Below are 72,089 nucleotides of genomic sequence, written 5' to 3'. Positions count from 1 at the left end.
AGCATTTCTGGTCTCAGTTCTGGGCAGCCCCATAAAGGGTATTGCAGAGAGATTGATAATGCCTATGAGCCTATCTTTATCTGAATGGTGAATGATTCCGAAAGAATCAGAAAAGCCCCTCACTCCCATGTCATCCCAAATGTCTTTTCCTCTGTTGACCACCATGAGTCCACCGTCAGGATTTATCAATGAGTTTTCTCTGGCGTTCAGTAGCATTAGTAACAGAGTTGGGTCTCTCCTGATTCCAGAAGGGAAAAAAGTCTCACAATTACAAAAAAAAAAAATGTGGCAATCAGGGAATTGCCAGAATCATGTAATACAGAAGATTTGTGTGGCAATTTGGGACATAGGAAAAGGGGAACCAGGGGAGAGAAGGAAGGTCGGGGTGTCTAGCATCCCTGCCCCAGTGTCTGTTTTCCTTGTCTTTCATCTCTAGCCACTCCTGACTCTCCTAAACTTCACCACCATGCAACAGCAGCCTTCACTCTCAGCACTTCTCTGCCTCTGTGATCATTCCTCTGATTATTGGTTGATTCCTCTTTTTTTGAATTTGTATCTTCTACACAGTACCTAAGACAAAACAACCACTCAAAAAATGCCTTTTCATTTTTTTATTCATTCTATCCAGGGTTTTTTGTTTTATTCTCAGTTAATAGTATTTTATTTTGGGGCGTTCCAAATTTTTTCCCCTCACTTCTTTTCCTCCCCCCCAAGACAATAAGCAATCTGATATAGCTTATACATGTACAATAATATTAAACATTTCCATATTAGTCATGTTGTGAGAGAAGAATCAGACTCATAAAAATCCTCAAGAAGGAAAAACCAAAAAAATTTTAAAAAATGAAAATGATAACTTTGGCCAGCATGCAGACTTTCTTTGGATGTGAGTGGTATTTTCTATTATAAGACTTGGAATTGTCCATCAGTGTGTTTGCTGAGATCTAAATCTGTCATGATTGATCACACAATGTTGCTTTTAACTGGAAACTATGTTTTTCTGGTTCTGCTCACTTCACTCTGCATCAGTTCAGGTTTTTCTGAAATGCACCTGCTCATGATTTCCTATAGAATAATAGTATTCTGTTGCATTCGTGTACCACAACTTGTTATGCCATTCCCCAGATGATGGGCATCTCATCAATTTCCAATTCTTTGTCACCACAAAAAAAGAGTTGCTATAGATATTTTTGTATACATAGGTGCTTTCTGCTTTTTATAATTTCTTGGGGATACAAACTTAATAGTGATATTGCCGAATCAAAGGGTATACAGAGTTTTATAACACTTTGAACATAGTTCCAAATTGTTCTCCAAAATGGTTGCATCATTTCACAGCTCCACCAACAGTTTTTCTACATCCTCTCCAACATTTATCATTTTCTTTTTCTGTCATATTAGCCAATCTGATCAGTATGAGATGGTGCCTCAGAGTTGTTTTAATTTGCATTTCTCTAATCAGTAGTGATTTAAAGCATTTTTTCATATGACTACAGGTAGCTTTAATTTCTTCATCTGAAAACTACCTATTCATATTCTTTGAACATTCATCAATTAGAGACTGACTTGTATTCTGTTTTTTAAGTGTTTGTATTCATTTGTTTTTCCAACAATATGCAATGGTAGTTTTCACCCGTCATTTTTTTTTGCAAGGTTTTGAGTACATTTTTCTCCCTCCTTTCCTTCCATTCCCCCTGCCCCCGCATAACACAATCTAATATAGACTTTACATGTGTAATTATGCTAAACATAGATCCATATTAATCATGTTGTGAAAGAAGAATAAAATCCAAGTGGAAGAAAAAACATTAAAGAGAAAAAAAGACATAATACATAAGATAACTTCTAAAAATTGAAGCTAGTAAGCTTTTGTCTGCATTTAAACACCACAATTCCTTCTTTGGAGATAGATGGTATTTTACATCACAAGTTTTTTTTACTATCTAAATGACTTGTATTCTTTTTTTTTAAGGTGTTTTTTTTTTTTTTTTGCAAGGCAAATGGGGTTAAGTGGCTTGCCCAAGGCCACACAGCTAGGTAATTATTAAGTGTCTGAGACCGGATTTGAACCCAGGTACTCCTGACTCCAGGGTCGGTGCTTTATCCACTACGCCACCTAGCCACCCCTATGACTTGTATTCTTATAAATTTGACTCAACTCTCTTTATCAGAAACACTGACTGTAAAAATTGTTTCCAGAAAAAAATTATTTCCAGGTTTTCTGCTTTCCTTCTAATCTTTATTATCTTCATTTTGTTTGTGCAAAAGCTTTTTTAAATTTGATGTAATCAAAATTATCCATTTTTTATTTTATAATGTTCTATTTCTTCTGTTTGATCATAAATTCTTTCCCACTCCATACATCTGACAGGTAAACTATTCCTTACTTTCCTAATTGGCTTATAGCATGTCTAAATCATGTACCCATTTCAACCTTATCTTGATATAAGCATGGCAAACCACTTTTAATTTATCAAGTTCAGTGAGAAAAGCCAGCTTTTGTCCTCTTTCTAGGCTGCTCCTTTGCCAGCATCAGTTCTCCCTTGGATTTCCAGGAAAAGGTGGGAGATCCCTTATTATTACTACATCAGGAGCTCCCCAGAAAATGATAGTTGCCTGTCTCACAGTGGCTTGGCATGAAAGGAGAAAAGCTTAGATAGGAAAGAAGGAAGGAAGGAAGGAAGGAAGGAAGGAAGGAAGGAAGGAAGGAAGGAAGGAAGGAAGGAAGGAAGGAAGGAAGGAAGGAAGGAAGGAAGGAAGGAAGAGACAATCCAGATAGTTTGAGGTGAGAAACATTTTGACTTTTCTTTGGTTGATTATAAGAAAGTACTGTTTGTACCAAACACCTACCTTTCTGTGGTTGACCCTAATCCTCTTTCCCTGCAGACAGGCATTCTAATGTTCCTTATTTTATGTTCTAAGGTCTTCATAGCTCTGACATCCTATGTCCTGTGTTCTAAAGTCCCTTCCAGTTCTGACATTTTATATTCTTTACTCTCAGGTTTCTTTCAACTGGAATTTTCTCTATTGTTAACCTCTTCTGACCATATGTTGTCCTGTATTCTCAACTTTTTCTCTGCATGTCCTTGCCTGCCCTGCACCCCTATTCTACTCCCCACCACCTCATCATTGCACACAGTCAGTACTCACTAAAGGTTTGGTGAATAAGATGATTATTAAAAACTTTGTTCTAGCCATTGCTTGCCCCACCCCTGCCACCATCTCACCCCCCACAACATTTATCACGGTGTAGGATGTGAGGTTTCCCTTCACTAACCAGAAAGTAGCGCTGGGATTTCCCCTACCTCACCTTGTCCCTGACCTTAAACGCTGGAATCATTGAGCACCCGAGTCAAGACCCAGCTCTTCATTTCTGAAGCCAGAACTGGGCCAAGGACAGGTTGGAGGTGGGGGTAGTCCCAGGAAGCAGGAATGGGGGTTTCTCTGGCAGGCTGAATTACTAAACAGAGGGCTTTTGGCTTTGAATTATGACACTGACCTTCTGTCTGCCACTTCAGGGCCCAAAGAATCAGGCAAACCCTGGCCCTTGACTGCCATCTCTGTGGTATGCTGAGGGGGACTCTGGGGAGGTCCCTGATTCCCAAAATATCTCTCTACTGGTCTGAAAGTCCACTATTACTCATTCTTTAGGCTAGATCATTGTCTCCAGAAGGCCACTGTAAAAATCCATGTATCTTCATTTTACATCATCGGTTCTCCAATTTGATGCTAGTCTGCCCCTCCAGACATGTTCCTTATTACTAATCACACATACTCTATTCCACATTATTTAGAATATCTGCTTGTTCTCAGATTTTATTCCATTGTAATTAGAATGTTTTCATTTTCCTCTTTTGCAATCATTCTCTTTCTTCAAGCTCCAGATCTGGTGTGATTATTTTCCTCAGTTTTCTAACCCCCCCATCTCCCCCATCGGAATGTAGCTCCCTCCTCCAACCCCAAAATGTTGAGAGTTTTGGTGACATCATTAAACTCTGCCTCATATAGTGTGTACATATATTCCCTGGTGAAGCTCCTTGTGGGCAGGGCCTGGCTTATTTTTCATAGAATCATAGGTTTAGGACTGGAAGGGAGCTTAGAGTCCATCCTGTCTACTTTTTTACAAATGGGAAAACTAAAGTCCAGGGAAATTAAACAATTGCCTGAGGTCATCCAAGTAACAAGTGGCAGGATCAAGATTTGAACTCTTAGTCCTTGGTCCTTTAACTCCAAACCCAGAAACTTTTCCACATATTACTGAACTTCCTCTTAATTTTATGTTGTATCCTTAAGGGTAGCTAGGTGGTACAGTGGATAGAGTACTGGCCTTGGAGTCAGGAGGGTGGGAGTTCAAATCCCTTAGACACTTGACACTTACTAGCTGCTTGACCTTGGCCAAGTCATTTAACCCTGATTGCCTGACATTCAGGGCCATCCTGATTCATATCTGGTACTCCCTCACTCAAATCCAATTGGTGTGCTTGTCATGGCATCACCTCCCTGCTTTCATGGTCTTCTTTGAGAATGAAGGACAGATATCATCATCATCATCATCATCATTTTCTCTCCTTGAAACCTTGAAACCTTGCCATCTTGCACATAGTAGGTCCCCTCTCTTCACTCTGTTTACTAGGTTGTAAAGTGAGGAATCATACTAGATTGTCTCTGAGGTTTCTTGTAGATCTGAAATTCAGTGTTCAGTGTTCTCAGGTCTCTCTCAACTCTCTCCTCCATGATTCTAGGTCTGATTGTAGATTTGCTAACCTAGAACTGTCTTTTCTCAGATTGGAAGGTCCCCTTGTTTCTGTGCAAGCAAAGATGGAAGATGGAGTTCTAGGATGAGTTAGATTAGATTTCTTCTCAGGTCCTTTCCCCCTTTGAGATTCTATGACTCAAAAACTCTACCAGTGGTCTAAAGTTCTATGATTCTTGAATTCCATGTTCTATGATTCTTTGATCTAAGATTCAGTGATTCTGAGAACCTCTTTAATAGCCTCTTACTTGGTCTCCTTATCTCCAGTCTTGTCTTCCAATCTATTATCTATGCAGCTGCCATATTGATATTCCTAAAGCTTCTAGCCATGTCATTCCTCTGCTCAAGTAGCAGCAGTGGCTCCCCATAACCCTTAGAATAAAATGCAAATGCATTTGGGGGCACATAAAACCCTTACTGGTCTGACTCCAAACTCCATTTCCTGTATGATTTCACATTACTCCCTCTCAAGTACTCTCTGCATGAACTTCAATAATTTCAACCATCCTAGCCTACCCGCTGTCCTCCGTACAAGTTATTCCATCTCCTACTGATGTTTCGTGCAAGCTAACCCCATGCCTTGGGCGAGCTCTCTCCTCTTGGAGGCCCTCGGCCCCACCGTGGCTCAGTTCCAGGGCCACTTCAAGAGACCTTTCCATTATATTTTGTATTCATTTTTTCTGTATACATACTGTCTCCATTCAACAGAAGATAAACTTCTTGAGGCCACTGTCTCTAAGTTTTCCCCAACTTCTCTTCGTTATCTAAAGGGACACAGTATTAAATACAACAACAGAAAGCAACAAGAACAAAAAAAAAAAAAAGTGATTCAATGGAAAGAATGCTGGCTATGGAGCCAGAGGATCCGGATCCAAATTCTGGATTTATTGTTCATTATCTGTATGACCTTGGACAAGTCGTTTAATCTTTTACCTTCCGTTTCCCAGATATAAAATGAAGAGGACCAGATGACCTTGCAAATCCCTTCCAGTTCTGATCTGTGTTCCTATAATGATGCTTCTTCCTTTTCACTTCGGACCAACTTGCTAACAAATGGACGATCCAGGAAAAAGCACTCAAGGCATGTTTGCAGCTAGAAAAGGAAATAGTCTTCTGACCAGAGTGACTCAGTTCTTCTAAAGTGTTCTTTTGCAGCCCAGTCTTCATATTCTAGGACTTTCTATATAAGAGAATTCTTGGGGCCCTAGGAAGTGTCTCCCATTCCTTACTAAGTGGGCTCTCTCTCCAACTCCCTCTAGGTTCTTGGTGGCTTATTGTTTTTGTTTTTTGCCTCTTAAGTGCCACACATAGACCTAGGAGATTTGTAGGGCAGCCCCTATGAATTCCGTTACTCAGACAAAATATAGTGATAGTTAATAAGCAGATGACCTGGGAGAGGGAGCCAGAGTAGGTTATTAGTAATAGATTTTGAATAAATAATTACTTTGGTTGTCAATGTGTTAAGGGATGTATTCGAGTTTCCTGGAAGCAGTAATTTGTTAAATAATGCCTCTAGAGTCAGACATCTGGGTTCAGTTTCTACCACTGAGAACCACCCATGTGACCTTGACGTAGACAAGTCACAAAATCTCCATGGGTCTCTGTAAAATGGCAGCATCGGACTAGAAGTCCTCCAAAGTCTTTTCTAACTCTAGACCCATGATCCTAACACGCAACGTGTGGGTGAATGATCTGGGGCAGGGGGAGGTCTCTCTGGCCTTTGTTTTTACTACAAATACTGGATTACACCATTTCATGTCACCTCATTGGCCAGTTTCCAAGGGATGAATAGTACTCTATGAAACAAGGGAATTGGACAAAATGCCCAGGTTTTCTTCTTGGTAAGTTCATCCCCTTAGGCAAGGTGGATTGTCCCATCAACATCTTGAATTCAGCATATCCAAAATGAAATTAATCTCTATCCCCAGTCCCCCAACCAACTCTCCCTTCCTTCTAATTTTCCTGTTTTCATTAAGTGCTCTACAATCCTTCTCATCACCAGTTTCAGATCTCAGAGTCAACCTAGCTCTTCCCTCTCTCTCACACCTCATATCCAATCAGGGCTATGTCTCATTCTCACTGTCTCTTATACCATCCCCTTTTCATTCCCACAATCACTACTTTGGTTCAGGCCCTTGTTTAGATGATTGCGATTGGTACACAGACCTTTATTCTCTCCTCTCTCTGAGTCATTCTCCCCATAGTGACCAACTGAACATTGCTAAATCTGAAGCCTAACCACTTCCTCTCCACCAGAAAATCCAACAATTCCCTCCTGCCTTGAGGATCATTGAGCCAAGCTTCAGTCCTATCTAGGACATCATTTTTTTTTCTCTTTGCTTTAGAATCTCTAGATTACTTTCCTGACCTCATAAACCTTATGCATGTATATATAGAAATCCAAGGGCATTAGGTTTGATTTCTGGCTTCTTTTCCTGGATTTTGTCTTTGTCAAATTTCTAGTTGCTCTGACCTTCTGTTGGTCTGCTTCCAATTATCATAGTTATACTTTTGGATATCTAACCTGATGGATCAAGTTAGGTGGTTTTTCTCTTGCTCTGTTCCTTTCCTTTTAATCAGATTTTCAAGACTCCATGAAAATACATTTTCCTCAGTCCTTGTTAGTATATCAAGAATGGGCAGAAGCCCATCATGCCAAGATTTTAAACCATGGACCAGGTCATCCTGCATCCTCCAGCCTCAGAGGTAGGGATATATGACCTTTAGAGGCCAGCACCAAGAAGAACCCTTTATTCTCAAAGCCTTATCTTCCTCATAATGGGTAGATTCACAAATGTTTTTATAATAACACTCAGAGCTGGAAAGAAGCAAAGAATCAAACCCATTCATTTTATAGATAGAAGAAATTAAAGACGAGTAAGAGAAATAACTTGCCCAAGGTCACAAGTAGTAAGCTAGGATTCAAACTCAGGTCCCTGGACTCCACATCCAGGGCTTCCCCATTATATCAGGCCAAGTAGGAGCAGTACTGCTCCGGCATCTGCCACCATCTTCCTTGGGTGCCCTTAGGCAAGTCACCTAACACTTGCTTGGGTCCAAGAGACACACAGCGATGACTGAAGGCAGCGCTCTTGTCATCTCTACACTATTGTATTGGACAAGGGCTGGCTAGCCTGGATGTCCAAAGGCTCTTTTTCCTCCACTCTATGTCTTAGCATCCCCATCTTCCTTCAAGACAGCTCCCAGCTGTTTAGCTGGTCACTATGGAGAGAATGACTCAGAGAAAGGAGAGAATAAAGGTCTGTGTACTAATTGCAATCATCTAAACAGCTCCCAGCTCCCAGAGGTCTATCCCAGACCCCTCAAACTACTGATATTTTCCGATAGGAGATTATAATCTCCCACATCCTCTTCATAGCTTTTAGATGCTTAATTCTTCCCTCCATTAAATAAATGATTGTTGACAACAATCAACAGAATCCTCAGGGTCCCCATGGCCACCATGCTGAAGAGATGGGGCCCAGAGGTCATTCCTGAGGAGGCAGCCTTTCCACATCCCTCCAGATGAGAGACCCCTCCTTCCTCAAATTCTCACGAGCCCTTTGACTTTCTCTTTTGCCCTCCCACATCTCCCCTTCCTTATTCTTTTATAGGTCATCTGCCTCAGAATAGACTGCAAGCTCTCTGATGACTAGGCCTTTCCTATAGAGAGTGCTCAAAAGAGTGCTCTGTTAACTCAAAGGTTAACCCAAAGCTTTCAAGCAGCAATGTGCTCAAAGCATCTCTTGGTGCACTGATGTCTGGAGATCCCAAAGTGGATGATGTGGGGGGAAGGGAGAGGGGAGGTGCAGGGAGAGGGGGCCCCAGAGACAAAGAGTCAAAGAAAGAATTCAACAGATTTGAGAATAAGGGCAGGATCATTAAATCTGAGGAGACCTGGTCATAGATTGACCTTCAAAGTTTTAGCTACCTCTCTGGCACCAAGAAAGTCTCAGCTTCTTCATTTGTAAACTGAAGGGGCTGGGGTGGGAGTGGGGGCCCCGGACATACTAGTATAGGGGATACACTAGTTGTACCCCCTCTCTGAGGGGGTACTAGAGAGACTCATGCTGATATTTCTTACTGAAAGTTTCTGCCCCATCTCCAGCAGTTACCTTGCCAGTCTGTGCCCACTGGTCACAAAGGGGAGTGAGTGAGAGAGTGGGAAGAACCCATCTTCCTTGCCAACAACCTAGCTCTGAGTGCAGCCCCTCCCCCCATGGTTCTCCCTCTTTGGAGGACAGTGCTTTACATTCATATATCTCATAGACCAGATTTGGGCCTTTAGGGTTGAATCTAATCCAGAGCCAGGGATCTGTGGGGAGCCCCAGAGAGGCTGCGCCGGAAACGAGAGACACAACCACATGGCAGCCTCTTCCCCCTGCCATGCCCGACCAACCACTCACACCCCACCACAATCTGCTCAGATCCTTAAAAGAGAAAGTAAAACAGACAGGCTGTGGCGCCGGATTTCTCCCAGTGCTTTATGGGTCCTGAGGCTTCCTGGTGATGGGCCCCCCATCCCTGTCCTGGGATTTATCCCCCTTCACTTCCCCCACATTACAGTTCATCGTGCCCAAAATGAGGAGCTGGGAAGCCCCTGGTGTTCCTCTCCAGACAGGTTCCTCTCCAGGTGGCCAGACTTCCCCTTCCTCTAAGGGTCGGGCCTTCTGCTTTGGGGACTAGGTGACTGCCCCAGGGCTCCTACTCCAGGAGACTGCCATCTGGTGTTTGTTTATAGTCAATTAAATACCTACCTTATGCTCTGCCCTACTTGGGGCATAAGATCCTTCTGGGAGGGGCAGTTTCTCCCTCCCTTTACTCAGGTGGGGGCCTCTGCTGTAGTACATCGGATATACTTGTCGTTAGACACTCCTGATGTGTCGTTTGGTTTCCCTGAAATTTTTTCTCTTTTTTTAAAATTTCCATCACAAGAAATGACTCGCTAAGGAGGGAAACGGAGAGACAGGTACTATTCTGAATAAGTGAGAAAAAGATTTTTTAATTAAATTTATTTTAATCATTGTAATGAAAATTGTTTTTAAAAGTCATCATAGAAGTAGGAGCTATGATCATCTCCTCAAGGTAGTCTTTTATTCGGTGATTCCCTAACCTTTACTGAACTGAGGTCAAACTTATCCTGGCATTCAAGGCCTATCGCTGTCTGGTTCCCACCCTCCTTTTAGCCTGGTCTTCTACTGTTCTCCTTCCCATACTCCCAGACCGAATGGCTCGCTCTGTCTTCTCCAGACCAATCGTTCTCTCTTGCCCACACCATAAACACTATCTGGAATATCTTGCTCTCTACTTGCTGACGCTGGTGCCATCCTCATAGACCCAGGTCTAATTCATCCTCCTTCAAGAAACCCTCCCTGAGAATTAGCAAACCATCTGTTTGGTGGGCATGGGAGCAGTCATGTCTATGAATGACAAAAACCAAGAAGAGCTCTTTTGCAGAAGACTGGTTTTCATCATATTGGTAGAAAGAGTAAAGATAACTGTTTCATGAAAAAAAAAAAGAAAAAAGAAACCCTCCCTGGTACCTTGGTCTACCTCGACCTCATTTCCTCCTGACCTCTCAGAGCACACCTGTCTCTGATACGTACTGTTTTGACTCTTGAGTCCTAAAAACTTAGACTTGAAAGATCCACTGTCTCATTTTACAGAAGAGGAAACTGAGGTCAAGAAAGCAAACATTATATGCCCAAGATCTCACAGGATGTTAGATGGAGACTAGAATCCACACTGAGTGTGAAATCTCTAAACCTGAAGTTGGAAGACTCTAGTGCCTTCCTTTTAGTTATTTTGTATTCTGTTAGTTGTGTCCGCTCTTCCCTTGCTTCATGATGGCAAGTCCCAGGTCTGCTCCTCGGACTCCCAGACTGAGAGTTCCCGAGCACAGGGCCCAATTCTGGTCTTCCTGTCTCCCTAGCCAGAACAGCCCCGGGTCTTTCTGAGCCTCTTTCTTCTCTCCAACTCAGGAATTCCCCAGGATGGGACTCAGAGCTCCTCTTTCTCTGCCTCTCCTGATCTGGGAGGCCCCTGAGGGTAGGGCTTGAGACTGGTAGCTCCCTTGTCCTATATTCCTGGAAGTGAGACAGCCAGGCCAGGCCAGGACCAACCCGCGCAGCACGTCTGGGTGCTTTGCATTACAGGAACTAGCTTTGAGTTTACAGAGCAACAAGAGACATCTGGTTCCCTTTCTCTTTTTTTCTTTAAACACCACACACACACACAGATACACACAGATACACACTCAGACATACACACACACACACACAGAATTCTATTCATGTTTAAGCAGCAACTTTTTAAAATTTAATTTAAAAAAATTCAAATCTTTTTAAATTTAATTTATTTTGAATTTCACAATTTTCCCCCTAATCTCACTTCCCTCCCCCCACCTCCCCCACAGAAGGCAATTTGTCAGTCTTTACATTGTTTCCATGTTGTACACTGATCCAAATTGAATGTGAGGAGAGAGAACTCATATCCTTAAGGAAGAAACAAAGTATAAGAGATAGCAAAATTACATAATAAGATAACTTTTTTTTTAATTTAAAAGTAGTCTTTGTTCAAACTCCACAATTCTTTCTCTGGCTACAGATGGTATTCTCTATTGCAGAGAGCCTCAAATTGTCCCTGATTGTTGCACTGATGGAATGATCAAGGTTGATCATCCCCCCCCCCCCCAAGCAGCAACTGTTCAATAGCAAGGATGGTTTGACCATTTCTAAGCACCTAGGCAAGGGAATCCTGCCACAGTGGACCTCTTTCCATCTCCAGAACTAGTTCTGCTCTGTGGGGGTGATCATTGAGGCCTTGAAAGGTGGCAATCCCTCTTCACAGTCAGGGTTGGGCACCCCCAGAGAGTGATTCTGAGAACAGCTCACCCAGCCCGCTCCTCTCAGCTTCCACCGAGTCACCCAACCAGTAGGCAGGGGCCACTGTAGTTGTTTCCACTTGAAGGCCCCTTGAGGGTTCTGGGGAAGTCGGGTTTGGGGATTCCACACTCAGTGAGAACTAGGTGGGAGGAGAGGGATGCCTGAAGGCCACCAGAGCAACTGCGTCTCTAGATTTAGACCGCCCATGTGCCCTACAAGATGATTTGGGTAGCAATACAGGGTGAGGGAAGGAAGGTGCAGGTCTAGTGTGCCACTATCTCACTGAACCATGTTGCTTGGGCAAGTCCCTTCCTTTCTCCAGTCCTAGAAAGTTTGGGGTCACCTAGATTAGTAGTGGAGTTTTCTTCTTCTAATGGTTTTTCTGAATTTGTGTATTCTCTGTTGTATTGTAATTAATTCCTAAAAAATATACAACAGTGGCCTGCAAAGATGGAGTGGGGGTTAGGAGGTAAAAGGAGAGAGAGGGAGAGATGCCAGGCAGTGGAAGAAGGGAGAAGGGAAGGGAATTGAAAATGGAAGAGTAACTGATTTCAGAGCTCAGGGAGAGCAGGGGGCCCAGGTTCAGTCATCAATGGCTAGAAAACAGCAAAGAGTAGAAAGTTCCCCTGGATCCAGGGGTAGGAACTAGCATCCCCCCAGGAATCTGATCCTTCTGAAGTTCATTTAGTAACAACTAACATTTATATAGCCCTTACCAAGTGTGAAGCACTCTAATAACTGTAGTTATGATTTCATTAAGTTCTCCCAATCAACCTGTGATGTAGGAGCTATTATCCCATTTTACAGATGAGGAAACTATGATTTACCTAGATCATAAAGCTAATAAGTGTCTGCAGCTGGATAAGAATTCACCTCTTCCTGCATTGAGGCTCTGTACTCTATCCCACTGTGTCACCCTATTCCCATCACTGGAGGAGACTGAGTAAGCTGAGGGGATTCTCCAGGTTGGGAGGACCTGAGAGAAGAAGATTGTAGCAAAGACTGAAAGAGGGGGTGGCTAGGTGGTGCAGTGGATAGAGCACCAACCCTGGAGTCAGGAGGACCTGAGTTCAAATGTGACCTCAGACAATAATTACCTAGCTATGTGGCCTCCGCCAAGCTGCTTGACCCCATTGCCTTGCAAAAAAATAAAAGACTGAAAGAAGAAACTGAGGTTCAGGAAGAGCCTAACACTTACTGGTTAATTGATACCCCAGGTCATATATTATTATGAAGTAAATTCAAACTGGGGTCTTCTAACTTCCTCCTGGAGGTTTTTCCTTAACAATCCTGTTTCTTCTTTTCCCCTTCAGTTTTATTTATTTACACTCAAGTGGTTGTAATTAGTGTAGATTCTATTCTTCTGGTTCTGCTTTGCATTATTTCATAAAGATTTTTCCAAATGTCTTTGCATTCTCATATTTTCTGGCCATAATTACATTATAGCATTCCATTAAAATCATGTCCCACGATTTATTTAACCCTCCAACTGTTGGACACTTAGGCTGCTTCCAGTTAAATAACATAACTACCAAAAAGTCTTTAAGTATTTTCTTTTGTTTTCAAAAACTCATTCAGGGGGTTATTTTAAGGACCTATGAATTAAACAGGGTTTCCTTTCATGCCATGTCATGATTCCTAACCTCCAAGATTTTAGCAGCAGCTAGGTAGTGCAGTGGATAGAGTGTAAGGCCTAGAGTCAGGAAGACTCACCTTCATGACTTCAAATGTAACCTCAGACACTCACTAGCTGTGTGACCCTGGGCAAGTCACTTAACCCTGTTTGTCTCGGGTTTCCTCATCTGTAAATTGAGCTGAAGAAGGAAATGGCAAACCACTCCTGTATCTCTGCCAAGAAAACCCCAAACAGGGCCAGAGAGAGTTGGACACAACTGAAAATGACTGAACAAGAAGATCCTAGGGCTAAAGTTTATCTTTTAATTTATGTACATATTTTCTCCCAGACAGAATCATCTTCCAGTTTCATGTCTGCATATCCCTGGAGTCTAGCACACAGCAGGATTTTAATAAATGCATGCTGAGCAAAGGAATTCTAAGTGTTGAAGCTTCCATGAACTTAATGAAAATATATATAAAACTCCATCTTCTCTGTCTTTATACTGTTGCCATGAAGTCTGAATGTACTTTCTTTATTTTTTTTTTTAAATTATTTATTTTGAATTTTACAATTTCCCCCCTAATCTTGCTCCCCTCCCCCTACCCCAACAGAAGGCAGTCTGTTAGTCTTTACATTGCTTCTATGGTATTCATTGATCTCAGTTGAATTGATGAGAGAGGAAAATCATATCCTTAAGAAAACAAAAATAAGAGATAGCAAAATTATGTGTTTTTTTTTTTAAATTAAAGGTAATAGTCTTTGGTCTTTGTTTAAACTCCACAGTTCTTTCTCTGGATACAGATGGTATTCTCCATCACAGATGCTCCAAAATTGTGCCTGACTGTTGCACTGATGGAATGAGCAAGTCTATTAAGGTTGATAGTCACATCACCCCATGTTGCTGTTAGGGTATACAATGATCTTCTGGTTTTGCTCATCTTTGAATGTACTCTCTTTCAATCCCTTTTAGGGATAAACTCTGTTTTCAATCCAAAGTAAAGAGGTACCAAAAAAAACCTGGCTTCTAGATCTGGCTCTGCCACCAAGAGTTACATGACTTTGAGGAAGCCAGTCTTATTTCTTTTTAAAATGAGTTTGGCATTCAGGAAAACAATTTGAAATTATCCATAGAGTTACTAAAGTGTCCATATCTTTTGATCAGGAACACTACTTCTGGGTTTATATCCCAAGAAATCAATGACAAAAAGGAAAAGAAAATCCCATGCGTATCAAAATTTCCATGGCAGCTTTATTTGTAATAGGAAAACACCCGACCAACCAACTACACACAAATAATGCACCACTCAGCAAGCATCTATTAAGTGATTCCGATGTGCAGATTCTTGCCTAGCTACGGGGATACAAAACCAAAACCAACAATTAGCAATTGTTGGGGAAGGCAGCTATCACAAAAGGCTTTATCGAGAAGATGGTGCTCAATGATGGACACAGAGGTGAACCCATTGTCATCTCTGTCTATATAAGGGAGATATGGAATATTCATTTTAATACATTATTCTGCATTTATTATTTATATAAGTATCAGCTATTAATTACCTTAATAGAACGTGACACTCTATATTACAAATAATATAATGCATGAATAGTATGTGATGCATAATATTAGAGTAATGCATTATATTATTTCACATATAATGCATTAGTGGACTGTAATGGAATGGGATATTATATAACTTTTATAATTGAATGGAATATTATTTTTATAAGGAACAATAAATATGAAGACTCCAGGGAAACAGGAGAAAAAGCATATGAATAGAGGCAGAACGGAGACAGCCAAACCAAACTACTACATCAGAATTCAGGACACTTAGGACAAATAATCATTGAAACATATATCCTTTTTGTTAACAAACAGCAAACTGCAAACATGGAAAGTTATCACTATGTTCTACACAGTTTCTCTTTACTTTTTCTTATAAGTCTCAACAAAGGATGGAGACATTTATGCTTCAACATTGAGGTTCTAGTCAACAAGTATTTATTTTGTTGGGTTTTTTTTAGTTTTTTTTACAGTGGGGTTAAGTGACTTGCCCAAGGCCACACAGCTAAGTAATTAAGTGTCTGAGGCCAGATTTGAACTCAGGTCCTCCTGACTCCAGGGCCGGTGCTCTATCCACTGTGCCACTGAGCCGCCCCCCAACAAGTATTGATTAAGCACCTACTATGTCTTAAGCTTCCACTGTACGAATTGCTTGCTATAGAACAATACGAGGACCAGCCTGTGCTTGCCTGATAATTTATATCTGTTCATTATAAAAGTTTACAAGTTTTCATGACCTTTACCAAGATTCAGTGTAGCTGACTGTCAAGTCAAGCTGGTTGGTTTTTGGTAGAGCTGGATCCACTACGGCTGCTCATGGGAGCACATGGACAGCTCAGACTAGGTTAAAAATACTAAGTATACACATTCTTTCATCGGACATTCACACATATATATGTGTAAAATAGAAATAATATGTAATATGTATAATATAACACATAACATATACCTATATGTGCAGAATATATTAAATTATATATAATTTAATTATATAAATGATCATAAAATAATCACATACATATAAATTATATATAATAAATAATATATACCAATTTGAGAATCTAAAATCTCTATATAAATGTGAGCTATTGTTATTATGTGCTATTGTTAAAGTATTTCAGGATTTACCTACCAAGGGGAATGATAGTAATAGTAATAGGAATGATGATGATGATGATGAAGATCAAGACATTAGGGATGTAATGCCCTAAAAAGCACTTGAATTGAATTTGAGTGAGATGGGGGGGGGGGGGGCTGTGCTAAGTTACCAGGCCACTTTCTCCTCCGGAGTCATCTGGGTCCAGTGGCCAGGTATGGATCGGGATGACTGGAGATGGCCCTGGATGAGAGGGAGTCAGGGTCAAGTGACCTGCCCAAGAAGACACAGCTAGTAAGTGTGAAGCATCTGAGATTGGATGTGGACTCCTGTCCTCCTGTCTCCAAGGCTGGTGCTCTCTCTCCCCTGTGTACTGAGCTGCCCCTAATAACAGTAACTACCGTTTATGTAATGCCTACAGCATGCCCAGCAATGTTCTGTTTTATAATTATTATCTCTTGTGCCTCATAGAGGGGAGTGCTATTATTATTCCCATTTTGCAGATGAGAAAACTGAAGTGAACAGAGGCTGGGTGACTTGCCCAGGGTCACACTGATATGTCTAAGGCTGGATTTGAACTTGGGTCTTCCTGACTCCAGGTCCAGGACTCTTCTCCACTACACCAGCCACTCTTCAGACTGGGAAGGAAAGAACACAAGTAGATGAGCTAAGTCAAATTCCCAAGATGAGCAATGAAGTAATGAGAGTATTTAGCTGCCTTCAGTGCATTCTAGGCCTAGGGGATGGGGGTGGGGGGTACATCTAGCTGGATGGAATTGCTAAGCTGTTTCTACTGCTCCCTGGTGAATTCTGACAGATGAGACAGGAGCACAGAATAAGATGGACAAACATCCCCAATGCAGGTTTTTTGGGGGGGGAAGGTTTTGCAAGGCAATGGGGTTAAGTGGCTTGCCCAAGGCCACACAGCTAGGTAATTATTAAGTGTCTGAGGCCAGATTTGAACTCAGGTACTCCTGACTCCAGGGCTGGTACTCTATCCACTAAGCCACCTAGCTGACCCCCCCCCCCCATGTAGTTTTAAAAGAAGTGGGTGGGAAGACACTAGAGTCTGTAAACTATAGACCAGTGAGCTTAACTTCACTTCCAGAACATCTTATGAAAGAGGTTAGTGAAAATTTAGTTAGAAACCAGTGATCACTAAGAGCCAGTGTGGCTCCACCAAAAACAAGTCCATGCCAGAATTGCTCCATTTCATTTTTGAAAAACTCTCAGACTGGTATGGTGACTGAGGAAATGGAGCAGAACGGTTGGTCAGAAATTCTGTAAAGCTAGAATCACTGGACTTCGTTTTCAAAAACCTTGTGCTGCTAATGCAGCCTTATGTGTAAGCCATGGGAATACAAAATTGGAAAAACAGCACGGGACTGGACAAAACATCTCCTATCTTTGTCAATAAGACAGCAAAAGCAAGCCAGTCAGTAAGCATTTATTAAGCCCGTACTGCATGCCAAATACAGGGGCGTGTGGAATGAAATATAGACCAGATAATGGGAAGATTCAGAGTGTATTGAACAACTACTGCCAAAGGGAAGTAAGAAGTAGATTGATATCATTCTAGAGGAAGGTCTCTGATAGAATGCCCCAGGAATCTATCCTTGGCCTTGTAAGGGAAACAGAAACCACAATTATTCTGCAACAACTTGATGAACCAATCCCCCAATTAGCTAGTAGCCTAATAGTAGAGAGTATCCAGTTTCTATACAAGAGAAAATAAAATGTAACAAACTGTATACAAGGTCAAGGTCAAGTGGATAGTCTCATCCACTATTTGATTTCCTTGGATAAGAGATTCTAAAAGAACTTCCATGATTATAAAACTATTTGATTATTTTCACCCTTGAACAGGGAATGTTTTCTTATAGTTACATTCCAAATATTCCCCCATTCTTCCTTGGTTGATTCCTCCCTTTCCTATGAAATCTTTTGTTTTTCTAGCCTAAGCTGCTGTAGGATGCTGCAGTTAGCTGTACCCTTTAAGTGGGCCTGAATCTATTCCAAGTAGCCAAAGTTGCTATTCAACAAGAATAGTATTCCTTAAGGGGCAGCTAGGTGGCACAGTGGATTGAGCACCGGAGTTCAAATCTGGTCTCAGACACTTAATAATTACCAAGCTGTGTAACCTTGGGCAAGTCACTTAACCCCATTGCCTTGCCACAAAAAAAAAGCTCCCCACTCCCCGTCCACAAAAAAAAAAAAATAGTATTCCTTAATGTGTTAATTTAATTCATTTCTTTCCTTTCAGTTTGGTCTTCTAGTTTTGACCCACAATCATCGGCCCCCAATGATAGGTATACTTTGTCCAAGAAGGTCCTAAAAATTCTGTCCATAAGAATTTACCAATAGTTTTACATTATTCAATCTTTTTAAATCTGAGTTATACATAAAGAAACACATGAAAACATCAATAGTCAAATCAATATATTTTATTATAAAAATAAGTGAATATAAAATATGTTTATAATTCTTCACATAAACTTATGAATATCTAAGGAAAAAAAAATTGCAACTTGCCAATACAAGGTACACCAGTGCAAATATAGAGAAGGCCTTTGTTGCTTCCATCCCCGCCTTTCACTAAGACAGGCAGTGATGCTCAGACTCAACTCCTTGAGCCAAATCTGGCTCATCTGTGATCTGAATGCCTTCCAGACTTCAACACTCTGTACCCGACTCACTGCAGCATATGAAGGCTCTGATGTAGCATCAGGAGTGGGGGTAGGGGGTCCTAGTCCTATATCTGATAGATAGGCCTCATGTTCTCCAAGGTCAGTAGGAAGGACACCCACTAACACTCATCCCTCCCAAAGATGGGCAAGTTTGACTCAAACTCTCCCCCCAGCCATCTTCTACAGCTTCACCGCCCAAAGTGAATAATAGTTTGGACCATCTTTATCTGAACTGAAACCAGGTATAAATGACTCAGTCAGAATTCTGACCATTAGAAACTGATGCTTTCTTCAACAGAAAGATAACTGTGTTTCCTCTTCCCAGCTCATCCTTGAAGGGATGGAACCTTACTCAGCTGGTTACCAGGTCACCTAATCCTGCCCCGTCTGGAGAGGTCCGATAGCTAATTCCTCTTCTCCACTCCAGTGGGCTTGGCAGGAGTTGGAATGTCACAGAGCTCCAATGAGCTCTAAATGAGATCTAGCCCTGGATGGCTGACTGGTCCATTGGCAGATCAGTTCTACCATTTTTGCTTCCAAATTTTTAGTGAATCATACCTCTTCGGGGGACCAGATTGCCTAGCCGAATGGCTGCAGAGTTTCTTCGGCTGATTCATCCTGGCCCTAACTTTGACCCACTTCTTCTGGTGACTTGGTCACTGACAGCATTCGGACACATGTCTAAGAAATTCTTCACCCTCCTCATCATGAAAGAACCTCATGCAGTGAGGGCAGTGAAGGTCCCCTTGACCTTGACCTCTCAGATCAGGGCCTGAGAGTCCTCTGTCTGCTTGGATTTCAGGCTGTTCGGGCTGAGAGACCGGTCTCCTCGTGCTCAGTGGTTCGGCCCTGAGTAAAGCCTCTGTGACATCTGTCTCGAGGCGCTGGGTGTGGTTTTTGTGACCCGTGTGAATCCTACAGTGGCCTGTCGTCTCTCGCGACTCCTGTGGGAAGGGAAAGACAGAGTTAGGAGTCTTTGGGCCATTCCCTGATGTTTAGTTACTTGTGATTTACCATTCTTATGGAAGTCAGCTATACAGTTTTACATTCCGATAATCTCACCTTGGGTAAATGTTTATTAAGCACCTATGGCACGACACTATGTTTGGTCCTAGAAATAAAAAAAGGACAAGTCCTGCTCTCAGAAGGAAACTATACACCTATAAATAGGGATATACAAGGGAGAATTGACAATAATAAGTATCACTTAAGTTTTTAAAGTTTGAAAAGTCCTTTAAATAGGTTATTTCATTTCATTTCATCTTCCCACCAATCCTGGGAGGTCGTGCTGTTTACACATGAGGAAACTGAAGTGTGACTAGCCCAGGGTCACACACCTAGTAAGTATCTGAGGCACAATTTGAATTCAGGTCTTCCTGACTCCAAGTCTATCACTGTCTACTGTGCCAAATACCAGATAGGACAAAGGAATGATCTGGTCTGTGAAAATTTGAGAAGGGAAAAGCTCACTGTCAGCTAGTTAGATAGAAGCGTGTCAGACAAAATTCTTGCAGAAAGTGCCCTGAGATGAAGGTCTGCCCCTTGCCCTCTGCCTCTCAGCTTTCCTGGTTTGCTTCTCAAATTGCACCTTCTGCAAGAAATCCTTTCCCTCTAGGGTCACCTTCCATTTACATACAGACGTAGACACAGTCTTTGCATGCTGTTTGCTCCTTTAGGATGTACACTTCTTGAGGGCAAGCATTATGTATTTGCCTTGCTTTGTTTCCCTGGTGTTTAATGCAGTGTCTGGCACATACTAAGTGTTTGGTGTCTGACTGAAGACACTCCTTTTTGCTTTCCTCTAAAGTGATATCAAAGTCACCAAGACCATCTAAATCCTCTTCATCCTCCAAGGCCTGGCTCAAGTCCTACCCTCTGGGAAGCCTTCCCTGACTACCCTAACCCACATTCCTAAGAACACAGATTTAGGAGTAAAAGAGATCTTGAATCCAGAATCAGCAAGTCCAAATCAGTCCTGTTACAGATGAAGAAACTGAGGACCAGAGAAGCAATGCGACTTCTCCAAGGCCACACAAGCATTAAGTGGCAGAGCCAGGATTTGACCACAGGTCATAAATTAGTTGTAAGGAATCTCTCAGGTTACTTAGTCCAAAAATTCCCTTTATTAGATGAGGAAACTGAGACCAAGCAATCATGGGAAGTCATTAGATTGAACCTGGATCTTTTGACTTGCAGGCCAGTGTTCATTCTTCTTTACTACCTTCCCTCCTTGCACATTTAAAAACTATTTAGAATTTATTAGCATCTTGAAGGAGAAGAGCACATTGCTAGTCATGAGGAGAGATAAAAATATAAATTAAAATACGACCCCTTACCACCGCAAAATTCTCTGACACTCAGTGCCCACTTGAGCATGTCCTCTCTGCCTTCCGTGTGTAGAGGGCCTCCCTTCTTCGGAGCTGATATTCCCTTGTTGTCTACAGGGACACAGCGTGCTACCAGACTTCTCACCACCATCTGCTACACCCTAGAGTATCCACATGCTTATGGTCAGATACACTCTCTCCCACCCTGTTATAGCAACCTGATGTCAAATCTTGACTTGCATCCCTCAGGAGAAAAACTGGGCTGAATATTTAAGTCCCCAAACAGAAAACACCATCCTTAGTGGAATGGGCTCAGGTTGAGGATAAGTGAGAGCAAAAAGATTTTACAACTCAGCTGAGTCTCGAACATTCAGAGTGAAGTACAAAGAATGGGAAAGAGTTTACCACTCTGCTTCTGCAGCTTGAGTGCAATGAGAATTAGGTCCGTTTTAACTCTGAATCTGTGTTTTTAGGTATGTGGGTCAGGGTACTCAGGGAAGGCTTGCCCCTAAAGGCAGGACTTGAGCTGGGCCTTGGAGAATCTGGATGATCTTGGTGGCTTTCCTGTGGCTGATTTCATTTTTGAGGAACTTTCAGGAACACTAATCATCTGTAGTTGCATCATTGTTGCTACTACCTCTGTGACTTTATGCAAGTCACTTAACTTTCTCAGTTTTCCCATCTGTGTAATGACAGAATTAGATAAGATGATCTCTAAGATCCCTTTTGGGCTCTAAACCTCACTCTCCATTAAAAACAAGAGAGGAAAAGTGCATTTCTTTTATTGCACAAAAGTAATTTAACCACTACACATTTGAAATTTTGAAATTTAGTTTTTAAAAAATTATATTTTAAAATGTTATAATTAAAGCTCAATTCAAATGTCACTTTTCCTGATACCCCCACCTTACTCTAAGTGATCTTATATGAACTTGTGCATACACAATACCTCTAGTGGTAGAATGTAAATTTCTTGAGGACAAGATTTTTTTTCTTTTCTTTCGTCTGTGTGTGTGTGTGTGTGTGTGTGTGTGTGTGTGTAAAGGTAGGAAAATGGCATAAAAGAGAAGAGTTCTGAGCCTGGACTCAGGAAGACCTTACACAGGGATTTACTAGCTGTGTAACTCAACCTCTCAACTTCATTTTGTTTATCTGTAAAATGGGCATAATCACAGGATTGCTGTGAAACACAAAAGAAATTTACACACACACATACACACAAAATTTACACACTCAAGTAACTCCATAGCTGTATAATTTTAAAAGTTCATATTTCTAATCTTTAAGAGTCTGCTCCACTTTCATCCCTGTTGTTTATAATTATTTCACGGCATTAACTGCTTATTTTCTTTTCCTTCCCATTCCTATGTGATTTCTTTTTATTCTTGATCCTGCTTTCTTCTTGAATTTAGCATCTATAAACCATCCCTGCATCCCTAATAAATATAATTCTGGCTAAGAAAATACAAATGTTACTAAATCACAGTAATACATTTATATTTTCTTTTCTAAAGGACAAAAGTCATTAAGTGATTAGAATAAATTTAAAACTCTAAAAATGGCTTTATTAATAGGAATAAGTTATTGGTTCAGTGGATTAGTAGAAGCCTACTTCTCATTTATTTGCCAAGCTCAGACAAAGTTAACTATATTTAAATGCAGGTTCTGTAAAAGTGTGCTATAAATGCTGGATATTTTTATTAGTTATTCCTTGGGGAAAGGATGGGGATACAATTTATTAAATACTAGGCACTATTGTACATATCACCTCTTTGATGATTTGACCCTCTGATTACCCCCATTTTACAGCTGAGGAAACTAGGGCAGGCAGAGGTTAAGTGAATTGCCCAGGATGACCTCACTAAATGTCTGATGTCATATTTGAATTCAGGTCTTCCGGACTCCTGGGGCAATGCCAGGTCTGAAATCATGAAGAATCATCTTCATACTAGGGACAGCTGGAGGCAATACTTCATACACAATTGGTTGATTGATTTTACCTTTAAATGGAAATTCACAATAAAAATCTTTTTGGTTTTATTTCCGTGCTTTACCTGCCTCCTGGATAGCTGGTGCTGCAGGGTTGCAAGTTTTTCCTTAAGTTCTTGTATTGTGCTTTGTGCCCGTTCCCGATCAGCTCTTTCTGATGTAAAATCATCCTTATAAACAAGCACCTGGAAACAGAGAAAACCTTGGTAGTTCTCATCATAGGCATTAAAAGACACTTTTCCAATGACACTCAAGGACAAAAAAAATTTAACAATCACTGCCCAAACACTTGTTTAAGGGAAAACCTAATGGATCTGAAATCCTAGGGTAGGAATTCAAATCCCAGCCTGCCCATCTACACATTGACTCACTTTGTGCAAATTACTTCCCGTTTTCCTCCTTTACAAAGAGGGGGGCATTGGACTTGATCAGAGGTTCTTAAGCCTTTTTTGCTCATAGAACTCCTATGGCAGTCTGGAAAAACCTCCAAACCTCTCAGGATTTGTTTATTTCTTTGAGGATGGGTTTCCCTGCCTCACCTAGAAAGCTTTGATCTCCAGTTTTCTGAACTAGGCCAATTCAACAGATTTTGGGCAACTTGGTGGTCTTTTCTCTCTTATTAATGAGTTCCTAGTTTGGCTTTAGCCCCACAGTAACTTAAAACTTACAAACTCAATCAATCCATCAGCCTCAGCCTCTCAGAAGCAAGAAATACAGGCCTATGCCACCATGCTAATTAGAATAATGTTTATAAATGAAGAAAATAAAATGCAAAGGATTTCAAAGGAAACCAACTGAACTGAAATACAATTATCAAAAATCCTTTTTAAAACAAATTTATGGGGGGGCAGCTAGGTGGTGCAGTGGGTAGAGCACCAGCTCTGGAAGTCAGGAAGGAGTACCTGGGTTCAAATCCAACCTCAGACACTTAATAATTACCTAGCTGTGTGGCCTTGGGCAAGACACTTAACTCCATTGTCTTGCAAAAACCTAAAAACAAAACAAAACAAAACACCAAATTTATGGACCCTAGCTAAGAACTTCTACATTAGGTGATCTCTATGGATCCTTAGCTCAAAATCCTATCATTTTATATAAGATGATACAGTAGAATTTGAACTTTTTTCTCTGTGTCAGTGATGGGTTTGTACTGACCAACCTTATCTGTGCCTCGCTTGCTCAAACCCTCCTTCCTTCCCACCATGCCATTCCTTCAATTTTCCCTTGACAGAATCCAAGGCACAAAACTTCAGGGTGGTTCATTTGGAATCAGGATACAGTCAGAGAAGCAGTTGAGTCAATTGGCTTGTGCAGAATGACGCCGCAATCTCAACCTCTTCTCTACAGATTGAGCCTATCAGTCACAAACTTGTGTGACCCAGTCACCTCCAGGGTATTGGATCATCCCCTCTGAATCTCAGTTTCCTCATGTGAGGGAGATGAGAAAGCTAAATCCTCCCTTTCTCTATCAAATTCCAGAAAGCTATCTTTATTGTATCCCTTTACTTCCCTTTGGCTCACTCTCTTCTAAACATTGCAATCTGACTTCTGACTTGATTATTCAACTGAAACTTTTCAGAGTCTCTTAATTGCCAAATCTAATGGTTTTTTCCTCAATCCTCATCCTTCTCAAATTCTCTGAAGCATTTCTCCCTGCTGACTCTCCCTCTCCTCCTGTCCACTCTCTGCTCTTCCTTCTCCTGAGCGTTTGGCGTTTCCTGCTCTGTTGTTCACTTTGTTGGATTTTCTTCCATCTTCCATCTTTCACTGTGGCTGTACCCAAAGCTCTGTCCAAGTTCTTCTATTCTTTTTTTTATACATTCACTTGGGTAGCAAGCCCACAGCTTCCATGGATTTAATGATGATAACTATTTCAGTCTTTCTTCTGAACATCTGTCTGTCCCACATCAGCAATTACCTATTGGACATTTAGAATAAGATGCTTCAAAGGCATCTCAAGTTTAACATGTCCAAAATAGTCTTCATTTCCTTTTCTACCCAAATCATCTTTTCTTACTGTTATTGAGGACATCCCCTTCTGAGACTAAGTTCATAATTTCAGTAACAGTCCTCAACTCCTCACTGGTACCATTAGTCATCAGATCTATCATTTTCTACCATCATAATCTGTTCTATATAACCTTCATATGTACATATTGTCTCCCCTTCTAGAATATAAGAACTAGTTTATCTTTGTCTTTGTACCTTCAAGATCTGGAATATGACCTGGTATAGAGCAGGCTTAAAAAATGTTTGTCTATGTTTGTCTACTGATCCCTAAGGTCCCTTCCAGCACTAATTCCTATGGCATTAATAAAATTCAATGTGTCCCCCACAGAAACAGATTTCCAGCTAAAAGTTCACGTTCCCTTAAAAAACAAACCAAAAAAACCCCTTTACCCTATCATTTGATACTTAAACATAAGATTACCAAGAAAATTTTTTTTTGTCTTTTTAGGTTTTTGCAAGGCCCAAGGCCACACAGCTAGGTAATTATTAAGTGTCTAAGACCAGATTTGAACCCAGGTCCTCCTGACTCCAGGGCCAGTGCTCTATCCACTATGCCACCTAGCCATCCCTAAGAAAATCTTTTTTAGTGATAGTTACCTCGTGCACAAAGTGAGTCAATGTGTAGATGGGCAGACTGGGATTTGAATTCCTACCCTAGGATTTCAGATCCATTAGGTTTTCCCTTAAACAAGTGTTTGGACAGTGATAGTTACCTCAAAAATCAAACTGGATTGATGATAATAAAATTACCATATAAAAATGACAAGCTGTGACTTATCAACGAAAAGAATTTATCATTCTGCACATGACTCTGCTATTGCTGACCTGCTGCTCCAACATCTGTATCCTTTCGTTGTCTCCATCTTTTGTCTTCTTTACATCTTCCAACTCCCGTTTTACTTTCAAGCAGTCAGTCATTTTTTCTTCCAACAATTTGTTTAACCGGAAAATCTCCTTCTGCATAAGCTCTGGACTCATGGGCAAACCCTGCTCAGGGAGTACTTTCAGTTCCTTCAGCTGCAGATGGAGGCCCTTCACATACTCATCCCTGCTGGCATCGTATTTCTGCCATTTGGCATTCAGATCTTCAACCTGAGAAAGAAGAATAGGAATCTGTCTTGGTGAAGACAGGACAATTTTCTTTCCTCAAAAGACCTCAAGGGGATACTCATCAACTACTACTACTACCTCCACTATAAATAAGTCCCATTGTAACCACACCACCAAGGTTTAACCTTCTATTAACCTGTTTTCTCCTGTGCCATATGTAAGCTCTAAATATTCAACTCAATGCTACTTTTCTGTTTTTAAATAACAAATGAACTGTCTTAGCTTTGGAAAAGAGATGCTTTTTTTTATTGGCAAATTGAAGGAAGTATAGATGTATATGGAAGTCTAAACTATATATAGTTGATATCTAAATATATAATCACCTACACTAAAAGTTTCTGTACAACAAAAAACAATAAAATTTAGATAAAAGTGAAAAAAGATACATGAGAAATAGAAGTTTTTTAAATATCTGAAATATATAAGGAACTGCTAATAAGTCACAGCAATAATTCCCAAACCACACAGATATTAAAGCATAATAATAGATGATTTTGAAAAGAGGAATATAAGTTGCTAATTTTTATTAGGGAAAAAATCCTCAACTTTACTAACAATGAGAAATTCAATTTACAACAACCTCATGGGCCCACCTACTTGTATCAATTTGGCAAAAACAATTAAAAGACTGAGGTGATGGAGAATATAGTACATACACCTAAGTTGCAAACCTGCAGGACCTTTTGGGAAACAACCTAGCCTTATACAAGAAAAGTTACAAAAGGAATAATACCCTTGGTACTGATAATTCTATAGATTAAAATATCTATTTAAAGTATTACAAAAAACAAAAATTCAGAAGCTATTCAAAGATTTAAAGATTTTCATGGCAACATGAAATTTAAGGATCAAATGATGAGAAAGAATTTTTTTTAAAAAAAAGGAGGTATTATGAGAACAATAGAGCAGAGGCCCAGGGTTCAAATTTTGACTCTACAACTTACTATGCCACTCTGACACATTCTCTCTCTGGATCTGAATTTCCTTCTCTCTAAAATGAGAGTGTTGGACTTGATCATTTCTCTCTGAAATTCCTTCTGGTTCTAAATTCCATCTTAATTTAACTTGCTTTTTATAGTCCCTGATGCTGCAGGATCATGCCTGCTTAAATAATGGGGACATTGCACTGGGGACAGTATCATCCACCCAAGGTCTTAGTGCCAGTCCTAAATTCCGGTCCTCTGGTTCCATCACTGTCACTGTACTCTTCTATTATTCAATATTTAAGTTATTTACAGAATTTTTTTTTAATCAGTCATATCTTATGCTAGTTGGCTGGTTCTATTAACCAGAAATGGAGTGGAAGCTACAGTATTAAGTATTTGCTGCATACATGTTGTGTATGCCTAGAACTATCTGTCTTCCTGCAACTTAATCCTAGAAAAAACAAACAAAAAAACCCCAGTAGAATGGGAATCTAGACGTTGTCGGTATGAATTCCAGTTCCAAATTGTCACTAACTTGTAATATGATCTTGGGCAAATCCCTTCTCTCTCTGGCCATTCATTTCTATAAGCATTTCTCAAACTACTACTATATGTAGGGGGAAGTATGGTTGGCCTGGAGATACAAAGGGAGATCCAGTATGGGCTCTTCTTTTGGGAAAGTACAGTTTAATGGAAGGAAAGAAAAAAAGCAAAAAAAATAATTAAGCTACAAAGAAGAATGAGAAAAGCTCCAGGAAAGTGAGGAAGAAGGGCCACTTTCTGGTGGGGGAAGGAGAAAGGAAATGGGAAGAGAGGGAAGGAGTCAGGGAAAACTTCCAGGAGAAGTGGCATCTGAATTGATCCTTGAAGGAAGGAAACTTGGACAGATGAAGAAGAGGGATAACCATTGCTAGAACAGCATAACATTGCATAAATAAAATACAGAGATGAGAAAGAACAGAATAAGACTTAAAAAAATGAAGAAGGTTGTGAGTTGATACTTTCTTTGGAAGGATCTCAATTCCTCCTCCAATGGTGGGGTTTGACTTAGAACATCATTTCAATGTTTCTTAATTCTAAAATTCCACTTGGTGATTGGCAGGATTACCACAATGCAATCAGTGACCTTCTAAAAACCACAAAGGAGGTTTCGAGAAATTCCAGCATGGGCTGCTTTCTTTCCTGGTCTTAAATTTAATTTAGTAACATACACACACACACACACACACACACACACACACACACACACACACACACAAAAACTTCCTTAGAGCAATCATTATACTTCCCCTATTTTTTTCCTTTCTTCCTCCTCCCCACTTCCTCCCTGCAAATGAAGCAAGGCTATGAGCTTTCCATCCCTTCTTGTAACCAAACAAGGTCTGGGCTGTAGGCTACTTAAAATAATTCCTATAGAACTGGGCACAGTCATAGGAGATAATCTGATGGACCAGAAAAAGTCTCAGACTAATAACTTCAGATCCCATCTCTGACATTTTCATTCAATAAGTAGGTATCTACCACGTGTCATACACAGTAAAACACATTTTGGCAATATGAAATAAAAAATGGCAATAAAAAATAAAAAATAATTTCTATTTTAATGAAAACAAGATGGCAAGGAGGAAATAGTGCTGGACCTATGAAGTCAGGAAGTCCTCAGTTCAAATCCAGCCTCAAGTTCTCATCAACTGTGTGACCCTGAACAAGTCACTTAACCTGTGTCTGCCTCACCTGTAAAATAAGGATAATAACATCTACCTCCCAGGGTTGTTTTGAGGATCAAATGAGATAATATTTGTAAAGCGACTTGCAAACTTTAAAGTGCTTCATAAATGCTAGCTATGATGATGATGATGAAGGAAACTGCACATACGCAGCTTAATTAATATAAAATACAAGTAAAAACAAAGTAATTTCTGGTGGAGTTGTGAAGGGAACTAACTAATGAGAAGGGAATATCAAGATAGGCCTTTTTAGATGAGGTGACAAATGAGCTGAAGATTTCATTGGAGGAGGCAAGGGAGGTACAGTGCATTCAAGGCACAGGAGCCAGCCAAGGCAAAGGCAGAAAAGTGGGCAATAGGCATGTCCCAAAGAACATAAAGTAGCCTGGTTTGACTGCAACACTAAGGAAAGGAAGTGAAGAAATGGGAAATCAGACGTGAAAGGTAAGCTGGATCCACTAGCCCTATTATCTCAGTTTCCTCACTTGTTAAATGGGTATGAAATCTGTACCAGCTACCTCACAAAATTGTTGTAAAATATTAAATGCTACTGAAATAGTTATTATTGATCTCGAGTTCCAGAAGCAGACATTTAACTGATCTTAATAATGTCAGCTAGTCTTGGTAGATGACAGTGAGGAACCAAAAAACACAACTGCCATTTCTTAACCACTTTCAGATTTGTGAACCACTTTTCTTAACAATCTTGTTCAGAAAGTGATGGAGATCTTCTTATCCCTAACTTATAAACGCAAAAGCCTAGGCTCAGACAGATAGTCTCCAAAGTTCAGACCTAGGATTTCTACTCAAGCTCTTGACTCAGAAGACAGCCTCCTCCCACAAGTTTGAAATAGGGAGAATCATACTCACATGAACCACTTTTTGTTTCAGGAGCTTATTTTCTTCCTGTAATTTACAGATAATGGCATGAACTGAGACGTCGCCTTCAGGAAATTGTAGCTATGGAGTAAGAAAAAAAATACCTCTTATTATGACACTCTTCCCTCCCATGAGACAGATTCAACAACCTCTGAGTTATGGCCATTTCCCAGTCGTGTTTGAAAAAGTAATTGTTCCTATGTTCATAGTAACCTCAAAATCAAACTGGATAGATCATATTAAAGCAACAGAATAAAAACTAATCTGTTTTGTGGTAGCAAAGAGGGTGCTCACTGACTGGGGACTGAGAACAAACTGGCCTACTAATGCAAAGGACAATCACTCTGCTATAAGAAATGACAATCTGAAGAGATGCTTGGGAAGACTAGCCTGAATTTAATCAGAACAATGTCAAAGCAAGAGAGCAACTGTAACCCCTAAAATGATGTAAAGTCTACCAACAAGTACTTCCTAAGCATCTACTATGTGTCCAGGGCCTACCTGGAGGATTGGGACTACAAAGAAAGGCTAAATAAAGACATACCCTGATATCAGAGTTCACAGTCCAAAGGAGGAGTCAATATGTAAACAACTGTGTTCAAATGAGCTACAGACAGGATAAATTGGGGGTCATCTCCAAGGGGAAACATTATGGTAAAAACAAAATTTTAAAACACTAAAACGCAAATCAATGGACTGAACAATCTTGACTGATAATGAGAAAGACTTCAATTCTCTTTAGCAGAAAGGTAGTGGACCACAGGCCCCAAATGAGCCATATACTATCAGTCAGGATCAATGAGTAGGTTTGGTTTGCTTGATTCTGTTTTTTGTCTAAAGAGTCATTTGAGAGAGGAGGAAGTGGTAACTAAGAAATAACTTTGATGTTGTGAGGTGAAGGGGAGCCCAGGATGTCAATGTAATAGCTAGAAATTTCGTGACATCAGCATTCTGTGAGGACATTCCCCTTGCAGACTCCACCCCCTACAACATGGAATAATAAGAATAATCTAGCTCCTAAGAGCTAGATACTACTTTTATTACTTAAGGAAAATGGGTTTGAAAAATAATAATAAATTCAGTTGCCATAGCATTTTCCAAGTGGTTGAGAGGTAGATGGTATAAATGTTATCATTCCTATTTTACAGATGAAAAGGAAACTGAAGCTCAGACAGAAGTGATTTACCAAGGACACACATCTCTTATCAGAAGCAGAATTAGAACTGATATATTCTAACTCCTCAGCAACTAGGTGGGTCAGTGGACAGAATACTCAGCCCAGCTATAGTCAGGAAGAACTAAGTCCAAATCTAGCTTCAGATGTTCACTATATGACCCTGAGCATGTCATTTAACCTCTGCACCTTAATCTGCTAGAAAATAAAATGGTTAAGAATTCTACTAAGTTTGCCAAGAAATCCCCAAACAATGTCACAAAGAGTTAAGACATGATTGAACAGCAACACCAATGTTCTTCTGACTCCAAGTCCAATGTTCTAAATCATAGCTGCCTCAGAATGGTATCAAGTGAGAGCTTTGTATCTGTACCCCTTGTCTTAAAAGTTGACATTTTTCTTAACATGTTTACATTTAAACAAACTAAATATAGTCTTTCTAAAGACTTTATTTTTGGAAAGGTAACCTGGTACCCAAGATCAGGTAAGTGTAAGTGAAAGCAGCACTTGTCAGCAGGTGCCGTGACCATGCAAGCTATAGAGCAGCTTGGCTGAAGATGGACTGACTATATGACAGAGAAGAGGAGGAGACCCCATGGCAGAATTAAGAGATTTGTTCTATGATGAATTTGCTCTATGCTGCTTAAAATGAGGGAACTAGTCATTTAAACTAGAAAATGTAATAATAACAGACTGTATCTATAGCACTTCACTGTTCCACAAAGCACTCTAAATACATTATTTCATCTGCTCCATAGTCAGAGAGTATATTGTCCTAAAGATCTGAAGTGACCTGCCTTTAGGGGACACAGACAGGAAGAGGTAGTTAGAACTTGCTCCTAAGTGTACTTTCTGCCTACAAATTGAGTGTTTTGCTGTTATCCCAATCACTCCAAAAAAAATTCCTCAAACCTATTTAGAAGATGGGGCTGGGAGGCCTTGGGTGAGGGACAGTTCTGATGGCTCGCTTCAAGTACCTAAAGAGCTATCTGGTGGAAGGGTAGGGCTAGGCATCTTGTACATGCCCCTAGATGACAGAATCAGGAGCCAGAAGGGGAAAGGGCAGATGGGCAGATTTCTGCTGGAGGTCAAGAAAAATTGCTCTACAATTCAAACTATTCAAAATTGGCATGAAAGGGAGACACCCATCCCTGGAGGCCTTTCAGGGAAGGCTGGCTGATCACTATTGGAGAGACAGTGCTGGGGACAGCATAAAACCATCATGTAACTTCTTGGCTCCACCACTTACTTCCCTTAGGATTTGGGGCAAGATACTTAACCCCTCAGGGTTTCAGTTTTTTCCTCTATTTAATGAGGCAGATGAAACAGATAATCTCTAAAGTCTTACATTGCAGAGTAATTCTATTAAGGGATGGGATAATTCAGATGCCTTCAAGATCTCTTCTAATTGTGAAATTCTGTGATTCATTTTCTCTATCACTATGTTTATTCAGAATTCCCCCCAAACAACCTGGGAATCACATCTGACAACCTCTCTCCGTAGGGGAATCCCTGGAGTAATCTGACTGATTACATGAACAGAAACTTGACCCATTCTTCAGACACAGTAATGGAAAGCTCTGCCATCCCAGGCTGCCAGACACACCCTGAATATCCCAAACAGAAAACTCACTTTCTGTCTTAGGGCAGTCAAGACATGTTTGGGACTTAAAAAAAAAAAGGGAAATGTTGCAATGATTCCCCAAAATGATAAGGGGTGGTGGGAAGGGAAGCCCCACCATCACCAAACCAGTAACTCCTTTCTTAGTTTCAGAAATGGGCTCTAAAAGACTGTTCCTCTTGAAGATTCTCTTTGGGGAGGGTCTGGTACCAACTAAGACAAAGATTTTAAGAGAGTTCCTACAAAACTTCTTCCATATATTAATTCCCCCTTCCCAGGGATCACCTGGAAAATTTCTGTAACATTAAGCTATTTTCTCAGCCCCATGTTTCTCAGCCCCATGTATTCCATTTATCAAAGAATCCTATAACATTTAAGTTGGAAGAGACCTCAGAGATCATCATCTCTTCTACCTATCTCATTTTACAAGTAGGAAAATAGAGGGCCCCAAGAGGGAAAATCATTTGCCCAAGGTTACTCAGCTAATGAAGAGCAGAACTGGGACTAGGTCCCATGCTGTTTAACTTCCCAGATCATAGCTCTTCCTAATATCCAAAGGGATAAATTGGTGTAAAATTGTATTATTCTTTTTGAATTTCTTTTTCCATTCAAGAGCAATAATCAATGTCAACCAGGCTGAACTAGGGCAGTGGGACCTAGTGTAGAAAGAACACTGGTATTCTCTTGGAATTAGAGGACCCTGGCTTTGAACTCTGACTTCTTAATTACTCCACTAACCTTGGGTAAACATTTAATTTGTCTGTTCCTCTTCTGTCAAGTGGGAGAGCTGATTAGATGAGCTCTAGGGATTTCTCAAGGTTAACTGTAGCCCAGGGCTACAGGTAAGCAGTAAAACTAATAAGTAGGTTTCAAAATCCTGTCCTCCAAAACTAAATATAGTGATTTGCCTGCTGCCCCATGCTGTCTCTCCTTCCAATTCCAATTCCTTTGGTCACATAACTGGCTGCATCTTTGATGCCTTTACTCTACTGCCAACCCTACAGGTTCTATCTGCCCCTTCTTTACTATTCCCAGATAGATCCTCATTAACTGAACTATTTACTTGGGCTATTTCTCTCCTCTCCTAGTAGATCTCCTTGCCTTTCATCTTTGTCTCTTCTAATCCAGCCTATATAAAGTACCACAATAACTTCAGTTGTTCATTGATCACCAAATAAAGGAAACTTTTAGCCCTAGCCCTCAGAACCCTCTGTGATCCAGTTCCAATCTGGCTTTCAACTTTATATCTAAGTTTTTCCCATCATGTACACTATACTCTGATGTAATTAGACAATCTGCCATGCTTAGAGGAGTCTCATGCTTTCAGATTGTTTTTCATACTGTTCCTTATGTCAGGAATGGCCTTCACCCTCTATTTCTGCCTATAAACTCTCTACCCATATTTGAAGGCCTGACTCAAAAGCTACCTCCTCCAGGAAGCTTTCCCTGATCCCCTTAGCTGGAATTGATTTCTTCCTCATTTGATCTCATGGCATTTTGAAGTCTGTGTACTTCTCATATCCTCATTTGTCATGGATTTATACATGCCTTATACCCTCTAAAAGAGTATGAACTATCCCCACAGGAAAACCAAGTGAATAAGAACATCTCATCCATTTTAAGACACACAACTGACAGAGCTTCTGTATATGTACAAAATTTCCTAATGGCAGGGTGTATATGTGTATGCTGTTCAGTCACGTCTAACTCTTCATAGCTCTGTGAACCAAAACCCACCAGTACTTTCCTTAGGGTTTTCTTGGCAAAGATATGGGAATAGTTTACCATTTCCTTCTCAGAGAATTCAGGCAAACAGAAGTTAGGTGACTTGCCCAGGGTCACACAGCTGGTGAGTAACTGAGGCTGGATTTGAACTCAGGTCTTCCTGACTCCAGGTCCTGTTCTCTATACACTAAGTCATTTAGCTGCCCCTGTATATATGTACACAGAAAGATAGCATGTGTGCACTTAAATGCAGGAAGATAGGTTGTATTGTCTTTGGGAAATTGTTAAGTTCTTTTAATAACCTTAGATTCTCCCAGAAACAATAGCTTAACCTTTTTTTTTAAGACTGACAATCTCCTAATCATGAAAATTAACAATTTCTAAAGAACTGAAACTTTAAAAAAAAATTAGAAATTTGAATTCAGTAGTCTAAAGTATGTTATTTGTCCTTCTCTCGGCTTCTAGATGGCACAGTTGTGAGTCAGGTATTGTATAATGAAGAGATATTGGACTTGGGACGCAGGAAGACCTAAGGTCAGATCCTGTCTTGAACACTACATTAGCTGTATGACCCTGGGCAAGTCACTTAAACTCCTCTTTCTCTACATGTAATAAGCTCTGAATCTAAGTTCTTCCTATTACTTCCTAAACTGGGGCTTCCAATACAAAGTAAAAAAACAAGTGTCCTATCTTTTGGTTTCTATAGGATCTGGGTTGGGCCCATTTACAGAAGAGCAACCTGGTCTGAGTTTATCTCTAATTGTATTTAGTCATTCTAGAAAGGATAAAGGGATCTCTCACTCTCAGAGACTTGCCTCCAAAGTATTTAGTTGTTATTAATGAAGGAGAGGAAGGGAAACTTCTCATGTAAATGTGACTTTAGTAATTACTCTGAGAGTGAGGGGATTTTTATGAGACAGAGGCTACCAATTTCTCCTTCTCCATACTGGGAAGCAGGAGGGGTAAATGGAATAGGGAGCTGGATTTAGTTCAAATACAGCCTTAAACCTTTACAAGGTGTGTGACCCTGGACAAGACCCTTGGTCTCTCAGCCTCAGTTTCCTCATCTACAAGATGGGACTTATAAGGCCAGTGCAAAGATCAAATGAGATGATAAAACACTTTGCAAATCTAAAAGTACTATAAAGATGTCAGTTATTATTAGTGGTAGTATTATTATTCCCTTCAAATACCTGTCTATAACTGCCTAGCTACTGGGGTATATGGTAAGTTCTCAATTTTGACTCCAAAATGGTTCCCTCCTTCCTCTCAAAAACAAACAAACAAACAAAAAAACCCCTTTCAAACTTCAGTGAATTGGCAAACTCAGTATCTGAACCAGTTGAGCCAAAATGGGATCTCAAGTTGGAGGAGATCTTTGAATATTACAAATAATAAAAACTATATTCTAATTCCTCTAGTGTTTCAAGGTTTACAGAGTATTTCCTCAGAATAACCCTGTGAGATGGTCAGTATACCATTATTATTTCCATTTTACAGATGAGGAGAGAGTAAGGTAGATCAGTGAATCTAACCCTTTCACTTTTCAGGTAAACAGAGTCTCAGAAGTGCACTCTGTACCTTATTAGTTCTTTCCAATGGGAGTTTCTCCTCCCTGTTCCCTCCAGATCTTTGCTTCTCATCCAAACATTTGACGAGATGCTGGCACATCTCGGCAGTGGCAGCCAGGGTCCTCCGGAGCTGATGGGTCTCATCGGTCAGGGACCGGCAGAGGACCTCACTCGTGGCCTGAGCCTTCTCCTTCTCCACCAGACTCTTCTGCAGCAGCATGATCTCACGTTCCCGCTCGTGCTGGGGCTCCCCGAGCAATCTCTGCAGCTCTCTCTCCTTCTCTTCCAGCTGTTGATTTAGTTTCTGCACTTCCTAAGAAAAACAAAGTCCACTTGATTAAAGGGCATGACAAAGAAACAGCTAACTGGAAGTCCCCTATAATTCAAGAATGCCACCAATACAACTGTAGGAATTCACCATCATTATGGGACAAACACATGGCCAGCCAAGCCCTGGTTTTTTCGACTAATCATTAACCGGGGAATTTTTTGGCCTACGAGTTTTTTCATTCTGAAATTCCATCTTACATTTTGTTTTCATGAGCTAGGACATAATTAATTATGCATTTCATGTCATCAAAGAATTCTGCCTAGTGGTCAAGCTACTTGACAGATGACTAAGTGCTGGGATGTGTACATTTTGTGATGGGGGAGTAGGGGAAGAAATTCTCCACCCTCCCCCTCAGTTGTTTCCTAAAAGATGTTTCCTGCTCATAAAATTCAACATTACATAAAAAGATTGGGTGCAAAAAAATGTGAAAAGATGAGACTTTATCAGCTCATACACTGTGCTGAGGTCCTCCCCTCCCCTCTTCCCTCATGCTCAGCAGTGATATGGACCCTCCCACCTAATCTTCATTTCCACCTCTTCCAATTACTTATAGTAGGGAGAAACAACAGAATTTGACAAATCTGAACCACTGGGTCACAGTGGAAGGCACTGGCAGGTATTACTAAAGAAAGGGAATATTTTTTTTTAATGATGTCACCAAATACCTGATTTTGCTTGTTAACCCAAGTCACCAGGTCAGGTTTCCAGCCCTACCACCAACTCACTCTGACTTTTGTTAAATTACTCCCCCATCCTCAGTTTCCTTGACCATGTGTTGGAGTGAACAAGATTCTTTCTAAGGTTCCTTCCAACTCTAAAATTTCAATTTTGTGATAAGTACTGCTTAGGAGAAAAGAGAATGGACTTGATATTACAGAAAAGGAACAAATGTTTCCTTTTCTCTAGTCCTTTAAGAATTTTATTTTTAGGGTTTTTTTTTTTTTACAAGGCAAATGGGGTTAAGTGCCCAAGGCCACACAGCTAGGTAATTATTAAGTGTCTGAGACCAGATTTGAACCCAGGTACTCCTGACTCCAAGATTGGTGCTTTATCCACTACGCCACCTAGCCGCCCTGTCCTTTAAGAATTTTAAACAACTTTCCTCACAACTACCTTGTCAGATAGGTAATGCTTTCTTAGACTGAATTGAATTCCAGCCCAACTGGCCACCAAATAATATGTGTTTCCAATCTCCATGAATGTGTTCTATCCCTGGAATGCTCTCTGGTCTCACCACTATCTCTTGAAGTACATTATTCCTTCAAGAATCAATTTAGGCACTACCTTTTTATGAGGCTTTTACATTTTTGTAGGCAATCAAGGTTAAGTGATTACAAAGCAAAGAATCTGAGGCTATTTGAATTTAGGTCCTCCTGCCTCCAGAGCTGGTGCTCTATCCAAGGCCTTTACTTATGATCTCAGTTATTTGTACTATCCCCTTCCCACTGTCGGAAATTACTTGGAATACATTTTTAATTTTAGTCTTCCTTTAGTAGAATGGAAGTTCCCTGAGGGTTAGAGAAAGAATCTTCATTTTTTTTTTAAATCTCTACCATAAAGTACATTGTAGGTATTCAATAAATGCATTGTGAGTGGAAAAAAATTCCCTCTTATAGAGCCATGGACTCAGAGATGATCTAGCCCAATATTCTATTCTGTACAGAAATCCTCTTTAGAATATTCCCAACCGATTTAGAATTTCTTCCAGGGATAGGGTACTCATTACTTCTGGAAGCTGCCCTAATTTTCAGAAAGTTCTTGTGGAACTGAAATCCACCTTTAACTTCAGTTCCATTGTTCTCTCTCTGTGCTCTGAAGTCAGAGGGCATTTAATAAATGCTCATTGACTGACATGACAGTCCTTCAATGTCTGAAAGAGGTTCTCAGTTTGGTATAATAGAAAGAGCACTAGACTAGGGGAAGAAATTGTGTCAAAAGTCCTCCAGTCTTTGAATCCTGGCTCCACTGGTCACTCTTGGTGTGATCTTGAGTAAGTTACAAGGTCACAGAGTTAGGGCTTGAAGGGACCTCGAAGGTCACTCTCTAGGCCTTCATTTCCTCACTTATCAATGACAGGATTGGTCTAGACGAACCTGAAAATGCTATTCCAGCTCTGGCTTTCAACCCACATCTGATCACATGTCTTTCCTCTCTCAATGATCATTTATAAGGCAGAGTGGGTTCACCTTCCTGGCTGCGTTCCTCTTAGCAGCCACCCACTGAACCTCATTCTCATGTGAATAAGACAAGGACAGCTGAACAGACCATACATGTCCATGCATGGACATAAATTATGTTTGGTGTAAAAAAATACAGTAAACTCAACAAGGAAACAAACTGTCAGGGATAGGGAAGGGGGAGTGTTAAGAGGGGACTATTTAATTTCTTTAACTAAAGTTACCAAACTTTTCTGGGCCTCAGTAAAATGAGGGCCTTTGGCCAAGGCTTCCCATCAGTTCTAAGGTTCCTATCAATTCTAAATCTACAGTGGTGCTATTACATAGTACTTAAGCCTTAAACATGGTAGAGAAAGTGGGCACATAGTCATTTAAAATAACCACCTTGGATTTTTGCCTGGATGGGGGGAAGGAGGGGTCCCCTTGGTCCCTCTGCTTTTTGGGACACAACATTCAATTTTTGTTCCTTTCCAGCTAGAGAAACTTCAATGTGACAGATGGTGTAACTCACAACTTTGGACACTGAAAGGGTGGCGAGGGTGATGGCTTTGAAAATTGGTTTGTCAGCATCACAAGTTCCTCATTAACAACTTTTAAACACTAATAGCCTTGATTGAGCATGACTAGGAAATGTGAGGTTTGGGATGGGCTTTTTCAGTTCTTCGGAAGAGAAGAGGGGAAGTCCTCCTTTGAGATGAGTTTTGATATGATCTGTTCAGTTATGATTGCCATGCAGGTAACCTGTATGTGCCTATGCCCTCCACCCTGCTTAAGTGCCCCATTATGGTGACCACTGCTTGGTGCATCCAGTTACTTCCCTTGGATTCCATGACTATTTATGGCATGTCTATTTAGGACTATGCGTGGGCTTTCCACTGGAAGGGGAAAAAAAGGAAACCGAAGAAAAATGACAGAAATATACATATATACACACATACACACATAGATATATACATATGATACTTGACAAGTCATGGTCTCACTGGAGTGATTGCCATTGTGCCCCCAAATGTGAGAAGTAAAAGTAGATGATGAAACAGAGAGGTATCACATCTTCTAGGGAAAGAAAACTGGGGGGGGGGGGTCTGAGAAGTCAGAGGGCCTGGGTCTCAGTCTCGGCTCTGCGTCACTTAGGTGACCATGAGGAAGTCCCATTCTCTCTTTGAAACTAATTTATTTTCTTCATAAAATTAAGGGATTGGGGTTTGATTGGAGCTGTATCAAATCAGGTCATCTATTAAAGTCTCCATATATATACATGTATGCATATATACTTGCATAATCATTTTTCAATATAATTGTTTATCTTTATCATCTCATGTATTTATTTGATTCATTTAAAAACATTATTCCGAGAAGAAGGCTTCAAAAGACTGTCAACAGATTCTAAAACAGTTTAAGAACCCCAGCCCTAGTAGGTAAGTTAGTATAGGTAAAGTGAAAAAAAAAATGTGGTCAAAGGAAAACGAAAAGGAAGACTCTAGAGAACATTGACCTTCTCTCTCTCTTTACATCTTGTCCCCATCACAAAGTTCAGTGCATTGCATCTAGCAGATGCTTAATAAATGTCTGATTGGATGAATTTTGTTAAGTGAAAATGTTGTGTTGGCAAATGATGGATTCAGATTTGAGTTCCAATTCAACTGCATCCAAGTCATGCAATAGTGGGGAAACAAAGACACTAATCCAATCTGAGGCTCAGGTTATCATCTGCAAAATATAGATAACTTTTGTACTTACTACCTTCCTCACAGAGTTGTGACAAAAAGTACCCTATACTAATAATAACTGACATTTCTATTGAACTTTGAAGTCTTCAAAAAGTTCTTATATATAACATGATCTCATTTGTTCCTCAAACAACTTTGTGAGGTGGGAATTACAGGTATTATTACTCTCATTTTACAGAAGAGAAAACTGAGGCTTGGAGAGGTTAAGTATCTTGCCCAGTAGTGAGGGTCAGAGGGGAGATTTGATCTTGACTTGACTGACCAAAAAAAAAAGTTTGATATTTTTTCCAAGACCCTACAATCCATAAATGTCCATGGAATTGTGTCTATGGAACTACTGCAGGCAGTTCTCCACTAAAATCCCCACCATGACTTAAGAGTTGCCCCTGGGTTCTTGGAGGGCTATGCCAGCTGTGGGTAAGATGTAGAAGATCCTACTAGACAGTAAAGGTTTCTCATAAAGGCCTGTTGAAGGACTGAGGGTTTATCACCTAGAACTTCTCTTCATAAATGAAGAAAGGCTTATAATCAATCAATAAATATGTATTAAGTGCTTACTGTACATCAGATATTGTGATAAGCAAAAGGGAAGGCAGCTCCTGCCTTCAAGGGGTTTACAATCTAATGAGAGAAAGAACATGCAAATATATAAAAACAAGCTACATACAAGGATAAACAGGAAATAATTAACAAAGGGAAGGCATTAGAATGAAGATGGATGGGGAAGGCAGAAGAAGGTAGAAGAAAAGCTCTTTGCACCTCTTAAAAGCACTCCATTCATGTGAATTATTTATTACTACCACAAGACTAACCTATAGGGGAGGCTAGGTAGTGCAGTGAATAGAGCACCGGCCTTGGAGTCAGGAGTACCTGGGTTCAAATCTGACCTCAGACACTTAATAATTACCTCAACGTGTGGCCTTGGGTAAGCCACTCAAGTCCATTCATTGCCTTGAAAAATCTAAAAAAAAAAAAAAAAAAAAAAAAAGACTAACCTATGAGGGATACAATGGTCCCACCAGGTCTGCCCCCTGAAAACTATTGATTAAATCATGGTGGAATTGTGATCTGTATTAAGGGAGTAAGTGCTTGGTCAGATGAAGTCATGTGACCATTTCAGGTTCCAGTTTGGAAGTCCATTTCTAGGTCATAATAAATTATAGATTAGACTCTCTCGCTGAAATTATAGCTTCCAATTTTCCTGCAGGTTTGTTGACAAGAGGGGATGTTTCCCTTTTTTTTTTTAAAAAAAAGAGATTTATAGAGTTTATAGAGATTTTTATAGAGTTTTGTTCAGAGCAGGATATAAGTAGAGATGTCTTTTTTGGTTTGTTATTGTCCTAAATACTATTATACTTAGTTCTGGAGTTTGTGAACTTGTATATATTTTTTTAAATGTGTGATTTTTAAAAACTGCATTTCAATATAATCAATTACCTTTGGAATTCTATGTTTTATTTTCTGCATTTAAAATTTTGAGAAAGATAAGATTCACCAAATTACCAGAGAGGCTCCTGTCACAAGAAGGTTTAAGAACCCTGGACTAGCAGCACCAAAACAATATGACTGATGAGCAAATAAACAGAAAAATGGAGATGAGGTAGAAAGGCATTTTTTTTTGTCAGACCCAGAACACAGACATGTTTTTAGGACAAAAATTTAGCTTCAAAGACTGAACTTGACTATGAAGTAGGGGGGGAAGAAGCTTGAACATGGAATCAAAAGACCTAAATTTGAATTTCAACTTTGCCCCTTCCAAGCCAAGCTAGAGAGACTTCAATGGCAAGCCTGAAGGAAGACTTTGAATCCATCATTCCAGGACATCCAACCCTATTGGAAGAGAGCTTTTCCCTTCTTTTTTAAAATAAGAATATACATTGACATCAAAAACCTGCCTTTCTTTATAACACAGCTTGCCTAATTACTGTTAGTTCTTAGAACACAAGAGCTGTTACCAGTTGAGGCAACATTTTTACTAACATTATTGCAAAATTGACACTCTTCCCACAATACCATGCTGCTTTTATAATGAAAAACTGCTCTGGAAACATGAGTAATTAACACTACTTCTATGTGGGCTGTTACTCCACTAAAATTCTCCTCCAGTCTTACTATGCCCCAGTAACATGGTCAAATCCTGGCCTGGAATTCTTTATTGACAAATTCTAGAAGCATGGGAACTCAGATCCCAAGTCCCTCAGGAAAAGTCTAAAAGTGGCTGCTCCCTCAACTCATCAGATCTGTCTCCAATATACTGGACCCAAGTTTCAGGTGTAAAGAGCTTATGGCAAAAACCAAGCCAAACCAACACACACACACACACACACACAAACACACATATCCAATATATTCCCCAGGTATGTCCATTATGATGGAGTAAAAAGAAACACACTCTCTTGCCTAATAATAAAATACCAAAATATTGGAAGTATAAGGATCCTTAAGAGGTCATCTAACATAATCCAACCTCCTCATTTTTACAGATGAGAAAACTAGGGAACAAGGAAGCACTTAAGACTTATTGAAAATCATGTAGCTGAGAATAGAATTTCTATTTCCTGACTTAGTGTTCAATCCCAGCATTGAGCAAGTTACTGTCTTCTCCCAATTTTATCTGTTAAAATAAGAGTTTGACTTAGATATTTTAAAGCTTTCTCTAAAATCCCATGATTTTTATATAGCAATTTACATTCAATATCTCTATGTGTTTAGGTACTTATCACTTTGGCTCAATAACTAGTAAAGTGATATGATGCTGAAAAAATCACCCACTTCTCTGAACTGCAGATTCCCTGTCTATAAAATGGGGATAATCATACTCCAATCGAATATGATTCTTGTGAGGTTCCACTATTTCTTTAGAGAAATATGAATTATTTGTATACACACACAGAGAGACATACACCCACAGAATAACTAGATAGATCTTCTAGTTTTATTGAATTATAAAGACAATTTTTCTGCTCAGTTCAGGCCTCTGACACTGAAAGACAGAGAAAAATGCCAAAGTTCTCTGTACCACCTTATTTATGACAGAAGGCAGGAAGAAAGAGAACCACCACCCATTTGAGAAAATTTGGGGAGAGGTGAAACATATCATTGCAAAGCTCTCTAAGTTTAAGAATGGCACCCATTTATAGAAACATTTTCCTTACATCAATCTCAGAGGTAGCTAAAGCAAGTGTTACTATCCCCATTTAAGAGATGAGTAAACGGAGTCTCAGAGGGAAAAGGGGTGTGTAACAGTTGGGATCATGAGCTAGAGAATACAACCAGCAAGTACAGAAGCCAAAATCTAATCTCAGATCTCTAGCTTCTCAATCAAGTGTCAGGCAGGCAGGTCTCTAATCAATGCATGTTGATCTATAGACTCCTACTTCACCACAATGACTCTGCAAAACTGAAAGAAAAAAAAAAACTAAAGCAAATTGAGGGAGTTGGATGTGTGCATTAACTTCTCGAGTAGCACGAAGTCTGGCACACCAAAGACCATTTTCCTGCATACCATGCAACAATAGCTTTCAAAGCATGACCTGGGGATTCCCAGGTTATCACATTTCATAGACTCACAGAATCTTACAGCGGCATTCTGAGATCTAAGAGACCATTCACTCTTAACTCCTTCTCTTTACCAGAGAGCTGCTTCCTGTAGTATTTGTGGTGACAGTGAGGTGTTGTGGAAAATGTATAGGAGGAAAGATTGACAGAACACCTACCCAGGAGGCAAGAGAGGGGATTCCGCTTGCGTGGGTTAAGAGACTGGCCTATATGGTGCAAAGCAAGAGTCCTTAATGTGGAGTATATGAGGTTTTTTTTCTAATATATATATATAGAGAGAGAGACGTTATTTCAATATGATTGGCTTCCTTTGTAATCCTACGTATTTTATTTTATTCATTTAAAAACATGATTCTAAGAAGGGGGTCCCCGGGCTTCACCAGATTGCTAAAGGGAACTATGACACAAAAGAGGTTAAGAACCCCTGATGTAGAAGGTCACCTTCCAATTCAAAGATTTCTCGGAACCAGCAACACCATTAATCTGCCATTTGATTGTGGGGAAATCATTCAACCTTATCTGGACTCATTATCTTCATATAAAATGGAAGATCTGACCCATAGGACTGTTTTGAGGATCAAATGAGGTTAATAGATATAGAAGCATATTGTACTAAGAGCTATAAAAAATAAAATTATTATTATTATTTTTACTATACATTCCTCCACTCAAAGCTTCATTACCCTGAAGAGCTAACTTTAAGGAGCTTGACACTGGCAGGTCCCACAAAGGTAGGGAAAGATGGAGGATCTGCCAGGTGACTAAAGACCAGTCTAATTCATCAACAGGTGGCTGCTGTTGAGAAGAGAGTATGGAGGGAAGAAATATCCATTTTTCAGCTAGGGCAGCTTCTTAGGGATCAACATCATTTAGTCAATAATTTCATCTTGTTCGGTTGTTTCAAACATGTCTGACTCCTTGTGACCTCATTTGGGATTTTCTTGGCAAAGATTACTGGAGTGATTTACCATCTCCTTCCCCAATTCATTTTTAAAGATGAGGAAACTGAGGCTAACAGGATGAAATAACATTCCAGTTACTAAGGGATACAAAAACAAGGAATGAAACAATCTTTTTCTTGCAAGAAGTATACATTGTAAAAGGGGAGGCAACCAAGACATACATATATCACATCTCTAAAGCTAATAATAAGCAGCTAGCTAGGTTGCTCAGTGGATAGAGTGCTGGGCTTGGAGTCAGGAAGATTCCTTTTCCTGAGTTCAATTCTGGTCAGTCACTTTACCCTATTTATTATCTCAGTTTCCTCTCCTGTAAAATGAACTAGAGAGGGAAATAACAGTATCTTTGCCAAGAAAGTCCCTAAAGTGGACCATGAAATGACAGAACAAAAATAAAACTAATAAATAAAAAAAATTGCAAAATAGCTTAAGTACAAGTTTGGGAGAGAGGAGACTAGCAATTGGAAGAATCTGAAAAGGTCTGATGAAAAATTATAATGTCTACAACCTAGAAGACACTATAAGGCAGAGGTAAGGAGCAGTGGGAGACAGCCAAGGCAGGATGATGATGATGATGATGATGATGACATGCAAGTACATGAACTGGATTTGAATGAGGGGTTGTGCTAAGTCACCAGGCCTCACTTTCTTCTCTAGATCATCTAGGTCCAATGGCCAGATAGGAATCAGGATGACTGGAGATGGTCCTGGATGAGAGGGGATCAAGGTTAAGTGATTTGCCCAAGTCTACAGTTAGTAGCTGAGACATGCTGCAGCTTGTGTCCGGAGCCAAGAGAGGGGCAGTTTGACTAGATTGCACAGTGTAGAAAAGAGAATGTCCATAGGATAAGGCCAGTTGTGTAAGAATTTAAATGCTAAATAGAGGAGGTTAGTCCTGGCCATTGGACCTAGATGTCCTGGAGCTATTTGGAGGGTACTGGATAGGGGAGTCATATGGCCAGATATTCCCTTAAGGAAAATTCCTTGGCAAATCATGTTTAGAATGGATTGGAGTGGTGAAAGATTTGAAAAAGGAAGACCAATTAGAAGGCTGTTTTAATAATGTAAGAGGCAGGTGATGACTGCCTGAACTCAAGTGGTAGTTGTATGAGTGGAGAGAAAAGTCACAAGCCCTTTGTGAATTTGTGAAGATAGAAAGAGCAAGTTTTGACAACTAATTATATTTTACAGGGCAAGAGAGAGGTGTCTACAGGCCAGAAGAGCATCCACACTGACAAAATTCCATATCCTTGAGGAATGAAGAAGGATCATCATTTTTCTTCATTCTTTCAAGCTTGAGTGTCTGCTTAAGATATTTCAATGAAAACCAGAAATCATGGAGTTCAATCCTTTCAAAAGTGCACACTTTGCCCTATTCATTAGAAAATCAAAGAAAATCACAGGATACAAGAGCTAGAAAGGATGTCAGACAAGGGAAATTAGAATCATAGAATGGACATGACTTGCCCAAGCTCATACAGCTGTTGGAAGCATAGTTCAAACTAGAGCCCTGTGTCTCATAAGAACTTAAATCTTGGACAATGGTCGACTTTTACTCTAGAGGACTTATTCTAAAAACTTATCTTCCTCCATTAGTAGTGTGGTAGCAAACTACAGGTGCAGGATAAGTCTCTGAGACATGATCAGTGTGCCAATGCCTTTTGCTCAATTATACTACTATGTTACCAAAAATTATGTTTTGTGGGAGTAGGAAATACTGAGATGTGAGCAATTCTTTTTTTTAAAACTGCAAGAAAGCTTAAAAACAAATCCTGGGGGCGGCTAGGTGGCAAAGCGGATAGAGCATTGGCCCTGGGGTCAGGAGTACCTGAGTTCAAATCTGACACTTAATAATTACCTATCTGTGTGGCCTTGGGCAAGCCACTTAACCTCACTGCCTCGAAAAAAAAACCCACCCCAAATCCTGGTCTTTTAACATCCCAAATTAGGACTATGTTTTTATTATTTTTTTAAATTTTTGTTTGTTTTTCCAACTACATGTAACAGTAGTTTTCAACAATCATTTTTTAATATTTTTCTCCTTCCCTCCTCTCCCCTCCCATTACAGAAAGCAATAGGCTCTACAACTATAATCATGCTAAATATAAATCCATGTTTTGAAAGGAGAATTGTATCCAAAAGGAAGAGAAAATTTAGAGGAAAAAAATTTCATAATTCATAAGACAACTGTTTGGGTTTTTTTTTTTTGCAAGACAATGGGGTTAAGTGGCTTGCCCAAGGCCACATAGCTAGGTCATTAAGTGTCTGAGGCTGGATTTGAACCCAGGTACTCCTGACTCCAGGGCCAGTGCTCTATCTGCTTTGCCTAGCTGCCCCCTAGACAACTTTTCTAAAAAAACTGAAAATAGCAAACTTTAGTAAGCATTTAAAAAGTTGATCTTTTTAAAACTTTTGGTAACAAATCTGAGTCCTCCTTTGTATTACTTCAGACTTAAGTCAAATTCTCCTCAATAACTTAAATTTTCTTTTTGATCAGGATTAAGGAGGAAGGGCACAAAACAATGGAAAAGAACCCCTCCCCCTGCAATTTAAGAGACCAAACAGGAGCTTGGTAGCCAAATCCAATATTAAGCCTAAGTGTCTCCTACCTCAGCTTACAGAGAACTTCATACCTAGAAAATGAAAAAGTGCGGCAATACATGGTTCTGTAAACCTTACTGTGGGGCAAAGTGAAGGCAAATGTTCAGAAGCACCCAACAGGCAGGAAAGCATCCAAGGATCTCTTGTGACTAAGGCTGACAATCAGCTCTATGTGCTGGGTGCTTCTCTTGGATTTCCCCATCTGCTCAATGAGGGGGTTGGACCAAGCTAGATAATCTCCAAGGTGCTTCCTAGGTAAAACATCCAATGGGCTAAAGTCCCTTTTTAGATCGGGGAGAAACCTTGGAGATTATCTGATCCGGTCCTAAGGTCTCACGTCACAGAAGGGGAAGCCCAAATCCTGGCAACTAACTTTCAACTGAATTTAGAGCTTCCAGGAAAACAGGGCTGGAACACAAAAGGCGGACCAGCTCTTTCTACCACAGATGACTGGAGGGACAGGCGCTCCAAACTCCTCCAGGGTTAGACTTTTTCTGCTTCACTGGAACCAGAATTGTCGAAGGTCAACCGGCCTAATCCACTCATTTTACAAATAAGGAAACCAAGGCGCATAAAAATGAAGTGACTTGTTCAGGGTCACACGACTAATGCAGTTTTCTTTTAAATAATAGGAAAATTAAAAAAATAAACAAATAAATAATGGGAAAACTAGGGGCAGCTAGGTGGTTTGGCGGATAAATCACTGGCTCTGGAGTCAGGAGTATCCGGGCTCAAATCTGACCTCAGACGCTTGCTAATTCCCTAGCTGTGTGGCCTTAGGCAAGCCACTTAACCCCACTGCCTGGCAAAAAAACTAATACATAAATAAATACATAAATAAATAGATAAGTAAATAAACAGATAAATAAACAGATAAGTAGATAGATAAGTAGACAGATAGATAAATAGGTAGATAGATAGATGATAAGTAGATAAATAGATAACTAGATAAACAGATACGCAGACAGATAGATAAGTTGATAGATAAATAGATAAGTAGACAGATAGATAGATGATCAATAGATAAGTAGACAGAGACAGATAGATGATAGATAAGTAGATAGATGATAAGTTGATAGATAAATAGATAAGTAGACAGATAGATAGATAGATGACAGATGAGTAGATAGATAAGTAGATATATCCAGACAGACAGACAGACTGACAGATAAAAGGCAGGCTGGGGGCGGCCTGGGAATCCACTCCAAGCTCGCCCTTGGCTGGCCCCGCTCGCCCACCTCTGCGGCCTCAGTTCCGTCCCTGTGGCCCCGCAGGCTGCCCTCCCGCAGTCCCTGTGGCCCCGCAGGCCGCCCTCCCGCAGCCCCGCTGGGCCGGGCCCGGCTCTCTCTCTCCCCCCGGCCCACGGGGCCCGGCTGCGGGCCGGGCGGCTCCTACCTGGCCCAGGCCGTCCTCCCGGGCGCGGGCGCCGCTCTCCTGCTCCCGGAGCTGCTCCTTGAGGCGCGCCACCTGCTCCAGCAGCCCGTCCACGAGGGACGGCGCGGCCGCGGGGCCCGGGCCGGGCCCGGCGCTCTCGTAGGCGGCCAGGCTGGCCCGCAGGCGCGCCACCAGGGCGTCGCGGGAGGCCAGCTGGCTCCGCAGGAAGCTCAGCTGCTGCACGGCCTCGTGGTAGAGGCCGCAGAGCGCGGCGGCGCGCGGGGCCTGCTCCCGGAGCCGCCGGTTCTCGCGCTGCAGCCGCCCCAGCGCCTCCTCCAGCTCGGCCGGGGCCGCCTCCCCGGCCTCTTCCGCGCGCAGGGACGCCATGGCGGCGGGGGCCGGGCCGGGAGCGCGGGGGGCCTCGGGGGCTCCGGGCTGCGCGCAGCGGCGCGGCTGGGCCGGGAGCCCCGCGGTCCGTGGGGCTCCGAGGGGGGCGGGCGCCCTGGGCCTGCGGAGGCTTTTAAGCCGCGGCTGGGAAGCGGGGCCGGGGCGGGCCGGGGCGGGGCGGGAGCGCGCGGGCCCCGCCCGGCTGCGGCGCCGCGGCGGCGGGAATTTCCTGCGGGCTCTCCCCGAGCATTCCCGGGGACTTTTCCTCCGGCGCCGCTCCGCTGGGGCCGCAGCCTGGCCGCAGCGCCCGGGACTCGGCCCCGGCCCCGCCGAACGGGCCGGGCCGCGCCGGTGCCCGCCCCCGGGAGCTGGCCCTCTTTGTAAGGGTCTGGACGGAGCACCGGAGTCAGGAGGACCCGGGTTCCACTGCGGCCTCAGACCCTTAATAATGACCCAGCCGTGTGGCCTTGGCGAGCCACTTAACCCCGTTGCCTTGCAAAAATCTTAAAAAAAATAAAAAAAAGACATAGGGCGGATGAAGACTTTTTTTTTTTAACGTAGCCAAGGTGGAGGTTTGTTTTGCTTACACGTTTGTAACCGGGGGCTTTGCTGTTCTTGCTTGCCTGGGGGGGGATGAAATGTGGAACAGAGAAAATGATCTTTGAAAACAATTTTAGTTAAAAAATTAAAAAAAAATCTAGGACTCAATCAGAGAAAAGCAGTGGGACTGGGTCCGGATCTGGAGCCAGGACTTGGGACCGGAGGACCGGAATTGTGGTGCCAAACTGAAACTTTTTTTTTTAATGTTTTTGCAAGGCAATGGGGTTAAGTGGCTTGCCCAAGGCCACACAGCTAGGTAAATTATTAAGTGTCTGAGGCCGGATTTGAACCCAGGTACTCCAGACTCCGGGGCCGGTGCTCTATCCACTGGGCCACCTAGCCACCCCAACGAGTCTCTTGACCTTAGTCAAAAGACTTTCCATTTCTGGGTCTCAGTTCACTTATCTGTAAAATGAGAAGGCTGGACCAGGAAGTGCCAATCATGCACACTTTTTTTTAAGATTTTATTTGAGTTTTACAATTTTTCCTCCAATCTTACTTCCCTCCCCCGACCCCCACAGAAGGCAATCTGTCAGCCTTTACATTGTTTGCTTGTTGTACATTGATCCAAATTGAATGTGATGAGAGAAATCATATCCTTAAGGAAGAAATATAAAGTATAAGAGATAGCAAAATCAGACAATAAGATATCAGTCTTTCTTCTAAATTAAAGTTAATAGTCCTTGGTCTTTGTTCAAACTCCACAATTCCTTATCTGGATACAGCTGGGATTCTCCATTGCAGACAGCCCCAAATGTCCCTGGTTGTTGCACTGATGGAATGAGCAAGGCCATCCAGGTTCCATCATGCAAACTTCTGCCCACATCTAAACAAGCTTAATCTCAAATGGGCAGATGAGGAAGGATATTGATAATCCAGAGAGCTCCAGAAGTGAACGATGAGGAGGTGAAGAACTTCAAACCCATAAAATGGCAGGATCTTTTGTTTAGCTTTGAGATGAAAAGATTCAGAGAAGACAGGATTACTAGCTTCAAGCAAGTTTTGAAAAGTTTCAACTTCTACCTGTTTCAGGTCAAGTGTTTACTAAGCACCTCTTAAATCACAGATAGGGCACCAGGGTGGCATGATAGCTAGAGTTCCAGGCCTGGAGTCTTCCTGAGTTCAAATCTGGCCTTGGCAACTAGCTGTGTGACCTTGGGCAAGTCAATTTTCTCATATGTGAAATGAGTTGGAGAAGGAAACTGCAATGGTTACTTTGGTATCTTTGCCAAGAAAACCCCAAATAGGGTTATGAAGAGTGGCATATGGTCAAAAAACAATTGAACAACAACTGGTTGCAGGAACTGTGAGAAAGCAGTGAAACTACAAAGATGTAAAATGATAGTCCCTGCTCTCAAAAAGCTCATAGTCTAATGCAAATAACTATGTTAAGATTGTATATGAAATAAATTAGACCCACAGAGGACACTTGCATTAAAAGAAACGTAAAGGCTTCTTATTAAGAGGTGAGATTTTTAGCTAAGGCTTAGAAGCAGGCAGAGAAGATGAAGACCTTGAGGACAATCAGTAAAAATAAAGTTGAGAGATGAAGACTCATGAGTCCTCCTTTTTTGTATTCTGCTATGTATACATACAGAAATGCCTTTAAGGATTAGTCTTATTCTTCTTGGCCCTAAACAATGAAACTTGGAGCAAAGGATGAAGCTAAAAAGTCAATTTAGGCTGGATTACTGTAATGAAAAAGTGGGACAGGCTGCCTCTGGAGGAACTGTACCTCCTTTCACTAGAAGTATAAAAATTCTTAGAGAAGGGACACATTCAGAAAATGGTTAAATTAGACAGTATATTTCTCAGTCTAGGATTATGTGTCAAGAGGTTCGAGAATTCGAGATCTAAATGCCATTATTCGTTGACTATATAAGACAATCAAAAATAAGAATTAGTATTTGCTAATTGGTAAATGAATGACAAGATAAAACTGCAAGAGTTCAGGGGAAGGACTATCTTTTTCACTTTCTACATTTCCTTTATCCATAGGTTTCAGTGCCTTCTATCTTGCATCAATTTGGGGAGTTTTTTTTTTTTTAATTTGTGAGAGTTCACCTTTCCCATGAAAAAGCCAAGGAATCGTAGAGAGGATCTTAGAAACTGTCTAGGTCCAACCCACTGATTTTCAGGAGAACACCCAAATAAGGGAAGAATACAAGGTTACAAAGTTAATGAGCCAGTAGCAATGTCCTGTTCTCTTAGTTCCTAGGCCAGTGTCTATTGAAAATCATTGAAAAGTGACCTTGTCTCTAGCTCTGTTTCAATTTTGTAGATATATATCTTCCCCCGCCCCCCCAGTAGATACCTGTAAACTCCTAGGAGGCAGAACTGGATGTTTCTTCTTTGGACAGTTAGGGCTAGTAATTATTTGGCAGTTATGTGTTGGACTTATCCTTATGTGAATGTAATCAGTTGTCAAAATGGATAGGAATCCAAAATTCAAAGGTCACACTATAAAAAATTAGATGAGAAAGAGGTCAGGTACTTTCCCAAGGGGAATATTCTTAACCAAACAAGGGATAGAAGTCATCACAAAAGATAAATAATTTTGATCACATGAAAATAAAAAACTTTGACACAAGATTAATGCAATTATGAAAAAGACAAGAAAAATTTAATTAGGGGAAAATATTTGCATCAGATACCTTTCATACATTGCTAAGATGTGAATTAACACAATTAACACAAGACCAAGAGTCACTCCCCAATGGGTAAGAGGCTGAAGGAATAAATAAATAATTCTCCAAAGATTAAATATTACAAAATGAAAGATTACTTCTTGAATACTAAAAAAGAAAAACACACCAGCACAATTCTAAAGTGTAGCTATGTAACCAGTAAAGATGACAAAGAGTGGTGTAACACCTGTTCTACTAAGATCTTCCTCAAAGGCTACAGATAATACACTGTATATTGGGGCTGTTGATTTGCTATTACAGTTGCAATTGTCATTTTTTTCTATGGCAAATGAGCCACCCTCATTGACAGCCTGCTATTTGGCTTATTCTCATTCTATTAATCTTATCTTGAGCTGTAGAATAATTCAGAATAATTTATTTTTTCCATTAAATAATAAATTCTCTCTTAGCTAGAGTCCTCATCCCAGTTAATTAAATATTTTTAAAATAAATACTTATTGATATCCTTTTTTTTACATCACCAGAATTCCTCCCAGTATCCTCCTTCCTAGCTACCAGAAAACTATTGTTTATAACAGTAGTTTCATTAAATGTTATTTAACAGGGGAAGCTAGGTGGTGCAGTGAATAGAGCACTGGCCCTGCAGTCAGGAAGTCCTGAGTGCAAATCTGCCCTCAGACACTTACTAATTACCTAGCTGTGTGACCTTGAGCAAGTCTTTTAATCCCTATTGCCTTATAAAAATTTAAAAAAAATCTTCTTTGTATTTTATCTCAGGATAAGAGTTAAATTAGACCTTGTTTTTTCTGCACCCATCATAGGTAAATCTCTCCCAAATGTACTCTAAATTGTCAATTCCTCAGTCTCTTCACAGAATCGTCTCTATAATGTTCACAAAAAATTTTTGCTTTTGTCCACTAGATATAATGTCAGTTTATTGATCCTTACAAAAGATATTTTGTCTTATCAAACCTAAGACATCAAAGATACACACCAACTCACAAATACTCATACTGTTCTTCAGAGAAAGGCTTCAAAGAATGAATTGCATTTGGAAAACCAAATGACCATTCCCAAACTCTTTCCCACTCCATTCACCCAACAATCTATTTGGTTCTAAAAGATGCAATGACAACTCTATAGAGCCTAGTGAAACTGTTGTTAAAATGGTACTAATGGTTCAAGGCTTATGGAAATATGAACACAATGATGGTAACATTTGTAGAGATGTGAATCAGTGTCCTTGTTATGGAAATCAGTTTGGAGACATTTTAAAAAAAAGTGGCAATGATGTTCATAGTCTTTGCTCCAAAGATCTCATTGCTAAGCATATACGCTGAGGAATTCAAATAATGATAAAATAGATTGATATGATATACAACAGAAATATTCATAGGAACTTTGTGGGGGAGAGGGAGAAGCATAAAAAAAGACTGGGAACAAAATTAATACCCATTTATTAGGGAGTGATTAAACATATTGAGGTTCACAAATGTAATGGAATATTAAAACTATCAGTTTTCTGATGAATCAGAGAAGCTTAGGAAAATATTAGCCATTGATGGTGATAAAAAAAAGTCAATAAAAACATTTTTAATCAAGAAAAACAATTCTACAATTATGACTAGCACCGGGATAGGAAGAACCCAGTACATAGCTACTAGCTGCCTTAAAGGTTTATTTGAGCTCCTTTTAGTTCCTCTTTTACCCTTTGTATTGTACAAATACTTTGTATTTTAAATTCCTTCCTGGCATTCAACCTCCTACTGGCTTTTTTCCTTATTACATGTTGAGCTGCAGGAATTTAGGAAAACTGTCATATGCTTCAACCCCAGAACCTTCCCCCTGGAAGATTTCCTATATATATATGAAAGTGCCCTCAGAGAAACTTAGAGGGCTTTCCCCCAGGATTCTAGGGTCTGTCCTCTGAATCATCCTTTGGTTAGGTGGGTCTAACCCTGTTTCTGCCAGCTTTCCCCTCTGATTTCCCCATTCAGTCCCTAAATATTTTCACAAAGATCACAGCTCTGGAAAGGCAGGGGACTCTTCTTGGTCACAGGAAATGGTGTGTTGTATGGAATTAAAAATTCTAAATCATAGGAAGAGGTGATAAGTTTTTTCTTACTCATTTATTTCATATAGTTATGAGAAAAAGGTTTTGTGATGGAATTATTTGCATTTGTTCTGTGTCTCTTCCTTGGGTAATTCCTCTGAGCCTTTCCTAAATGTTTATGGAGAAGATTCTGTGTTCTTCTCAAACTATAGGGAGACTCAGTAGGAAGTGTTGACTATATTGGGCTACCATTTCTTTTTTTTTAATTTAATATTTATTCTCATTTTGTAAAAATAATGTTTTTTTATACAGTAATAAAATATTCTTGTTTAAGAGTAAACAAAATACCCCCTCCCCCCATAAATATAGACCTGCTTGAGTGATAAAGTAAAGGGGAGAGAAAAAAATTAAAATTAAAAAAATAATAGCAATAATTGTAGATATGGCCAGGTGGCGCAATGGATGGAGCGCCAGCCCTGGAGCCAGGAGCACCTGAGCCCATATCTGGCCCTGTACACCCAACAATCACCCAGCTGTGTGATATGCAAACCACCCCAACCCCACTGCCCTGCAAAAACCAAAAAAAAGAAAAAAAAGACCCCAAATAAAATAAAATAGTAATAATAGTAGGGGTGGCTGGGTGGCAGACAGAGCATTAGTCCTTGAGCCAGGAGCACCTGGGTCCAAATCCGGCCTCAGACACCCAAAGATCACCCTGTTATACAGCCCCAGGCAGGCCACCCAGTCCCATCTGCCCTGCACCCCCCCCAAATAATAATAATAATAATAATAATAATGTGCTTGAGTCTTTGTTCCAACACCAACAACTCTGTCACAGGTGGATCACATTCTTTATGATAAGTCCATCACAAAAATTACTTCCATATTTTTCCACCATTGCCATTGCTGATCACAACTCCCTCCTTTTGTATTTCTCCACTACCATGTACTATATTTTCTCTCTCCTTTCACTCTGACTCTGCTGTAGGGTAGCTGAGTGGTGCAGCAGACAGATCCCTGGCCCTGGGGCCAAGAGGCCCTGAGCCCCCATACCACCCCTTAGGCGCAGCATCCACCTGGCCCTATGGTCCCGGACAGGCCTTCCAATCCCAGCCCTTGCAAGAAGTAAAAAAGAAAATGTGTTATATCTGACCACTCTCCCCCCATGGTCCATCCTCTCCTCCTTCATTCACATCCCCACCCCTTCCCCCTGTCCCCCCCCCTCCTTCTTACTCCAGATGTCTATACTCCATTGAGTATATATGCTGTTTCCTCTCCTAGCCACCTCTGATGAGAGCAAATATTCCCTCATTCCCCCTTGCTTACCCCCCTTCCATATCATTGCAATAGCTCATTGTAATAAAGAAAAATCTTATTATATGAAATATCTTGGCCTATTCCCCCCCTTTCCTTTTTCTTTCTCCCATTACATTCCCCTTTTTTTCTATTGACTCCATTTTTTACACCATATTTTATCTTCAAACTCAGCTTTCTCCTGTGCTTCAACTATGAAAGCTCCCTCTACCTGCTCTATTAACTGAGAAGGTTCATATGAGTATTATCAGTGTCATTTTTCTATACAGGAATACATGCAGTTCATCATCATTAAGTCCCTCATATTTTTGCCTTCTCCTCCAATCTCTATGCTTCACCTGAGTCCTGTATTTGAAGATCAAACCTTATGTTCAGTTCTGGCAATTCCAATAGGAACATTTGAAAATCCCCTGGTTCATTGAAAGTCCATCTTTTTCCCTGGAAGAGGACATTCAGCCTTGCTGGGTAGTTCATTCTTGGCTGCATTCTAAACTCTTTTGCCTTCTGGTATATTATATTCCAAGCCCTATGAGCTTCCAATATAGTTGCTGCTAAGTCCTGTGTGATCCTGACTGCAGCTTCACAGTATTTGAACTGTGTCCTTCTGGCTGCTTGTAATATTTTCTCTTTGACTTGGGAGTTCTGGAACTTGGCTATAATATTCCTAGGGGTTGGTTTTTTGGGATCTCTTTCTCTGGGGTATTGGTGGATTCTTTCCATTTCTGTTTTGCCCTCTGCTTCTAAGATATCAGGGCAATTTTCCTGTAGTAATTCTTTGAAAATGATGTCAAGGCTCTTTTCCTGATCATGACTTTCAGGTATTCCAATAATTTTTAAATTATCTTTCCTAAGTCTGTTTTCCATATCAGTTGTTTTTTCAATGAGATGTTTCACATTTTCTTCTAATTTTTCATTCTTTTGGTTTTGAAGTATTGATTCCTGGTTTCTCGTAAATTCATCAATCTCTCTGAGTTCTATTCTGTGTCTGAAGGATTTGTTCTCCTTGGAGAGTTTTCTTATCTGTTTTTCCATCTGGCCAATTTTGCTTTTTAAAGCATTCTTCTCCTCAATAACTTTTTGAACTGTTTTATCCATTTGACCTAAGCTGGTTTTTAGCATGCTATTTTCTTCAGCATTTTTTTGGATTTCCTTGACTAAGCTGCTGACTTCATTTTCATGTTTTTCCTGCATCTCTCTCATTTCTTTTCCCAGTTTTTCTTCTAACTTCCTCATTGGATTTTCAAAGTCTTTTTTGAGCTCTGTCATAGCCTGATCCCAATTTCTGTTTTTCTTGGTGTCTTTAGATGCAGGAGCTTGTGCTTCCTCATCTTTAGACTAAGAATTTTGATCCTTCTTGGGCTCATAGGCAAAATATTTCTCAATGGTGTTCCTCTTGTTTCTCTGCTCATTTTCCCAGCCTGAGCTTGGTTTTGGGGTGCTTCCTGAGCTTTTGGGACACTCCCACAAGGGTCTCAGTGTGTGAGGCTCTGTCCTCCCTCCTGGTCTGTGAATGACCATATGTGCCTCCCTCTGCCATGGGGCTGAGGTGGGGGGGGCCCTGCTGTTCTATGCAGGGGAGCCCTAGACTGTGATCAGGATCTGAATGTGGTCAGAGTCCCAGAGTCCTGTTCCAGGGGCAGAGGACAGAGCTCTGAAGTCTCTCTCTCTTCATTCCCCTCCCTAGGTTCAATCGGCTACCATTTCTTTTGGAAAAGAAGAGGTGAATGAAACTGAACTACACTCAGGCAGGCAACAAACACTTATTAAACTCTTGTTAGGGGTTGTGCTAAGCCTTAGTGATACCCAGATCAACAAATAGGGAGGGGGAGAGAGAGACATAAGGAAGGGAGGGGGAGAGAAGAGAAGGAGGGAGGAATAGAGAGGAGAGAGGAGAGAAAGAGAAGTAAAGTGAAATAAAACTAGGAAAGCAATACATACAAGGACAATAGTATCAATAGAAACCACAGAAGAATAAAAATTTAGTTCTATGAAATTATAATGACCAAGCTATATCAAAGAAGATATAGAAGGCATCTCTCTTTAAACCTTTTAGGGAGGTGGAAGACTATGAATGAGGAATACTGTTTTGTGTCAGATGTCTTAATTGTGTTGGTTAGTTTTGCTAAATTTTTTCCCCTCTATTCTTTGTTACAAAGGATAGCTCTCTGTGAGGATAAGGCATACATTGGGAAATGTAGGTGATATAAAAACAAAAGATTAACAAAATGTCTCATTTGCCTTATCTAGGTAATCTCTACTAATCCTACTAATCTACTAAAATCTATTAATCCACAGTTCTGGACTCTCTTCTCCTTTTATATTTCCCTTGCTAATTTCCTCAGCTCTCAGGGATTCAATTATCACCTCTATGCTGATGATCCTCAAATCTACAAATCCGCTATGCTATCGAAACTCCAGATCTCCAATCTCCTATCTCCATCTACCTATCGGTCATCTAGAACTGGATATTTTGTAAATATTTTAAACTCAACGTATAAAATTGATTTCATTATCTTTTCCCCAAAACCCTTCTTCCAAACTTCTCAATGACTTTTAAGGGTACTGTCATTCTCCCAATTAGCTAAGATTTCAATTTGGGTATCATCTTAGACTTCTCCCTCTCTCTTTAACTCCCATATACAATTTGTTGACAAGTCCTGTCAATTTTACCCTTGATATATGTCACCTCTTCTTCTCTGATATTGCCACCACCGTGGTGTCATCTATCTTTCACTCAACAGTTAAATTGATGTTCTTACAGGTCTAACCACATCAATTAACACAATGGCTCCCTATCATCTAGGCTTCTAGATGATCAAATAGGCTTCCAGATGATCAAATATCAAATCCTCTGTTTGGCTTTTAAGCCTTTTATAGTCTAGCCCCTTCCTACCTTTCTAATCTTCTCACACTTAATTCCCACCATATCCTTTCCCATCTAATGACACTGACCTCTGTGCCAGTTTTCAAATGAGACACTCCATCTCATACAACTAGCAAGTATCAAGTAACTGAGGCTGGATTTGAACTCAGGTCTTCCTGACTCCGGTGCAGGTATTCTATCCACTGTACCACATTATCTCAAATATATCCTGTATATAGATTGTTTATATTCAGTGTTTTCCATGTTGTCTCTCCATTAGATTGTAAACTCCTTGAGGTCAGGGACTGTGATTTTCTTTCTTTGCAGCTCCTGTGCTTTGAATGTCTGGTACTTGTTGTTTAGTTGTTTTAAGTCATTTTTCTTTTGGGACCCCATTTGGCTTTTCCTTGGCAAACATTCTGGAGTAGCTTGTCATTTCCTTCTCTGGGCCATTTAACAGAGGAAAAAACTGAGGCAAATAGAATTAAATAACTTGTCCAGGATCTTATTGTCTGATCTTGTTATCTCTTATACTTTTTGTTTCTTCCTTAAGGATATGGTATCTCTCTCATCAATTTGGATCAATGCACAACATGGAAGCAAAGTAAAGACTGGCAGATTGCTTTCCGTGGCGGGGGGGCAGGAAGTAAGATTGGGAGAAAAATTGTAAAACTCAAATAAAATCTTTAAAAATAAAAAAAATAACTTGCCCAGGGTCACACAAATAGTAAGTGCCTGAGACCAGATTGAAGCTCAGGAAGATGGGTCTGGTTCCAGACCTGGTGTTTTATCCACAGGGCCTCTTGGAACCAGAGATAAATTGAGAGTGGTAAAGAGGAAAAATTTTAGTGACAGTGATATACAAAAAGACATCAATAATTTTAAAATAATGGACATTTAAAAAGGTGCTTTAAAATTTGGAAAGCTCCTTATTTCCATAATCTCTTATGGATAATCACTGCAACTCATGTGAAGTGGTATAACTTCCATTTTACAGGTAAGAAAATGGAAACTCAAAGAATTGATTTGCCCACAACTGTACATCTGTTGAGTGTCACAGTCTAAATCTGGGATCTAAATCTGGCTTGTTGCCCCCACCCAAGTACATCTCTTTATCCTTAGTTGGTAGTACTTGACCATCTTCTTGAACTTTCTCTATTCTTGACTCTGAAACATTGCCCTCCTGTTCCTCAGGCTACTTTGGACACTGTCTTTGCTCTCGATGTCCCAACCCTAAATATTTCTTCCAATGCATTCATGCCCCACATGCCATCACATGATTGCAGCTGACACCCAGATGTCAGTCTCTACTTCTGACTTTTAACCCTCCACAACCAGAGTTGTCTTCCCCAAACAAGCACCCTTTTCATACCTCTCCTAACCTTTGCTGGTCAAACCCCTGCCCTCCATTATCTGCAACCCTGAAGATCTCCATGATCCCAGGCTCAACTCCTTGAAGTCATTTTCTGCTCCTTTTCCTACATTTTCAACCACAACAATCTTTTCTCTAGGATTTTAGAATTTACAAGGCTTTTTACTTTCAACCATCCCAAACCAGAGATAGATTTATTAAGCTCATTTTACAATGAGAAAATGGATGTTTTGAGATATGGAGCAACTTGCTCACAGGCACAAATTTATGTCAGAGTCAGAATTTAAATCTAGTTCTTTTGACTCTGGAACAGAATTCTATTTTTAAAATTTTATTTATGCTCTTTAAAAACAAGCTTCAATATTATGTTCCACTGATTCCTCCAAGAAAGGAAGAAAGAAAGAAGAAAGAAAGAAAGAAAGAAAGAAAGAAAGAAAGAAAGAAAGAAAGAAAGAAAGAAAGAAAGAAAGAAAGAAAAAGAGAGAAAGCAAAAGGGAAAGGAAGAAAGAGGAAAGAAGAAAGGAAGAAAGAAAAAAGGAAGGAAGGAAAGAAGGAAGAAAAGAAATTAAAAGAATCCTTGTACAGTGCACCAACTACTTGAGTTCTCAGCTTGCAGTGAATGAGATGGGAGGCAGAGATGGTAAAGCACTCCAAATTTTATTAGGGTCACACAGCAGTTATATCCTAGTCCACTTCTGTACTCATGGACAACTCATGCTACCAGCTTAAGCACCAATCATATTAAAGATTACACATTGGTTAGATCATTAAACATTGGTTAAACAGTTACACATTCCTACGTATACATCATTGCTCTTGCTATAATGTGATTCTTGATCAATGTCAGGAGATACAAAGGAACTGGGTCATGCTGATCTTATGGAAAAGCAAAAGGGTTTGGGTCATGCTGGTCTCCTGTATGTTTGCAAACCAGTATGTTTGCAAAACAACAAGAGGCCAAGAGGGTCTTTAAACCGTTACCTTTGTCATTTCACAACTGTGGTCCTCAAGAATCCCTAACAATTCCTCCCTTTTCCTTTTTATATAATTGGGCCTTCGTTTGATCAAGATTATTCTGCAAAGCAGACCATGCAAATTGAACAAGAGATGATAGTATGATTAACACCAGAAGGATTGCTCCTATAGTGGTAGCAATGGTATATAAGGTGTGCTGTCCCCAAGAAGGAAAAGTTAGCAAACAAAAAAATAAGTATCGATAATCACATGCTAAACTAGCATTCTATTCTATCATATCTACTTTATCCCCAACATTCTCAATAATATCCCTTAATGCTTTGATGGCTTTATAAAATTCCTCATCTATAATTCACTTTTCCTTGAATCCCAAAGAAATGTTCTTAGCTAACTCTTCTAGAAATTGAGCCTGTACTGTTTCATTCTTTATAGTGATTACAGGGGCAGATAGGTGGCGCAGTGGCTAGAGCACCGGCCCTGGAGTCAGGAGTACCTGAGTTCAAATCCTGCCTCAGACACTTAATAATTACCTAGCTGTGTGGTCTTGGGTAAGCCACTTAACCCCATTTGCCTTGCAAAAAAAAACTATCTACAATGCTTACAAATATTGTGAGATGAATTAATGAAGTAATAATAGATACTAATAAAGATATTCCTAGAATAACACATGAAATACATCTTTTTTTCTCTCCTTTTTATAGGATATTGAGAAATCCTTTTTTTTTCTACTTCAGAAAACACATGATCAGCCCTACTTTGATATCAACCCTGGGCTTTTATTGGTATCATCACATACCTCAGCCTAGTAATGATAAATACTGTTCCTAGGGTTTTATTACCAATACATTCTGATACAGTACAATTTAAACAGGATTCATTGTAATAATCATCCATTATTGATATATTTACAGTAGATCCATACATAAAGGCACAATTATTCCCCAGACAAGCCCTCTCTGTCAATATCTCATTTGATGTAATTCTGTAGGAAGTATCTCTTTGTATGATATAGCTTAGTCCCATAATCATAGCTATTTTCCAGCCTTCTCCTAAAGTTTTTCCCCATCTATCCAAATATAATGGAGCAGGGAATCTATGATAAAGTGTCCCATTACTGTTTTATTTGTTGTGCTATGAACCATTTTTTTATACCAGGTGGCTTGTTAAGTACTACACTTGATCATACGAGGGCATAGTTCTGGTTTTTTGCACTTTGGACAGGGAGTTATCTGCCAAGGACCTCCCCCTTTATTTCTACAGTCCTTTTTTATATGTCCAATCTTTCCACATTTAAAACACTTTATACTATTTTTTTTAAAACCTTGAGCCATGGTTTGTGCCATAATTTGTGCAGAATAGGTGATAGAACCTACACTGGCCAGTGAAGCATCCCGCCTACTCCCTATTAAGGCTTTTTCACAATCAGTATTACAATTAGTTCTAATTTCTACTGTACATCCCTGCTTCTTCAAAGCCTTATACAATAACCTTATATGAGCAGTTAGAAGGAGTATATATAGACAAGGCTCAGGAAGGAACTGAATATAATGATATAATATAGTGATAAAGGAAAGTACTGGGAGGAAGGAAAAGGAGAGGAAGAAGGGGCTAAGATATTTCACATGAGTCAAGAAAAATCTTTTGCAGTGGAGTGGAATGGGGGAAGGCCGGGGAAAAGAGTGAACCTTCATTCTCATCAGAAATGACTCAGAGAGGAAATAACATACATACTTAAGAGGGTATAGAAATCTATCTTACACCAGAGGAAAATGAGAGGAAAGGGATGGGATAAGGGGGAATGGGATGAGGAGAAGGGGAGTAGGTGATAGAAGAGAGGGAAGTTTATGGGAGAGGGTATTCAGATACAACACACTTCTGAGCAGGGATAGGGCGAAAGGAAAGAGAGAGAGAGAATAGAATAAATGAGAGTGGGAAGGAATAGAATGGGGGGTAATACAGCTAGTAATAGCAATCATGGGAAAAATAGTGAAGTGACTTCTCTGGTAGATAAAGAAGGCAAAAGACAGAGCCATTGGAATCTGATCACAGACTAAAGTACATTTTTCTTTCTCTCTCACTATTCTTGAGGTTTCTATATCTTTTTTCAGGGGGGAGGCGGGTTTAGGTTTACTCTCACAACAAGATTATTGTAACAATATAACATAAATAAACCAAAAAAATTATTAAAAATAAATATAATCAGGCAAAACAAATCAACCAGGGCAGCTAGGTAGCACAATCAATAGACTGCAGGGCCTGGAATGAGTATCTGGCCTCAGATACTAACTTTGTGTCAACCCTATTTGCCCAGTATCCTCATCTATAAAATGAGCTAGATAAGGAGATGGCAAACCACTTCAGTTCACCAAGAAAATTCCAAATGGAGTCATGAAGAGTGGGACACAACTGAAATGACTAAATGACAGAAAAAACAAATCAAATCAAACACACTGACCAAGTCTGAAAATACATTCCCCATCTGTATTTGCATCTCTAGTCCATCATCCTGTGAAGAGCCAGGAGACATTCTTCAATATCATCCCCCTAAAGCCAAGACTAGTCAGTGTATGAGCACAGTTCTGAGGTTCTTCATAGTTAATTTTCCATTATTGTGGTAATCATGTAACTTTTTTCCCCTGGTTCTATCTATTTCATTCTACTTTAATCAATATGTCTTCCCAGGTTTCTCTGAATTTTTCATAGTTGTCATTTTTTTACATAATAATAATTCATTACATGTGGGAACACAGGCTATTCTAATGGACCGCCACCTGGACAGTCTCAGGAGCTGGCATGCTGCCCTGAGAGATAAGGTGCTCTGGAGTCCTTGGGAGCTGGACATTCCAACCCATGGCCCAAGGGCACAAGACACAGCTGTGTTTTACCACCTCCCCCCAACGTACCCCCTTATCCTGTAACACAAGTGCTGCACATACACCCCACTGTGTAACCCCCAAGTACCTCATTTTTTTTGTTCTACCCCAGAAGACCTAACAGTATATATGTAGAAGCTAAGCAGTAATAAAATTGAGCTAGAGGTATAAGACAGTGGTGGCTTGACTCCTTATTCTCAGCTCCCCTCCGGGAGGGAGGTTGTCACTGTGGGCCCCAAGGTGAAACAAACCACAACAACTACATTCGTATATTATGATTTAGTCCAACAATTTTCCAGAACTTTTTTTGATATACCTAATACTGCCCTACTTCATCTGACTCAACTTTTGACTCCCAACTGAAAGAATTCTTTCCTTCCTCCCATTTTCCTGGAATACTTTCTTTCATCTCTTTCATTTTACTAATATTAATGTTTTAGTATTGCTGGCACTTTTGAGGGATAAAGACTGGGTCTCATCTTTCCTTTATTCTCCTCTCTCCTCTTTCCATCCCCCAATGCTTACTAGGTACTCTATAATTGTTGATTGATTGATCCCTTGACATCTCTTATAGTAAACCCTCTGGAAAATAGAGAATAAGTCTTTACTTCTTTGATTCCCTATAGAAGAGAGGTTAACAATTTCTCTAAGCTATTATCCATTGGAAAGGATAAGCTAAAACAATCAAATTTTAAATTTATAAGCTCTATTCTGAGACTAGCTTCAGATATTCAATTCAGTTCTACTTTAAGTCATACAAATTAGTTGTGACAGATAGATGAACAGACTGAAAACAGCAGGGACTGCTTCAACTTTTCACAAATGTTAACACTTTCTAGTCTTCCCAGATTTGACGCTCTCTTTCCAGCTTTCTTCCACACTGCTCTTTTCATTCATCACTTATTCCTCATTCATTCACTCAAGTGATGAAGTGGAAAGAGGTCTAGAGTTAGAAGTCTATTATAAAATCACTTGTACAACCTATGTGGCTTAACCTAAATAAACAGAGTTTCAACTTTGTAAAATGAAGCTTTGATAGGTTAAGTTACTTGCTCAAGGTCCTGTCATTGACCTTATAACAAAGTGAGAGTTGGGTGATCCCTAGGATCCTTTTTAGATTTTAAAGGATGTGTACAAATTCAATAGGATGGAATTCTTGTCCATAATCATCCATTTGTCTTTATACAGAACATTCTCTTACCTCAAATGCTTGCCTTCCTTATCTCCCCCCATAAATTCATTGCTTCCATTAAGATGCAGCTCAAACATTGTCTTCGCATGAAGCCTTTCTTGACCTCCACAATAGTTTGTCCTCTCCCAACCTTGTATTTAACAGTATCATGCATATTGGTATTTTATTTTTTTTAGTTTTTGCAAGGCAAACGGGGTTCAATGGCTTGCCCAAGGCCGCACAGCTAGGTAATTATTAAGTATCTGAGACCGGATTTGAACTCAGGTACTCCTGACTCCAGGGCCAGTGCTTTATCCACTGCGCCACCTGGCCACCCCTAAACTTTAAACTTTTAAACTCTCTGAAGCCTATATGATCAACAAATAATAAATCAACCTGATATTTCCTGATTTTCAGGTATAAATTCTCATGCTGAAAATTTAACAATAGGCTCTCCTAAGATGTTTTAGCTGGCTCTGGCATGCCCTTGATGGTAACCAGTTTGTCAGGTTGGATTCTGATCCCTCTTCTGATGGCAGATTGACTGGGTTTATTCTTGGTGAGATCCTCTAAATACCACTTGATAGAACTTTTGCTCATTCCCTCCCACAAGTCTCTCTGGGAATATTTGAATTTGGGTTGTCAATTTATTTTTTTATTTTTATTTTTTTAGGTTTATTATTTTTTTTTTGCAAGGCAAACGGGGTTCAGTGGCTTGCCCAAGGCCGCACAGCTAGGTAATTATTAAGTATCTGAGACCGGATTTGAACTCAGGTACTTCTGACTCCAGGGCCGGTGCTCTATCCACTGCACCACCTAGCTGCCCCTCATATTGGTATTTTTTAACTTTGTATTTATGCTGTATATATTTTTATATGTACTTGTCTTCCCCATTAAAATGTATAGTCTTGGGGCGGCTAGGTGGTGCAGTGGATAAAGCACCAGCCTGGAGTCAGGAGTACCTGGGTTCAAATCCGTTCTCAGACACTTAATAATTACCTAGCTGTGTGGCCTTGGGCAAGCCACTTAACCCCGTTTGCCTTGCAAAAACCTAAAAAAAAATGTATAGTCTTTGCAAAGTAGGTTTTGTTCCATTGTGTGTACTTATATCCTCAGCACTCAGCTGTTGGCATATGGCAGGTACTTGATAATTACTTGTTTATTGAGTGATCCATACTAGGCATAGGGAACAGGGACTGAAGTTATGAATAAGGTTTAAGAGATCTCTGCCTCTGCAGGGGATTCAGAGTAGATCAGTTTTCCTAGAGCACAAAGTATAATTCCAGTTTGGAGCACAGCATTTTAGGAAAGACACTGATGGACCAGAGCTGATCCAAAGGAGAGTAAAACAGTATTTAGTTCAATTAAACATTCATTTAATACTTGCCAGAACCAGGCCCTAGGCAAAAAAAAAAAACAAAACACCTCACAAATGAAACAGTCCCTGCTATCAAGGAGTTTACATTTAACTGTGTGAAATATATATGGTCTTTGAAAACCTGAGAAGAGAATGAGCATTCAGGGAGCTTCCCCAAGCTGCCCTTGCTTGTAAGCCTTAATGTATTTTTTATTCAAAAGTAGGGGAATGACTGCAGAGGCTCTGAGGTCTAAGGGCTGGTCCCCAAATGGACTTCATGAATAGATTCCAGGTGTTTTTTCACACTCCATGTACACAGCCAGGGAGTTCTAGAAGCTCCTCTGGAGACCCCAAGAATAGTTGGAGTCACGGAATGTGCTCTGGAACAAGAATCTGGTCTGGTCTCTCTCTCGCTGCGGACTAGTTATGTGACTCCAAGCAAGTCATTTCTTGTCTTGGGGCCTCAGTTCTCATCTGCAAAATGAAGGGTTGGACCAAGGTTTCTTCTCATTCTAAGATTTTCTAATTTTCACTTGAGCAGGAGAGGCCAGAGTATTTGGGGAGGAGGGAGGGGGACAGTGGGGAATCTCTAACAGAGCCAAGAAATGAGCAATGAGATTTTGTTTCTTTTTGAAATGTGTTCTCATTTTTTGTTAAATAAAATGTGTTACTGCTCTGAAGTAAATTTTTTCCAGTACAATTTGTGAAATATAATCCATACCCTTTCAATGCCTTCCAAACCCACAAATGGAAATATCCCAAAATTCCCAGATTCTCCCTCCCCGAAGTGATTCAACTACAAGAGAACAAATATCAACAACGTACAACTGAGCATTAGTAGAAGGAACTCGGGAGAAGAGAAGACTCAATGGGGACCTAAGAGCTTCCTTCAAGGATTTTGTAGTAGAGGATTCTGATCTGTTCTTCTTGTTCCCAAACTAGGAGCAATGAACTGAAATGGAAATGATATAAATTTCAACAAGACAGATGGGAAAATTTTCTAGCAGTTACATCCCCAAGTAGAATAATTTACTTCAGAAATTCCTCAAAGACTGGAAGTCATTAAGTAGAGGTCAGTTGCAGAGGGAATACTGATTTAGGACCAGGTTGGATAGATCATTTCCAAGATCCCTTCCAGCTCTGATTCTGCATGGCAAGGACTAGTATGAGATAAGGCTTTTCCCTTTTGTAAAGGGAAAGGTTAACTATGGAGGACCTTGAATGCCATACAAAGAAACTCAACTTTAGTTGGTAGGAAATAGAGATGGTACCAACAAAGTAAAGATTATGAACTAAGTAATGACATGAAGCAATATAGAGAGATTGAAGTTAAATAAGGACTACTCACTATCTGAAAATGTATTCTTTGCTTTCCACTTTTATTGCAGTTATTCTTTATGTCTAGTTATTTCAGTTGTGTCCGACTCTTCATGACCCCATTTAGCAAAGATACAAGAATAATTTGCCATTTCCTTTCCAATTCATTTTACAAATGAGGAAACTGAGGCAAATGATTTGCCCAGAGTTACACAGTTTCTGAGGCCAACTTTGAACTCAGTAAGCCGAGTCTTCCTTACTTCAGGCCTGGTACTCAATCTAGGGCACCATTAAGTTGTACCTCTCTGTGGCCAGAAAGTCCATTAGCATCCCTCTTCTACCTGTTGAAATCTTTTCCAAACTTCAAGGATCAACTTAAATGCCTTAAGTGATCCTCTGAGGTTTCAGTTACTAATTCCTCTCCCCATTTACCCTCTTTTTTTTAAAAAAAGTGAAAGATGAGGATAGGGCCTGGCTCTGATTTTATTGGTAGATAGTGTGCTATTAGATGAGAAAACTCCCCCTCCCAATGCTAGTGGACACTTTCTCTTTCTTTGCAACGTATAGTCTTAGCTTCCAAGGGAGTGAAAAAATTAAATGACTTGTCTAAGGTCACACAATCAGAATGTGTCCAGTCAAGACTTGAATGCAGATCTTGACTCTAAGACCAACTCTCTACTGTACCACTCATCTCAGTGGTAAAGATAGCAGCCCAAGAATGCACTTTTCAGTTTATGGTCTGACTAGCTATATCTAAGTGCCCATTTTTGTCACTGTACCACTCCATGGTACAAACCTGATCTCAGGTGAATTTTGTTCTTGCTCCTCTAGCCTGCAACCTCCCAAAGACCAGAAAAATCTCCCCAGTGATTTCTTTCATGAGGAGATAGGAAGGAGTGCATTCCAGTCATGGAGTACAGCCTATAAAAAAAAACAGTGAGATAGGAGATAGTGTCTTTTGTGGGAAGTAGTCTAGATTCTCTGTAAAATAGAGTGCATGAAGAAGATAAGCCTGGAAAGGTGGGCTAGAGACAGATCATGAAAGACTTTGAGAGTCAGAAAGGAGGTAAGACACAAAGGGACCCACTGGAGCATCTTGACCAGAAGAGTCATATGTTCAGACGTGTGCTTGAGCAACATCCCATTGGCAGCTGAATGGAAGATAGATTGAATTGGGGAGACACTTAAGGAACCTGGAAGCAGTCAGGAAGCTCTTGAAATAGCACAGGTTAGAGGGGATGAGAAATAATGAATGAACCTTCTCAAGAGCTAGTGGTTTCCACTTCAGTGGAAGTCTCTGGACAAAGGCTGATAACTACTTATGGAGTATTTTTATCCCACTGAATGGCAACAAAGGTTCTTCCAACTCTAAGCTCCAATAGATAGGTGGAAACAATATTAGTATCTCCATTTCCAAGATAAAAAACATTGAGATGCACAGAGGGTCATTGGCTTTGCTTAAGGTCACACAGACGATAGTTGCAGAATCAAATTCAGTTGCAGAATCAAATTCAAACCCAAATCTTTGAACTCCAAGGCCAGCATTCTTTTTACTTCCCTCATGAATCTTAGAGGGTGACTTTAATCTGACAGGTTTGAAACACTCAACTGAGATGAAGCAGATAATAATGAAGGAATAATACCATGAACAATAGTTTTGAATGACAGAGTGGGCAGGGTCTGTGGAAGAGGGAGCAGAAAAAGTAGACAGATCCACCTGACTAGGTAGGATTACTTCAGTTGATTGTTTTCCTCTCCAACCCTTCTCTTACCTTTTCCTCTTCCCAAGTCCCTAAAAAGTAAAACAAACAAACAAAAAAAACCCTTTTTCTTTAAACATTGTTTTTCTGAACAACTTCCTCTCCACCACTGACTTCAAACATCAAACATCATATTTTGAATCTGTCAAAGGCCCATATGAATTAATAATAGCTCACATTTAAGTACATTCCTTAAAACAACTCATTGAGAGAGTGTGTAATTATTATTCACCTCATTTTTAACCAATGAAGAAAATGATAGTCAGAGAGATTAAGTGATTTGCCTCGGGCAGCAAAGCTAACCTTGCAACCAGGGTTAACTCCAAGTTTACTGCTTTAAAAATTTTACTAGGCCATGCTGTTTTACAATAACCCATTGAGGTGGAGGAAATATTTATATCCCCATTTTACAGATGAAAAAATGTTCCCACTGAGAGGAAACAAGTAACCCAAGATCTTAGGGCTAATAAATGATGATGATTGTTGTTCAGTTGTTTCAGTCATGTCTGATTCTTTGTCATCCCATTTTGGGTATTCTTGGCAAAGATGGTGGAGTGGTTTGCCATGTCTTCTCCAGATCTTTTTAGAGATAAAGAAATTGAGGCAAATAGGGTGACATGATCTACCCAGGGTCACACAGCTAGGATGGGCCAGTAGTCTAATCAGTTGTCCAATTTACTGATGGAGCAAGAACTAAAACTCAGATATTCATCAGGATAGAGTTCTTTCTAAGTTGCAGTATTCTCATCAATTCAATTCAATTCAATAAATATTTATTAAGCACCCACTAAGTAGAGGACCATATTCTAGTCTGGATATACACAAATGAAAAACAGCACAGTCTCTATCCTAATGGAGAAAAGAAGGAGAATAAAAGAATATTCTCTGAATAGAATTCAAGCAGACAAATAAACATGGTTCAAAAGAGAAAGTGATAGGGCAAAGTTGAGAATCCAGCAAAGGGCTCAAGAAAAATCAGAAGAGAGAATTAGGGGAAGATAGGTATCAAGTCAGGGAAAGCTTCGTAAAGAGGTAGATTTTATGCTAAACCAAGAAGAAAGGAGAAATTGATGAGGATGAAGAAGTCTATATCCCATACATCAGGTAAAAGTCTACAATGAATGCAAAAGGGCAGGAGAAATGGGAAAGAACAAATAGTCCTCTTTGGATGCAGTGTAGAGGACCTGGGCTGGTTTGGGTTGGGGAGAGAAGGGTTGAGTGAGACAAGGTTGGAATTTGGATTACCTTGATTTTGGAGTACCTTGACTGACTGTCCAAGCAATTTGTATTTTATCTAAGATACAAAGGAAAGACATCAAAGGTTGGTGAACAGATGTGTGCCTGAGGAAAAGGATTTATATGAGTATATATAATACAAACAGGTAGCAGATACAATGGATGGAATTGGTTTGGCAATCTGGAAGGCCTGGAGTGAATTGCACCTTTGAAATATATTGTGTGATCCTGGGCAATCACTTAATCTCTCCCTGCTCCAGCCAACTCTCTAGGACTACAGAATTCAGAAAAGGTGATGATCTGTATTATTAAGGTCTCCCCATCAGGAGTTTTCTATATCAGTGAAATTATAGTACTACACAAAATAAAAATAAACATCATATATACTACAACCATGAATATGTATGCATAAAACATGCATACATATATACATATGCATACAACATATTTTTATATGTTGTAATCTATTTGTATTGTGTAATCCATGACTCAGAACTAGCTCTGAGTTTACACATGTTGGGTTTAATCATGAGGGTTTCTCACAATAATCTTTCATTTTGGCTCATGTTCCTACTCTGGGTTTCCTTTTTCTCAGCATCTCAGAATTTGACTCATGTCAAGGATGTCTAAAAAAAGAAAGAAAGAAAAATAGAAGTGTCTTCTTTGGCCCTCAGTTTCCTCATCTGTAAAATGGATGTTGTCCTAGCTGTTCTCTAATGTCTATTCTACCTATAAAGCTATATTTTATTGGTCTCTCATCTCTCAAACACTTAAGTGAACATTAATACAAAACATTGACTATAGGAACAATTCGATTTAATCTTACAGAAAATGGAAAATATTTTCATTAGAACTTATAAACCATCCAAACAAATCTTCTTACCTCCCTTGTGGGCTTCCTAAGAAACATAAATGATTTTTCAGTCTTACAATGTTTTATGGGTGACTCTAGACACACACACAAACACACATATACACACTTCCTTCATTGATTCCAGACTTGTGTTTTACCTCGACTAGGGAAAGACGTCAAGGTCAGCAGAAGGTTAGCCTTTTTCCTCTGTACCTGCACAGTTTGCATGACTCACAAAACCAAGCAATGTCTGGATTTGTTCCTCCTTGTCACGGAAGCTGTGTCTTCATTTCTCTTCTCTCCACTTCCAGCTTGATTTAAATCCTTGATTTTGTCCAGAAACTCCTCTGTTTGTTCCAGGAATCCCTCCTCAGTCCAGAATCTCTGTAATGATGACGATAATAATTAAAATAATAGTGCTTGCCTCCCAGGGTAGTTGTGAGCACAATATTGGTAATGTAATTTGTTGTTTCTGTTATTTACTTCCTTAGTCACAGGGAGATTTACACTGTTCCCTGGAAGAGATTTGCAGATTCAGAGGTCTCTCTCTAGGAAACATAGAACCAATCTGGATTGAAACTGTTTGTAGTTATTTTCCACTCTGAATGTCTTTGCAGTCTCTAGAGTCTGGGTATAGATTACTTTTAAGGGTCAAATCAAAGCTATAGCTTACGTACATGAACTTCATCATCAATGTGGTGTCAAAGTTGCAAAAAAAAGACTCACAACAGGGTAAATTCACACCAAATGCCAGGGAAAAAAGGTGGTGGGGATGAGTTACCTGAACAACAGGTACTAGGTAAATCTGTTCCATGGCTTGTTTGAAAACTGATCTTGTCTTTGGAATTCCAAGAGACAGTAAAGGGAGGAGAGGCATGTTCAGGCAAGCAACTACAAAAATAAATTTTGTTCTAACTTC

At 40.2% G+C, this 72,089-nt stretch overlaps 1 protein-coding gene across 1 annotated transcript; it reads right to left on the bottom strand.

Annotated features, from left to right (window-relative positions):
- Window positions 1-16,959: 16,959 nt before the first annotated feature.
- On the bottom strand, window positions 16,960-48,826 carry TNIP2 (TNFAIP3 interacting protein 2). Its single transcript, XM_074229908.1, has 6 exons — window positions 48,413-48,826; window positions 35,672-35,974; window positions 29,562-29,651; window positions 25,754-26,020; window positions 22,984-23,103; window positions 16,960-19,546 (listed from the first exon to the last, which is right to left on the bottom strand). Exons 1-6 carry the CDS (start codon window positions 48,776-48,778, stop codon window positions 19,259-19,261), a joined length of 1,434 nt encoding a protein of 477 aa, XP_074086009.1. The 5' UTR covers window positions 48,779-48,826; the 3' UTR covers window positions 16,960-19,258.
- Window positions 48,827-72,089: the final 23,263 nt, after the last annotated feature.

The sequence above is a fragment of the Macrotis lagotis genome, chromosome 3 (genome assembly GCF_037893015.1).
Source record: "Macrotis lagotis isolate mMagLag1 chromosome 3, bilby.v1.9.chrom.fasta, whole genome shotgun sequence".
In the NCBI taxonomy this organism is placed as follows: Eukaryota; Metazoa; Chordata; class Mammalia; order Peramelemorphia; family Peramelidae; genus Macrotis; species Macrotis lagotis.
The sequence above is the reverse complement of the archived record's forward strand: the minus strand, read 5'-3'. Positions and strand labels throughout refer to the sequence as shown.

Excerpts from the sequence above, each read along its gene's own strand:
- TNIP2 (XM_074229908.1), bottom strand. The coding sequence starts at position 48,778 with ATGGCGTCCCTGCGCGCGGAAGAGGCCGGGGAGGCGGCCCCGGCCGAG. Across the intron at positions 26,021-29,561 it reads TGAAACAAAAAGTGGTTCAT|GTTGAAGATCTGAATGCCAA; the intron begins GTGAGTATGATT and ends CTTCTTTCTCAG. Across the intron at positions 23,104-25,753 it reads TACAGATGTTGGAGCAGCAG|GTGCTTGTTTATAAGGATGA; the intron begins GTCAGCAATAGC and ends CTCTGTTTCCAG.